We start from the raw sequence: 60,948 nt of genomic DNA, 5'->3' as shown, positions 1-60,948 counted from the left end.
ATAAAATCCGCTGGTTGTTGTGAGCTTTAAAAAGACATTAAAGCAACAGTACAGAAGTGTCAAAGAGAGATGTTGGTGGTTTAACTTAAACAGTTCAAGCATGTTTACATCATGTAAAGATTTGCAGAGCGATTACGTGGACAATACGGTTCATGAGGTCCTTTAGCGGTTAGATAAATTTCAGCATTTATGCATGAGAGCTGGTTCCTGCGTTTGGTCTATTCTGAGTGTTCCACAGGAGAAGCATGGAGCTAATTGTGTTTGTATGAATGGCGGCAAGCAGGTTTATTTATGAATGCAAACAACACTGCAACACAAGCAGCAGCAGCAGCAGCAGCAGCTTCCTCAGCCCCGGTGGAGGGCTCCTATTCATGAATGTGCTGAAGAGCCCAGTCTGCTCAGTTCCCATTTATCTGTCTCTGTGTCTCCATGCCAGCTGGCTCCCATCACACACACACACACACACACACACACACACTGGGTCCATGACCAGGAAATCACCTGGCTGTGATTACGGGAACAGTGCGCCTGACAAATCAAAGCTGCGATCTCGGGGTCACCTGGTTTGAGGTGGCGCTAGACTTGCTCTGACATTTTCAAAGTTTATTATATATTTATGAATTTACTCGCTGGACACATGTGCACACGCACGCCACACACTGCATGTCTACACCCTCCTCCACTCCACTCCACTCCACTCCCCCTGTGTTTGTTTTTGCAGTGGGAAGGTTTGTGTGGTTCGGTCACCTCTGAAGCTTTCATCTGCACCGCCCCTGTCCTTCATGTCAGAGCCTCAATTTGGAGAAATGTCAGTGAGCACAATGAGTTGGCAGGGCAGGGTGCTGTGTCACCACGGCGCAGACAGATACAAACACATCAGCTGCACTCATCATCTCAAACCACCTGAAAGAGAGTCAGAGAGAGGAGAGAGGAGAGAGAGAGAGAGAGAGAGAGAGAGAGACAAAATATGGAGAGAGGGATCCAGGGTGTCAGATTGGGAAACACCTCAGCAGCATATCAGTCACAACTGCTAGCCTTACTGCTTCTGTTGCCATGGCAACGGGGGGACTGTCAGGCATCCTGGAGGGAGGGATGGTCCAAAAATCTGCAGCTGTCACTTACTTCAGGAGAGAGGGAAATGGATCCACTCTGTGTGTGTGTGTGTGTGAGTGTGTGTGTGTGTGTGTGTCTGTGTGTATCACTTCACTTCATGTGTAAGATGCTGAACAGGAAAGATGAGACTCACTGGATGAGGCAGTGAGCATGATGATGTGGAGATGGAGAATAATGCAGAGTCTTATGTTCCAAAACAACTGAATGCAGTTTAAGTGGACGGGTTGATCCATATAGAACCAGACACACACCGAGTGTTTTACATCAGGAGATAAATAACTCAACACAGAAGGCAGATAACTGAACTGACGGGTACAGCAACGTCAAAAAAGAGGTGATTCATCAATTCATCTTTCTGTCCTCAAATCACTTCAATTCAAAGTCTTTTTTTTTTGTCCATAATAAAGTAACATGCAAAATATACTATTACACACACACACACACACACACACACACACACCATGAGCATGATTGTATATAACTAATTCAGGCTCATCCTTGATCTTGGAAACAGTATTAATCCATTTGATTCAGCGACAACCATGTTAAGTGGTTGAAAGCTCCAGGAAAAGCTACTGAGTGGAGCGTGAGTTAGGACAGATTTCGTGACTGATAATGAATTTTGATTAATAAATGAGGAATATGGACATTTAAAGTGAAATATTGGTCATTTTTCTAAAAATGTAAATGTTAATAAATTATTAATATAATTAAAAATACTCACTATGCCACATGTCCTGGTAATATGTGGTGAAACTGCTTGTTTAGACAAGCATTTGTTTTGATTTCAAGGTGGTTTTTAAAGCCCTTCAAGTCATATGACACAGTGTATTAGTCTCAGTCATTTGGTTCATGACTGTTGCTCTTCGATTGTTTGAGCTGCTGAATTGGTCTTCTGTTTAAATGATTGTGAATTAGAGATTGATCTGTTGATGCAGGAAAACACAGATGGTTTATAACACACTATACTGTGGCCTCTGTTCCACTTCCGCTTCTGCAGCTGAGTACAACACATCTTTCAAAATAAAGCTTGGTCCTGCGGTTCATTGTCCACACTCTCAGACAAATCAGAAAGTGAAACCTTTGAGTTTAAGTTAAACAACGATTACTGTGTTAACAGAGAATAACAAAACTATAGCTTGTGTAAAATTTTTTTTAAAGCACAGCAACTAAAAAGTTGATGAATGGTTGTAGAAGAGTGTTGGTGAGTGTTTATCTTGTTTAACTTTCAGTTTCATTCTGCTTTCAATCTCTATTAGCACAGGCCTTAACATTGATGCCAAATTGTCTTAGAACATGGGAACTTCTTTTCATAAAGACAAATGCTGAATGTGTTACAGAGAGTAGTGGAATAGAAGATAACCTGCACGTGACGTCATGACTTGGACTCTTCGTAAGGACTTTTTCAAACATAACTCCTCCCTATAAATAGGAACAATGGCCTTATATCTGCTTATAATCACGTTATAATGTCTTATAAATGCCTAATAAGCGTCTGTTACCTGTATATAAACGATAAATAGTGGGTTGAAACAAAGTGTTGCCATTATCTCTCATTGATAACAGTTTTTCTTTGATGATCAGGGAAGTTTTTGCAAACAGAGCCAATAAAGGTTTTCTCACATGTTATTTGCCATTCACTTATATTGAGAGGGCGGCAGAGAGGAGCTCTATCGGGGACACATCTCTGCAGCATATCAACCATGAAGAGGTTTATAGACGAGCCTGGAGCTTAAAATCTTCAGACTAACTGTACAGCAGAGTGTGTGAGCTCTTTCCACCCTGTTAGCAGAACCACTCGACAAAATCTTATTAATCCCCCCCTCAGATGGGGGAGTCAGAATGTCTCTCTTCTTACTGTTGTGATCTCGACTCTGCAGCCTATTGATTTTAAAACAAGCTGGATGATAGGGGATATTGACCACATAGTAACTGAGTGTGTACGTGTGGAGACTTTTTTGTTTAGAGGGTCCAAAGTGCTTCGCATTGACCTCTTCATCGATGAGCCAGTCCATTGACGTTCGCGCAGATCTTAGTGATCTGAGGCAAACGAGCAACTACAAAAAAGAAGACGACAAAAAAACAACAACAAAAAAAAAAAAAAACACGGGTCCTGAGCAGGGCACCGAAACCCTTGCATTTGTCTTGTGAAGATGCGTGTGTGCCCTGACGAGGAGCTATTTGAGATTTTAAAAGCCTGTTATTTTTGGCCTCCTGTCTCATCGGACACTTAAGACTGACGTAAAGCTCTGAGGAGGAGACGTCACACAACACGTCTGTAAAAACAGGTACTGATGCAGGACCCCCCCCCCCCCCCCCCCCCCCATTTTTACTGTTGTTTTGTAGTAATGTGTTTAACTGTAATTGTATTTGTGAATATCAGAATACACACAACCAAAACACAATAGATGCTGACGTGAAGCAGGTTCATTTATTTATTTCACTGGAACCGCATTAGCTTCAGCTGCAGTGGTTGCTAATCCTTCAGCATGCTACACATTACAAAGGTCTTAATAAAAACATGAACAGTAATGAAAACAAAGACTCTAGTTCTAAAATGGTCAATATTTCAACTGATACTGATGCATATTCCTACATGAGCACACACAGCACACCTGGGGTCAGATCATATCCCAGTTTAGGAGATGGGGAGTTAAAAGAGTTAAAACAGGTTAATCTGGTGATTCACATTCCTATGAATGCTATACAAATTAAGATTATTTTTATTATTATTATTACATGCTCAATGCCTAAATCTGCAACTTTAATATGTTATAACTGTGATGGTGACATTGAGAATAGATCAATCAATGATGCACATGAACTTAACACATTGTAACTTTTCTGGATCAAGTTATGATAAGATGATTAACATGATGATCAATAAATCAAATGTAATTTACATGTATGTAAATGTTTTGCATTGTGAATCATCCATAGAGCTTCTGATGTCCTAAAGACGTCTGCTGTGAACTATATCTGTATATTTTACACTTAAATCTCATTTTTTTCACTCTGATGTGTATTCTCATTAATTACACATTTTATTTTTTAAAGCCTCTCCTTGTATGGCATTTTTTATGCCGATGCATTTCTGCATCCATGAGTTATGATATTTTTCTGATGTTTATTTTTCCATATTGCATGTTTATACGTAACATTTTCTCTTCAGTAAGCCTCTTCAGTTACTATTGCAATTACCAAATTTAAACTTCAGATGAAAACTCATTAATCTTCCATTAAATAACCTGATATGAGACTGACATGCAGAAAAAGCACTGCACATAGCATGTACATACATACAGGTCAACACTTTCCATTTTGTAGGACTCCTCTAAAGTTGAATAACAGCACATTGTATGGATATCATAATATATTCTATATATGTCATGTTTTAATTAACTTTTCTTCATGTTAATTATTGTAGACTGCATTTCTACTAATGCAGCTGCTGCTGTTTTGTACCTTTTGCTTATTCCCCATCTTAATTCACACTTCTACACAATAATTCTTGTTTAAATTTGCCAGTGGCATATTGAGTCGCATTTTCATTTGGAATTTGCTACCTTTAGTTATTCTATCAATATAACGATTTTATCCGTGTGAGTGTGAGTGATGTAAAAATTAAAACTCATATTAAACACACGTTAAACGACCTAGAGCATAAAACGTATATATAAACAACATATGCACATATACATGCACAAAATATGCAAATGCACACAACATGCATTAACCACAACAATGGTGTATCACATTTTAAGATGCGCGACATCACTCACGTTTTCTCTGTTAATTAAGGAAGAGTCGCTATTTTTATCTCCCTGCAGGACCATTGCCTCTCTCTCCCTCTCTCTTTAACGTTTCCTCTGTTAATTCTCGGTGTGAAATGAGCACTTGATTCTGCAATAAAAACCTATGAGGAGAAGAGACGCGGGAAAGACCAAATTGTTGCTATATTGGACCATCCACCGGTGCAGCTGGTCTATTTTTAGCCGGGAACTACATCAGCTCTGACTGCAGACACAGTGAGGGGAAATCACCAGCGCTTGTTTTGCTGCTGTCTTCACCCAACCACTGACATTTCACTGGAGCGAATTAAAGCAGGGAGAGGGAGACGGAGCACAGAATCAGATATGTACTGTGTGTGTGTGTGTGTTTGGGCTGGTGGTGGTAGTGGTGGGGGGGCAGAAAAGATAGTAAAATTATGTGATGAGTTTTTTGGATTATCAACATAGCGTGATCCCTCCTATGATTCCTGTTGGAGCGCAAGATCACCGGCAACCCGGTCTGAGGCACCGCAGGTGGTCCGAGAGAGAGGGAAAGGGGGGGGTGGCAGAGAGAGAGAGCAAGAGGGAGAGGGAGTGGGGGGGGCAGAGAGAGAGAGAGAGAGAGAGAGAGAGAGAGAGAGAGAGAGAGAGAGAGAGGCGTGCTGCACATTGGTCGGGCTACTTTTCTGACGACACACCAACAACCGTCAACCTGTGGATAGAGCGCGTCTCCTCCACATCACCCTCTCCCCTCATACACCAAGCCCCGAGCCGCGCGGACACAGCCTGGAGGACGCATGTGCTGGGAGAGGGTGCCGAGGGTTCGATTCCCTAACGGAGGAGAGGAACTGAAAAGTTGAGGGGGGCGAGGGGGGAGGGGGGGTGGTCGTGCGCCATTCCCGCTTCATGAATGGCCGGAACATGGAGGAGATGCCATTCGAAAGAGTCAAGACCCGGCGGAGGAAGGGTCACTGCCCGGCCGGTGCACCCCTGGGCGCCATCGCCTGCGAGGACGAGTTCAACAGCCAGGAGCTGGAGGCTCTGTTCCAGAACTACAACCTGAAGCTGGAGCAGACCGCCACCCTCAAGGCGCTGGCGGTGCTCATCGTGGCCGCTTCGTCGCTGTCACTGGTGGAGCTGCTGTCCAGCCCGCGTCTCACCTTGTCCAAGGGCTCCTACCCGGTGCACTGCGTGGTGTTCCTGTCGCTGTTCATCGTCACCAACGTCAAATACCTGCAGGTGACGCAGCTGCAGCAAATCGCGAAGCTGGCCCTGCTGTTCAGCTTCACCTTTGCGCTGCTCTGCTGCCCGTTCCCGCTGGCGCTCGGCACGTCGGAGCTGGTGAGCGCCGCTGCCCCTGAGCAAGGCGTGTGGCAGCTCATGCTGGTCACCCTCGTGGCTTACGTTCTGCTGCCGGTGCGGACGCTGATGGCCGTGCTGTTTGGGGTGATGCTGGCTGCGTCCCACTTCATTGTCATAGCGACATCGATCACGGGAAGAAAGCAGAAGCTGTGGAGACCGGTAAGTGCTGCAACTGCATCCCGGTCTTTCACACAATCAACTCTATAGCCTGCTATGGATAACAGCCACATGTTTCACTTAATCCACCAGCACATCGAACAGGTAGCGGGCTGCCGCTACAGTCCAGGTACAGTGAGCAACTTCTCCTGTAGGTGCACTGGGAAGCTCCCAGCTGGGCTCTGAACCAATGTATGAATGTAAAGTGATGCTGAGAGGCAGCACTCTCACTCATCCGACTTCCCATATAGAAGACAAGGTGAAAACACCCTCGGTGATCGATTTTAGCTGCAGGATACTGGAGCTGTAAAAACTGGAAACGAGCACAAAGTTTCACGTTTGCGCACCAGTGTAATGAAGCAGACGAGGAGCTGTCCAGCTGCCGGTGCTGAAACAGGCGGCGAGGGTTTCTGCAGAGCCTCACACACGCCTTACTCCTGATCCTGGACTGGTCCCTGTGCCCAGATTGTAGGGAGAAGCAGTGGCTTTAGTTTTTAAGCTGCCAGCACGTCTGGTTTCTGAGTTGTGCAACATCTACATCTTTATTAGAAGGTGGTTCCAAAACTTTTTGGCCCCTTAAAACGAAGCTTTGGAAAATTGTGATCTCCTCAGAGGTACATATGTCACTTCTTGAATTTTTAATTTACTCACTAGTAAAATTTGATAAAGGGAAGAAAAATAAATGTAATTTTGTGTAGCAGACACATTTTTTTATTCTGCTTTTCTGTTGTTTACTGACAACCTCAGAAATTTATCTTGGTGGTCTCAGAGCCCCCAAATTTGGAAGTGCTGCTGTAGTTTGGCAGGCTGTATTCATTGGTAGTAATACACTGCAGCAATGTAAGCCCTTGAAACAAAGCAACACCTACTCATGACCCTTCAATCAGCAGAAGTGACCAGTTCAACCAAAGGATGATCTTTTTCTTGAGCGGAGTGAAGACCTGTTTTGAGGAGGTGATGTTTTTTTTTTTCTTTTTTGTTTTTTTGCTGGTCACAACAGAGAGAGTTCCATCCATCTGTCTATGCTGGATTAGAGTGTTTCGCTGACCTTTCACCTCTGACCCTCCTGGAATTGACGACACAGAGTGGCCACAGAGCTCATCCTCCAAATGAAGTGTCCGGCAGGATCAATAGTCTCTGATCATTGATCAGTAATGCACTTTGTCTGCCAGTCGTTCCACTGTATAGCTTTTGTTGTTTCAGGTCACACCTAGAATTCATGTTGTAATCCACGTACCGACCTTAATGTCTGTCGTTCAATCCATCCTATGGATTAATCAAGGATTGCGAAGACTAATCTAGCCAGGATGTATGATTGCACTCATGAAAACACACATATATGTACAGTACGGACACGTATGTGTGTGTTCCTTCAGTCCCACATGCACATACAGTGTGTAGTCGCTGCCAGCTGTGTTTGGCATGTCTGTTCTTGTTTGTGTGCAGCTGGTGGCCAACGCGGTGCTGTTCACCAGCGTCAACTTGTCGGGGGTGTTTGTGAGGATTCTCACCGAGCGCACCCAGAGGAAAGTCTTCCTGCAGGCCCGCAACTGCATCGAGGAGAGACTGAGGCTGGAGGACGAGAATGAGAAACAGGTGAGGTGTGAATTTACACAAACACTCACACACACACACACAAACATAAACACACGGGTTGGTAGAAAACAGCAACAACAACAACAAAAAAAAAAATAGTGTAAGACGATGACATGCGTTCACACATCATCTTTAATGCGTGTGTTCATGAAATCTTCACAGTCTCTTGAGAAGTTTTTTAAAGGTTTCAGGTGCCAATGTATTCTAACAACCTGCCCACAGGCACGCAGTAACTATGACAGCAGCTATTTAAGGAAAGAACAATTACTGTGGCACATGCACCAGCGCCACACATTCCACCCCCTCTGTGCACACCTACATGCAGCAATTTAACCAAGCAACAATCAGGCAACTTCGCCACAGAGACACTTTGTTACACACCACACCCTCTTCACCCACTGTGTGCACGAAACGCCACCTACACCGGTTGTTTAACGGAGAATTAATTATCCCATGTATGTAATGTGCCTTCATACATGTGTCACCTTCATGCACACAGGGCTGGGCGAGCGCACATACACACTTAGCACCTGTGCTTTGTAGATTAGATGATGATATGCTGTGTTTTCCCCGGCAGTAACAGGCTCCCTTCTGACAGGTAATTACACAAGCAGATTGCTTTCATGGCCTCCCTACTCCAGTAAAGGTCACAGTTTATCAGAGTGAGAGAAACACACACAGACCCATGATTCAGATCTATCAGCAGCCAGCCAACGGCCCGCAAGCAGGCTGCTGCACGCCGCCACCGTCACCGTCACCGATGTGCCCACGAACACAAATGTCTCAGATTTAAATTTCAGACATCAAACAGGTCGCTGGTTATCACCCGGGTGTTTGCTCTGGTTTTTGCTGTGGGCTGGATCCATAGGTTGTATTGATTGCCAAACGTGTAGGCTATGTGCTGTATGTCTGGGTGGGAAATTGACTTCCCGATTCAATAGCAATCTCAGCACCCAGAGGCAACGAGCAGTTTTCTCTTGTGACTCGTGTTAAGCAGAAACAGTTATCAGGGCAAAAACTCAACACAACCTCTGTTCCATATGTGACGTTCCTCTAAAAATCATTACATCTCCAAAAAGTTTGAATATCTAAATGACAAAACAGGTGGGCAATGTATCTGAAACTAAATATCAATACAAGGTCGACTTATTAGCATTTTCCGAACCTTTAAACCCTGTCAGCAGTTTTGACAAAATAATCCCCAATTCAAAGTCCACTTACTTGCTTTTTTGGGGGTGAGTTCATCAACATCTCAACAACAAGTGAGCGAACTCCTTCATCTGCTGATGAAGACTGTGTAATATGGATGAAAGCTACTTTGTGGACCTCGAGTTGGGATTGGTTCGTCAAACTGCTGTTCCCAGAGTCAACAATGATCCTTACAAACAGCCATCCACACGAGCGCTCTGTGATCCGACACCTGTGGGGGTAAGAAGTGGTAAAGGTCAGGCATTAATGGAGGGTTACCCCGTTCCCTTCCCAAAGAGGTCTCCTCACACTGTAACACATGTATTTCCGTCTTTGGTTTTGAGAAAGCAGTCATTATTCAGACGATCCAGAAGTTAAGTACTACTTAAGGTCCACTTACCAGCTTTTTCCAGAGCTAACTCCATTTGATGAAGTCCGTAAACTTCGGTCGAAAGCTTTGGAAAAAGCTATTTTAGCAAGTGTTTGAAAGTGAGTTGAATGTTAAGATGTTTCCAAGCTCAAGAATTAACTTTCATATTTAAACAGGTCATTTTATGAGTTTGAACAAAGTCATTTTTCTGGTGAGAACAGTCAAGAAATCTCCCCAACCTCTCCCATGTTGACCCTGGATAACATATGTTCATCTGACTGGACTTATAACATTCAATTAAACCAGTTATTTTGTATCTGGAGATTTGGAACTTTCGAGTCAGTCAAATTTAAAACCACATGGTCAAATGAATCAGTTTGGTCACCCAAGTTCGTCCGGTGACCAATTCTCAGCGTCTTAAACTTCCCCCCAAAATGGCGGAAAAAGAGTACCTTCTCTCTTTACTGTACATACAGGTTATAAATGGGTTTTTTTCAGACATTTCCATCATAAATTAACAGGGACTGACTCCGTCCATGTGGCCCTGTTTGTGTCCGGTTCAGTAAAAGCCGTTAAGCTTCCCTCTTACTTTTTGTATATGTTTCTCCTTATTAAGGAGGATTTGTCACCATTAGGGTTGATAATAATACAACACATACTGTATCTTCCCCCTACCTCCCAAAGATCTTCCTCTACCTTTTATACCAAGGTAGTTATCACTTTTATCGTCTGGCTGTGTGGACGATGTTGGAAATCAATAAGCAGGAATCATTTATGGAAAAACATCAATATGCTGAAATACTTTGATTTATCTGTTATTTTATTTAATGGATTTGCTAAAATATAGAGTAATGTAAAGTGGATTTGATCTATATATCACACTTCTAGTAACGAGTCATATTACATGTCATCATGCAGAGTTCTTCTCTTCTCCTCATCCTGTCTTTTTCTATTTTAGTTTGGATTTCATAAACAAGTGCTACATGTTAAATTGACTGTGTTATTGCCGTCTTCTCATGACAGGAATAAGTTTAAAGAAAAAGAAAAACTTTTTCTTCCTCTTCATTGAGTGAGTGTTAGTTTTTGTGCAAACAAGTTGGATTCCTTCAGTTTCAAGTTGCTCATGTCATAGATGCAAAGTTTTTGTGGGAATTTCTTGTTAAACTGCAGGATGGAGGATCAGTGTGTTAATGTGAGAGAAAATGAGCCAACGCTTCATCAATAAACCACCACAGTCACACAAAAGCTCACAGTGAAGTGAGCCTGGGACAGATCAGAGAAATGAGAATCGTAAAAGTGCCATTAGAACATGTTCATGGACCAGGTTAATAAAGCGGATGCATGAATTATGTTACTCAAGCAACCACACCTTCACACTTTGGTTATTGCGATTTCCACACCTGACACACACGTATATATGCGTGCAAAAGGCGAAACACAAGCACAAGCATGTGCGAACACACACACTTTCACACACATCCACCGTGAGTAGGTGTGATGGCTCTTTCTAAAAGCTGCTCTCCACTTTAGCTTTTTATTTGCAGGTGAGGCGCTGTTGTATGAATGGATGTATGAAGTGAAAACAGTGTTGGAGGGAGACACAGGAGAAGCCCCGGCTGCTTTGATAACCCTGCCTCTCAACAGCTGTTGAGCAGAGCCGCCTCATGATTCATTGTGCATTCACAGACATTTGACATCCTGCTCATCCTGGATCAGGAGTGACACTGCTGCTGCAACAGAGACTGTTCTCACACACACACAACACACACACACACACACACACACACACACACACACACACACACAAATACGCTGATCTAAGTGGATACAAATTGAGCTGAAAGGATTAGTTCATGAATTGCTTTGACTGAAATTAATTGACAACAATTTTGATAAGTGATTAATTCAGTAAGTTCATTTTCAGCCCAGTATTCCTACGAATTACATTCATATTGGAAGATTCTGCACCTTACAATTTACACCTAATGCCAATGCATAGTAACCTTAACTGAGTTTTTTAGTTGCCTAATCCTTACCATACCAGAACCATAGTTTATTTTCCACAACTACTGTCCACCTTAACAATATCTTAGCGGCCATGTACAAAGTCAGAATTTTAAAAACATTCACACTAGATGTAAAGCAAATGTAATCTGAGGTTTTGCAAAATCAACCAATATCAGTATTGTAGAGTGGTGATAAGGTTCAGAGATTTGCTGTTTCTCACTGTTTTATATCATTATCAAATGAATCTCTTAGGGCTTTGGACTCTGAAAACTTGTATTCACAATTCAATACACACACACACACACACACACACACACACACACACACACACACACACACACACACACACACACACACATATATATATATATTACAGATTAAACTATCAATTAACAGAAAAAAAGAAAGAGATTAATTATTCAAGCTGAGGCCTTAACTCCGTCATCTACTCATTAAATAAATCTAATACCCTCAGTTTTTGCAGCCTTAATTGGGGCTGCAAATAATGATTTTTGTCATAATTGATTCATTACTGATCCTCAGTAATCACTCACATCAGATAATCAATCAATACCTTTTATGAGAGTTAAAAAGAGACAAATTTAATTTTTTTGTTTTCTTGACAGTACAACTAAAAAAAACTTCAAAATATTCAGTTTAGTGCAGATCGATTGATCTGACAAGTATTTTCCTTATGTTTTGTTCTATAAAATGTCAGAAAATTGTGAAACAAATGTCGGTCAAAATTTCCTTAAACCCAAGGTGATATCCTCAGTCTATTTGTTGTTGTCAACCAACAGTTCAAAATACAGAAATATTCAGTTTAGTGTCAGAAAAGATGAAAAAAAGGAGCAAATCGCCACATTTTAAAAGCTGAAACCAGGTCAATTTTTGCATTGAACTTGAAAAATGACACAGTTGATAGTTTGAAATAGTTAATTAATTTTCTATTAATTTATTAATCGCTTAACTGACTAATCATTTCAGTATAAATTTAGTTTAAAATGCATTTTAGAGGCTTTAATCGGTGAATATTTGATATTTCTGCTTAAAAAGGGCTTCAATGATCAATCGACGACAAAACTTTTTGATCAATTTCATTGTTTCATCTTTTCATGGAAGCATAGAGCAATTTGTTTATATTTGTTTATGCCTGCATGAATTGAAACTCACACTATGAACATTTATGTCCCGACCTACAAACTTTATAACACTGCCGTCTCCTCTGTTTTAACCCCTCCCTCCTCAGGAGCGTCTGCTAATGAGTCTACTGCCCAGGAATGTTGCCATGGAGATGAAGGAGGACTTCCTGAAGCCACCTGAGAGGATCTTTCACAAGATCTACATCCAACGTCATGACAATGTCAGGTACAGTGGTGTCATGACAACTGTGGAGCGCAGAGTTGTGCGGAGGGGCTGGAGTGTTTTGATCCAGGTGTCACCTGCTGTGACGTCAAGGTCAAGAATAGAAGGAGAGCAATTAAGATTAGCCATTAACGCTGATGCAATCAAACTATGTAAAGGTTAGAAAGAGAGAAGGGACGGAGCGAGTGTCACCACAACCAGCAGATTTAAAAATGGCCGTCTCCTCTGGCTCAGCTCATGTTTGTGTTGTTGTTATTTTGGAAACAGATCTTTACGTCTGCTTCAGAAACACAGCAGTGACTGCAATAAGATTTAATTATCAAATATTAAACCCCTGAGAATGTTGTTTTATTAGAGCAGCCAAAAGGAGGTACTGTCTTTGATAAAATCCTCTTAAATCAAGGTCTCCTTACTATCTCTTTCTGGAGCTTTCCACTCCTCAGTGGAATTACCAGTGACATGCAGACTGTTATGTTGTATGTCTATAAGCCACTGGTGACACTGGTTGTCACTGCTGAATTAGCAGCTCTAATTAAACAGGGTGTTTATGACATTGTTCAAACACTGATATGATTGGCTGGTTACATTTTTGTCCCTTCCATCTTTTCATCATGATTTCATCACATCCAAAAGTTTGAGGAGAAGCAGCTACAGGGTTTAAAAAATACATTTAAGGACAACATGATCAGATAATTTATTTTTTTCTTGGACTGAAATGGAGATTGTCATTTTGCAGCTTTTGTAACTTTTGCAGGTTGTTATCATGACTGCAGACTCTACATAATGATATCAGACCGGAGGGAACAGGAACTACAGTATGGAGAAACCAAAGAGTCAGTGCTACAAAAATAATAGTAGTTAATAGTTAATAGTGTTAAGTCAGTGTTTAGAATCAGCTACAGGGCATATTTCTGAAGAGTTTGATGATACTCAGAGAGGGAATCTCTGTTAAAGTTGATCTCTTTATTGTTTAAAACTAGTGTCAATAAACAGTAGTGGAGTATGAAAGTTGATGCAGTTCAGAAAATGCTCATGTGGTGCAACTATTAGTTGATTAATCTATCTTTTGAATGAAAGCTGATGGTTTAATTCATTGGTGTAACAAACATTCTTATCAAACACTTGCTAGTTCCAGCACCTCAGATGCAAGGACCTGTGTTTTTTTTCTCTATTTTATGACACTGTCAATTTAATCTCTTCAGATGTTGATCAATCAAAACGAGTAATGTGAACACCTTAGGCTCTGAAATTATAATAATATAAACATATAATCTTACATTTTATGGATAAATAACAATAAACCAATTGATCATTAAGTAATCGAAAGAGTGACAATCAAAATAACTGTTGGTTGCAGCCCTGCTGTGTTTTAGATGATTGACAGAAATAAGCTGTTAAACTGTTCTGATTGTTTATTCTTTAATTAAGAAAAAGTGACACGTTCATTCACAGCTTCAAAACTGTTGAATGGGAGATTTTCCTGTTTTTCACTGTTGTAAGTTGAATATCTTCGGGTTTTTCACTGTTGATCACACAAAGAAATTTGAGGAAGGTCTTTTCTGACATTTTATATAGTAAACAATTAATTAATTAACTGATTGGTTTAAGAAAAGAAAAAATCAGCAATCAGTAATGAAAACAATCATTATTTGCAGCCCCGTCCTTGTGAATTTTCCAGCCTATTCAGCAGCCCCCTCTATTGCACTTGTAATGAAGAGAATATTAGCGAGCGTGAGAACCCGGCGTGACTCTGAGCTGATTGCGTTCCAACGAGGCAGGAAAGAGAAACGTAGAGCTGTATCAGAGCTGCTGAGAGTGGGAGTGGAGGGCTAGGTAGCATGTCAACAGCACTCCTGTCAAGAGACAATCCTCTCCACTCTCCGTCTGCTTCTCTCTCAGTCTGTCTGTCTGCCTCTGCTCCCACACTCACCCACAGTTTGGGAACATCACCGGCCTCGCTGCTGCACTGGCACTCAGCCAAACATCACGCTGCTGCTGCTGCACCACCCGAGCCAACTCCCGCTCATCTCCAGGGAGCTGCTACAAACGCACACATGCACACCCAAACACATGGTGGTAAAAAAAAAAACAAAAACCACACGAACATGAGCTTTATGTTGCCGAGCAGGGCCGTGACATCTCCCTGATCTGGCCCCCCTTTGATGTGGCCCCAAGACCGTTTGATCGCACACCTATTTATCTCTGCCACCGCTCTGCTCTCGTGTCCCTCCCTCGCCTCCTTTCTCCCTCTCTGCCCTCCTCTTGCCTTCTCCTCCTCACCCACCACACATCAGCACGACCTGCAGCACAGCACCATTCAAAGATAAATCACACAACAGAGCTCTTCTGTCGAGCAGCAGTCGTGATCCCAGCTTTGCATACATCAGGCTCCCGAGCAACTATACTGTGCTGCCAAAAAGAGCAACAGCAGCTCAGTCACGATGCAGAGGAAGGGTCTCTTCATGCAAGCTAGGTCTGGGGATCGAACTTCAATGCTTTTTGGGGACCTAATTGTGTCCCAAGCACCGAGTATTGACGTCTGACAAGTACTGAAAGCTGGTGTTGAATGTCTGGTCAGATTTGACTTATGAATTTGACTTTGAATTTAAAGCAAAATTTTTCACAATTTTAGACAATTTCATTGAGGCAAACTTCATGTACAGATGCTGATGTCTGGACTAGATTCTTGTGTGTCAGGAGCTAAGACAAACGTAGAGTGATGTTGTTTTTAGCACAACAAAACCTCACATGGAGGACGTTGTGGCTGGATGGCTGGATGGCTGGATGAACGAAGTGTAACCAACCTTTAACCAACAACTTTAGCTCTAAACATGAGGGACAGCTGGGGCTCATGGGAATTGTCATCAGGTATTCATTAACTAAAGCATTTGAAATTTTGATCCGATGATGGCGTTGATGAAAAGTTAAGGGATCACCTTCTGGGGAACATGAATATCTGAATCAAATTTCATGGCGACCCATCAAATAGTCAAATAGACATTTGACTCAAAACCACAGATGCCAACCTCACGGTGGCGCAAGAGAAAAAGTCAGGGGATCACCAAAGTTAATAGGATTCATCCTCTGGGAGCCATGAATCTTTGTTCTAATGACCTCATGACAATCCATCAAATAGTCATTAAAAAAGATGTGACTCAAAACCACCAATGTCAAGCTTATAAAGAGAAGGTCTAGACCTGCTCTATTTGAAAAGTGCCTTGAGATAACTTCTGTTGGGAATTGGCGCTATACAAATAATAATAACTTGACTTGACGATGACAAGACATTTGTTGTTTAGACTTGTCTTTTGTAGTAAAAATGTAAGCTACTGAAAAAGTATTGTTTGGATAACAGTACCCAACCTCAGGTATCATAACAGCACTGGTATCAAAGAATTTCTACTATTACCCAGCTCTACTCACAACCTCACAACAAGTTCAGATGCCTTTACTCCACATAGTAAATGCAGTTTTTTGTGGACCGGGAGTAAATAAGATCCATAACAACTTGTTTTGGTGCCATTTGGCCGGCCTCTGAGCAAATGAATGAGGGGATAAGTAGCTTTCAACACCTTCCTCATCCCCACTACAGCGGCTAGCCAGCAGCAGGTAATTTAGCTGTAATTGATTTAGTGGTTGCCCTAAAAGACACTTTCACTTATCAGGGATTGGATTATGGTACTGGCTGCTTGCTTCTCTTTTGATCGCCATTAGCCATTTTTTTTTTTTTTATTGCATCGGGAATTGCAGTGTTTACTTCCTGGAGAATACGAGGAACAGACAGTACTCAAATCAGCTGTCACGATGAGCCGAGCTCTTCGCTTTAGATTAAAATCTCTTTTCTTTCCTTTCTCTCCCGGCAGCATCCTGTTTGCAGACATCGTGGGATTCACCAGCTTGGCCTCTCAGTGTACAGCTCAGGAACTGGTCAAACTGCTCAACGAACTCTTTGGGAAGTTTGACGAACTGGCCACAGTAAGTGCTCTACCTTTCCCCCAAGGATTACTCTTTACTTTACAGACATCTGCTTCATAATGAAAATTATGAAATGAATAATAGATGTCATCAATGTTCAATTAAAGTCTTTATGCAAGTAGGAAAACGGATGTTTGGGTTGAAGGTTTCCTACCACTTCTACCATATACCTTTTCTACCATTATTTATACACATACTCAAATGGTTTGAAATATCCTGCAATTATCATCTCAACTATACGCATTATATTTTTTTAGATTTTCCCAGACTTTCACTTGAGTTTAATATATTCTAATATATTCAATATTCCTTATTTTCTTCTTTTCGATTAGTTTTTATTGATCTTTCTGGCCACTTGGGGGTAGCAGAACAAGCTGTAAATACATTTAACACTCACATATCATCACCTTATAAAGGTTATATGGTGAACGTGCTGGCAAACAAATGCTTATGTACACATTCAGGAGACATGGTAACATTAGCATTCATTTGGAGTCATGTTACTGCCAATATTCCCTCCCCTTTTAGCTCTGTGTTTGGTCTCCACCAGCTCCTAAGGGAAATCTCTGGCTCTTTAGCTGCCAAATGCTCCACTATGCTCACCAGTGAGTCTCTAACTGTGTCTGTCTGCTGCTTGCTGCCGAGCAGGTGGTGTACAGTGGGGTTTTTACAACATTTTCCTCTGAAAACAACACTATGAGAGAGGTGAGAGAGAACCAAAACAGTAAAGTTGTGGATTCAGGGTTTCTGCAGTGTACACCAAGTTAAATTTAACGCTTTAAAAGACGTTTTTAATACCAAGTAGAATGCAATTTAATACCTGTTTCATGGTCATACCAATTAAGAAGGATGGAAAACAAGTAGAGATGAAATCCAACTTTTAGTTTGTACGTGTGTAATGTCTCCCAAAAGCTTGCAATCAGATACAGAAAATGTACAGTTCTTGTTATTGTCTACGGCAGGCAAGATGATATATTTAAGACTTTTTAATATCTTCTAAGACCTTTTTCTTTTTTTTAGGAAAATTCAAATGTTTTCTAAGACTTTGTAAGACGTGCAGATACCCTGAGGTCAGACAGATAAACAATGAGCTGAAACTCACTATAAAGCCAGAAAGAAAGCTGCAGATTCAGATGATAATTCCCTGAAGGTTCATCACTACAAGTGATGCTTTTCACATTGTCATATTGTTTTTACATTTGATTCATTGTTATTAGAAACATATTGACTAGAGCCACTTTTACATTCTCAGATTTAAATAGATTGTTATTGAAATAACAAATAGATCGCCTACAAACCATATTCTCCAGATGTAAGGGAACATGATTGTTTGGTAAAAGACCCAACAAAAATCACATCATTATCATTTTTAAATTTATTTCAGTGAAAATCGAATGTGAAAACAACCATTCCAACTGAAATCGCAATATCTGCCAAAATAATCGCAAAGTGACTTTTTCTGTATATGGCGCAGCCCTAATTTGAAAACAATAAAAACACATTTGACTAAATAAATAAAATAAAAATATTCAAATACATAAGATCATAAGTATATGTACTGAGCAACACATGTTAAAGTTGGTCTGTTTCTATACTGAAAACACATTATTGCAATTACTGCAAGTTCTTGTTACTTATCAGTTATAAGTCATAAGCTAAAATGGGATGTATCGAGTGAGATAACTGTACAATATGTAAGGTAAGTGAATTTAAGTCATAGCTTCTGTTATGAAATAATGTGAGTGAGCCGTCACAGTCAGCTGACTGGGAGGCAGGCAGGCTGGCTGCAGGTTGATGAGCTCCTGTTTCAGCCTGTTGTTCCTCTGCAACACAAAAAGCTTCCAAGAAAACGGAATGTATTATTTAGTCCTGGAGCTCATTTGTTATGCCGAGCCATATATTGAAGAGTGAAAGTGAAGCTGGAGAGGCTGACTGACACGGAGTAAGAGGAGGAGGAGGAGGAGATGAAGGTCAAGAAGGAGAAGGAACTGGAAGGGTGAGAGAGGGAGAGATGAGTGAACCGATTTTTTAGACAGAGGGGAGATAAGGGCTGAGGAAGTGGAGATTTTATGTTTGTGTGTGTGTGTGTGTGTGTGTGTGTGTGTGTGTGTATGTGTGTGTGAGTGTGTGTGTGCGCGCGCACTATTGGGACTCTTGTAGTTGATAAAGAGAGTGTGTGTATGGTAGCACACACTTTATGTCAGTAAGCCTGTGTAGCGTTGGTCTCTGGGAAAGAAGATTAGGTGAGTGATAGGTTATCTGCCGCCACACTACTGTGATCATATTAATACTGAACCAGCCACACACACACACACACACACACACACACACACACACACACACACACACACACACACACACACACACACACACTTGTTCACTCATCATTTTTTATCGCCATAGTTCTATCCCTACTGCTGTCAGTAGTCATACAGCACAGTAACACCACCTCACTGCACATTAACTGTTTGTCAACACGCCGGCCATCACAACTGTACAAGGTTTATAAGATGATTTATTAGGTGTCAATCAGCTTCCTCCCCCCCAGTGGCCAAAACTTCATGAACGCAGCTTTGAAATACACGATAAAAGTAGTGACACAGTTGAAGATGAAGTCACATTAACCTTGTTCAACAACAACTGTTTGTGAGTATTTGTTTATATGCTGAAGGTGTTTTACTACAGAGGATTTGCAATGCCGGAATACAGCTCGTCTACATTCTGACCATTTTTATAATAATTTACTTTCTATTTCAATGATCAATTTTCTAAACATTTAATTTCACACAACAGTCTCTCTTCTTGAACTTAAGGATGAACTCATTAGATTTTGGTGGTCAAAGGTCAAATGCCAAGGTCACTGTGATCTCACATCCATCCCATTCTTGTGATCGCGATATATCAGGAAGGGAGGGAGGGAATTTCTGGTGATATTTTGGTGGTCAAAGGTCATGACATAATGTAACAGAAATGTCTAATAGAGTAAAATATGAAGTGATGACATTTTATATCCAAAAGGTCAAAGAACAGCTTCACTGTGACATCATAATGTTCTGCAAAAACACGTCTGGCTATTATTCTTATTATGAGCTGTAACTCAGGAAGGAGAGATCTTGACCATATTCCCTGCATCTTGACTGATGGGCGGAGGCAAACAACCGTGAGGTGGTAATTCTGGTTTCACTCTAAACTTACCTCAGATCTTCCCTTGAGTTTCAGGTCACAGAGTTCAGACAGAGCTTTCTAATAATATATAAAGCTCAGTCGTGTCGAAAAAGTCAGTTACACCACATTCACACTCGGCCCTCAGTCTGCCACCTGCCTGACCTCGTCCTCCACCAGGCCAAGTTATCTCTTCAGACAGTTTACTCTTGCTTTCTACATGCACACATATAAACATGCATGCACACACACACGCGCACACACACACACACACACACACACACACACACACACACACACACAAAAGATCACATGATCAGCAGGATTATCCCTCTTGAGTTCATTCTGCATCTCAGCAATCAGTCATGGCTTAACGCAGGAGAGGGAGAGAGACAGAGGGAGAGGAAGAGCAAGATACAAGGTGATATGTGGCTTGCTATCAGTGCTCCAGCGCTCAGTAAGCCATTATATGGAAATCTTGTGATGAGGATGTATTGTGTGTGTGTGTGTGTGTGTGTGTGTGTGTGTGTGTGTGTGTGTGTGTGTGTGTGTGTGTGTGTGTGTGTGTGTGTGTGTGTGTGTGTGTGTGTGTGTGTGTGTGTGTGTGTAGCTGCAGCTGCATCCTAATTGAGATTTATACCCTGTCATGTTTAGCGAGGGAGAGATTCACTTTCAAACTGGCTCTGTCACAGCTGGTGACTGCTGTTTGCTACACAACACATCTATTCCCCTGAGGCTCAACCTAAACTTAACCACACCAGACACACGCCTAACTCAACCCTAAACTTAACCTAACTGTAATGGAGATGAAAATGAGTCAAACCACATTGGTGGACGCAGATTTTGCCCCCGAATTAGACAAACTGTCTCCAGTCAGCTGGTTTGAAATCTCAAATTTGTCTCCTAAAGCAAACACAGATACCTTTCTCTTGAGACATTGCTTGCTGTCAGCTGATAATTTCTCTCTCATTTCTGTTCACACACACACACACACACACACACACACACACACACACACACACACACACACACACACACACACACACACACACACACACACACACACAGAGGATTCATGACAACTGCAGGGTAAGAGGCGGAGATGAGAAGAGAGTAGACGGGGTGTTCTGGTTTTCTGCTCACGGGAGCAGAAAGATTCTGGCGTGGGAGGATATGAGAATTCAGAACGTGGATGATTATCCCAGCGCTAGGAACAGAAATGGAGAGCGTGTGTGTGTGTGTGTGTGTGTTTGTGTGTGCGTGAATGTGTGTGTTTGTCACTCAGAGGCTGCCTGCAGGCTAAGCTTTGTAGGGTCTACCATTACGATTTTCTGATGACTGTGTGTGATGCAGTGCCAAATGGAAACCCTGCATGTGTCAGTGTGTGTGTGTGTGTGTGTGTTGTGTGTGTGTGTGTGTGTGTGTGTGTGTGTGTAACTAAAGCAAAATACCTGTACAGTATGTTTGCATGTAACCATGCAGCTGTTTGTGCTTTTTTCCAGGTATGTGAGTGTGTGCATCCCTGAAGGTGTGTGTGTATGTGTTTGTTAGTATCATCATTGCTGAGTTTGTGCACAATGTGCACTGTGACAAATAGCTGATATGTCTGGGAATGTGTGGGCGGGATTCTACTTCAAGAGCATGTCGGAGCAATTAGAGTTGGCCTCAACTACAAACACACACGGTTGCACATGCACACACATCTGATTTACATGAGCAGAGATGCAGCTGCAGAATCCATGCAGGTTTTGTACATTCAGATCTCATGTAACAGGAGTTATAATGCAAAATGTGAATAACTCCCAGCTGTTAAATATAGAAACAGTCACCAGATGAACGTCATGCTTAAGTTCCCACAGTGTTTTCAGTGAGACTCTGCTGAACTTTTGCTCCTTTCCCAAGAGAAACTATTTATCAGTCATCAAGTTTAGCTTTTTATCTGCGGAAGAAAAGTTGAAAGAAATAGAAAAGTTGCCGTCATAATTAGTAAATTGAGAAGCGTTAAAATTTGAAAACGTCCGAGCTGTATGAGCCACTTTATTAAAGAAAAAAAAAGAATGATAAGAAAAACTATAATGCTATCTCAGTTTCCATTTGCTTTTATTTTTCAACAGTGGTCGTAATGCACTGTCAGATCTATCACACAGTGGTCTACAACTACCAGGCCATGGCATATTTTTTTAATCAGTAAAATACAACAATTGCTTGATAGTAGGCTGTTTAGGCCTGCTGGGATTACTCACCATGCGGCCCATCACTATTAACTGCCATATATTTATTTTCTATTTATCATTTATGGTCACACAGCTCCTCTGTCCTCTACTCTCTGGGTGAGGCGGGGCTGCACTCAGTACACCCGCACGCACAAGCATGCACACAGATATACACACACAGACACACACAAACACAGACACACACACACACACACACACAGGGAGAAAACAGCAGCAGGGAGGCTGCGCTGGACACAAAACCAGGTGAAGTAAAGATAACTGAAGATTACTGGAGTTGATGACAACTATTACTGAACTTTAGTGTAAGTGCAATAAAAATGAAAACGCCATAGGAATGTTCAATAAGCAACCAACAGAAGAGAAGAGATATTTCATCCATTTTGTCTTCTACACAAACACATTGCACTGGTTAAGCTAATAGCGAATAGTTATGGTCTGTTAGTCATGCACATAACTCAGTGTAAAACCACAAATTGCCATTGTAACACTGTGGTTATTGCAAGGGTTAAAGAAACAATGAGGTTGTCTAGTTTAAACCGTACTGTCACAACTATGGTGTCAATCTTATCATTACCTCTCATGGTGTAATAGGCTGTTTACAATGGACATAATCTAAACCTAGTCACCATCTGCTGGATGACAGATGAGAATTTTCTTCAGCATTATTTTATGAAAAGAGTCAATGTCAAAACACAACTGGAATTCAACAATGGCTGTCACTCTAACCCACTTATTGTCTCTGTAACCAGTGGCAACACATTGATATAGTTTGTTCACCAGTTCATATAATCTGACGTCTGTCCGTGTCTGTGTTTCTGCAGGAGAATCACTGCAGGCGAATAAAGATCCTGGGGGACTGTTACTACTGTGTGTCAGGACTGACCCAACCCAAGGCTGACCACGCCCACTGCTGCGTGGAGATGGGCCTGGACATGATTGACACGATTGCGTGAGTCACACACATATACAACCACACACCTACATCTTCTCTATAATGTGCATCTGTACACTCACATGTCTGTAAAAGGTCAACACGAGAAGTTTCACTGCATGAACGTGATCGAGTAAAGACTCATCTGAAGTGAAGGGATTTCTTGTTTATTAAACCGTGATAATGGCTCACATGGTTACAGCACTCACCTAGTATTATTATTTCATCACTTCTACTTTGCTGTTTTTTCTATCACTGCTAAGCTACTGTCGCTGAAACTCAACACTTCCTTCAGATTTTACACATTAAAAAACTATCAAGTACAGGATGGATTAAGTCTGTTGAGCTGTTGGAAGACTTTTTATGTAAAAAATAAACAAAACGTTGTGCTCCATTAATGGCAAAACACAATTGGAAGTAAGTTAATGAATGAAAAGACAAAAGATAAACATTTAGGGAGTTTTTAAATTGGCATTAAAAAGGAGTTTGTAATAAAAACCTGTATGTATTATAATCTTGTTCCAAATAAAGTCCTGGTTCTCTCTGCGACTAAGGTAATTAAAGGCCAGTCCTTCAGAATTTATGATAAGATATTTAGATGAGCCCAAAAACCATTATTAAACTGTCACTAATTATATCTTTGAGTGCTTTCTAATTGCACGTCAAATATGTTTGATTGTGTTTTCAGCTCTTAAGAGAGATCTGGACAATCTTAAACTAAACTGAGCATTAGTCATTTGACAGATTGTCTCTGCAACACTGAGCTTTCTCTCACAGTCACAGAACTGACTGTCACCATTGATGCGGAACACGTGACAGTAATATAGGATGTAGGAGGAGTTTGGCAGCAAAAATCACTTTGTTTTGTTCAGACACAACCAAGCTGTGTTGGAAATATCCATGTAAGTCTTAATATTGACAACAGATAGAGTCTGCAAACTAAGACAAATTCAATTTGTTACATATTTACAATATAAAAGACACATGTGGACTCCCACCCATACCCCCACTAGCATGTTGACACATACACGCACACAGAGAGCCTTTACCTCGTTTCCTTGTGTGAGCATTCGTCTGTCATGTTCTTTCCCTGCTGCTCTGTCTGAGTGGATGGATGCCACTGTAGGAGTCCTTTATCTCAGAGGCCAGGTGCTGCCATACACACTCATCCCTCCACGTGTGTGTGTGTATTTGTGTGGTGTGTGCAACATCCCTCCTTCAGCCTGATGGACGGACCACATTTTCTTTTCTGCCACCCTGTAAACACAAACACAAACACACACTTTGTCAGCCCTCCACCGCTCTCTATTTCCTTCCTCTGCTCCTTCCGTGAATCTGTGGCGTCTGAAGTGTCTGACCTCCCGCTGCTGACGAGGTGCTCCGTGTAGTGATTTACTGGGTGGGAGAGGCTTTGGAAAAGTCCTGCTTCATCTCCTGTGCACCACAGCATAGCAATGAGAAGGTGGTCTGCACCTGCACATGCATAAATCTACACATGTAAAATCTACATGAACATAGACACAGAGGATGCATTACAGAGTTATTTTCATTGGTCTGGAACAAAGTTGCAATGTTTCTTTCGACCACTAAACAGGCAAGTCAGCAAGCCAGGACCTCTGCCACCTTGACTAAAACTATTGTATTTGGTCAAAATGAAGAACTTTTCTCCCATATAGTTCGAAAGAGTTCTTTTCTTTTGAAGAAGAAATGGGAATTGGAAACCACTTAGAGAGCACGTATATCCCCGAGGAGTTCACACAAGTAAGTTAAGTAGTTCCTAAGAAGAGAATAACAATGCTAAGAGTCTATATCCCTGCTAGCAACTCTGTGAGGTTGCACTTGGGTACAGCAGTGCTTTGAGGTAATGCTAACGTCCGCATGCTATTGTTGCAGTGAACTTTCAATGCTTACACGCTGATGTTTACCATGTCCACTATATTAGTTTAGCATGTTAGCAGTCAAACATTTGTCGTGAGGAGTTGTAGCTGTGATTGTAGCACAAACGGCCTTAAGTGCACATACATCGCACTATGTTGAGTGCCATACTACTACCTGCTAACTCTCTGCTCCGGTTGCTAGCCTTATTGCTCTCTCTTTCTCTCGCCCGCTATATACACAACCTACGTGCTGAGCTATTCCTCAAAGGAGCTACATGCTTTACAATATTCGGGCTCAAACTTCTTGCACAGATTTGATAAATTTGAGTATACCTCCATCGTTTACTTGCTACAGCTGCCGCTTTACGCTCATTACGCAAGTTCTACGAATCGGAAGCTAACTTTAGTATCGTCATCCTTTGGCTGTAGCCATATATTGTTGTACACTTTCTACTTAAATTGTAAAAAAAAAAAAATGCAATACTGTAAAAAAGTAATTTTACTGTGGTACTGCAACTACAGGAAGTGCTTTTCTGTGATGCTGTAAATACACAAAGTACTTATTCTTTGATACTGTAATTACAGAAGGTGTTTTTGCTGTGATACTCTGAATACATTAAATGCTTTTACTTTGAAACTGTAACTACGGGAAGTACTTTTCTGTGATGATGTAACTACACGAAGCACTTTTTCTATGATACTTTAACTACAGGAGGTACTTTTACTGTGATACTCTGAATATATGAGGTGCTTTTAAGTACGAGAGGTACTTTTACTTTGAAACTGTAACTACAGGAAGTGCTTTTGGTGTGGTGCTGTACTCTTGTACTCATGGAGTATTTTTATCCTGTGGTAGTGGTACTTTTCTTTCAATAAAAGTTTACAAAAAAATATTTTCGCTGTAGCTGATCACCCTTTAAAAAAATCACAGAATTATGCTCATTGCGCATGCGCAGCATCCAAAAAAAAGGGGTACTGTTCTCTCCGCCTGACAAAGTCTACGCGACACGGTCACGCCCACGAAAATAAAAGAAATAGATATACAAAACAATATATAGATGCGATAACGGCTGCTAGTCAAGCTAGCTCCGTGTCTTTGGTCTGTGGCCAAACTGTCAACAACTTTTTTGATGACCTCTGGTGGACGTCGAATTTTCTTGGTTTCGTTTGAGCAGTTGGAGTTTAATCTTGTATCCCTCTCCCATTCCTGCAGGTCAGTGGTGGAGGCGACAGAGGTGGATCTGAACATGCGTGTCGGTCTTCACACAGGACGGGTGCTGTGTGGCGTGCTGGGCCTCAGGAAATGGCAGTATGACGTCTGGTCAAACGATGTCACACTGGCAAATGTGATGGAAGCCGGGGGGCTGCCTGGGTCAGTACTGACTGTTACACACACAGACACACACAGACACACACACACACACACACACTGAAGCTGGACTCTGACTGGTCACAGTAGAAACACAACACACACATGCTCAGAAATACAGTATCCCAGCAACAGAGCCAGAATAAGGCTTTATGATGTATGCATCAAATCATAGCAGATGGAGAATGCACTGTTTCTGTATGTGTTCTGTAGGTACAATATGCATTTTCATAGAACTGTCAAATGTCCATCATTATCAATATTTTTGACATTATTTCATATTTGATGCTGTCTTGTAAAAAACAGATAATATAATAATAATCCAATTTATCTGAAAAAGTACAAACATAACAAATTAATTGAAAAGACTAAACCAATAACTTTATTCTATTGTCTTATTAGTCACGGATATATTTTTTTCAACTATTAAATACTACAGAAGCACAATACGTTTATAATCATGACTTGAGCATCTCAATTACAAGAAAAAGATCTCATAATTACAAGATCTGCATCTCATAATTGTTAGATACGGATCTTGTAATTATGAGATCTGTTACCTCAGTCGATGTCTCATAATTATTAGATAGTTTTCTTAATTATGAGCTTGTCTTCTCCAAAAGTCTGAGACCACTTTCCTGTGGTTTATTCTCAAGTGTTTTCAGCCGTGTTTCCAAACTTGTAACACTGATCTGACCCAAAATCTCTCATAAACAGTCAAATATATCAAAATATCAGCATAAAGCTACGAACATCCATCCAACAAGATGCTGCACTTTTCACAGATCACACACACACACACACACACACACACACACACACACACACACACACACACAGCGGCTGTTGTGTGTAGAATGAGCAGCACTTGCCTTGCTCATCATAACAAAGAAATGTGTTTTTAATATTTTTTGTACAACAGTGAAGTTGGCACAGAGGACTGTAAACCAACTCTAACACTAAAAATGAGGTTTTGGCTACCAGGCTATACTTTAATTTATTAATAGTAAAAGGATAAAATAGTGATGTGCTATAAGAAGAAGTCACCTCAGCTCATATGTGATCTTAAAAAGTTGGGATGAAATGATTTCGCTTTGATGCAGTTTCATGAATTTCCTGAAAAGGACAGTAAAAGCAGCTAAAAATAAGGCCAACTGCTAACATTAAATTAATGTCACATCGTTCAAGAAAACTCATCTACAGTAACAAGCTGGTTTGCATTTAAAAAGCAGTGGAATGAGGTCACCTCATTGGCTCAATTTGTCCTTGTTTCAAGTTAAGTAATAAGATTGTAGGACTCGTTACCAGATAAAAAGAGTCGTTTGGATGAAAATTTCTTTGCTGTGAAGAATTTTGAGCAAGCTGAGGGGCTATCAGGCCGATAAAAATAATGAGGGGGATAATGATTTGAGATGTCGGTGCCTGACTTTTATCACTAACTGCTTTTCGTCCTCTGCTCTCAGCAAGGTGCACATCACAAGGACCACCCTGGAGTGTTTGAACGGGGACTACGAGGTGGAGCCGGGCTTTGGACACGAGAGACATGCCTTCCTCCAGAAACACCACATAGAGACTTTCTTCATTGTGCCATCACACAGACGTAAAGTACGCCTGAACGATGTCTTTTTTTCTTCTTTTTTTTTTTTTGCATTTTCTCTCTCTTCCTCTAGCCAGTGTACAAGTAGAGAAGTGACACATCTGTCAGTGTTGTAACAGTTAATCCTCTGATGCAGGCAGGGAGGTAGGCCATGTGTTAAGCTGGCATACACATGGCTAGTATCACTATCTCACACCAACTGTACATGTGCATCAGAGTGTGTGTGTGTGAGTGTGTGTGTGTGTGTCATGGCATTTTAAATCCACAGATAAATGCACTCGCACAAGTACACACACAAATAAACATTTGATACATCCAGGTTTTCAAACGTCGCACACTCACAGTTTACTGTAAAAATCCCACTCAAGCCTACTTTCTTTCCATGAATGAGATGATTCTTCAAAGCACATTAATATTCATGCTCTCATGTTTTAAAATATGTCATATCATGTCTCCTGTCATGCTTTTTTTTTTTTTTCTTCCATCCGTCCCTGAATAATCTCCTTTGGAAGTAAATAAACTGGAAGATTAGAGGTAAAAAGAGGTCAGAAATGATGAGTTTTAAAGTTTTAATGTTTTTAGAAAGGAATTTAATATACTGAATTATCAGCAAGGCTTTGGAGAGTGGAAATTAATACAAAATCAGCCTGGTTGCACACATTCATGGTTTTTCCAAACTTGTCTTGACTGTTTCTACTTGTCTAAGTCAAGAGTTCAAAGTTCAACTACCTCAAAAACAAATAGCTGAATTTCTATCACCTGGGGCTTTGATTTAAGGTTAATGCTAACGTAGCATGTTAGCTTGTTAAATAAAGGCCTACACATGCTAACGTGCCAAACATTATATGGTAATTCAGCACATATTAAAGTACAAGAGAGTAATAGTAATAGGAAGTGATTTGTGTTGTACACATATGATTTTTTTTTGTTGGTGTGTTTCCATTTATTCTGACTAGTTTGAACTGATCCCCTTTTTTTTATCTAATTTATTTATTTTAGTCCAATTTTCTTTTCTGTATTACAGGTCATTGTGTTCATTTTTTGTGTATGTTATAAAAGCTAAAAGAAATATACAGAATGCCAAGTAAGAAGCTAAACATAAGAGAAGAACATAAAGAGAAAGATTCAAGGGAAAAGCAGTGACGTGACGAAGTTACAGAAGACGTGACGGCTCGTTGTCTGTATGTTTTCTGTACCTCTCAGCAGCCTCTAGTTCCTCCTTTCTTTCGGTTTCATCTCATTGTCTTTGTCTTTTTTTTCCAGATCTTTCCAGGTCTGATTCTGTCTGACATCAAACCAGCCAAGAGGATGAAGTTTAAGACAGTGTGCTACCTGCTGGTACAGCTCATGCACTGTAGGAAGATGTTCAAGGCCGAGATCCCCTTCTCCAACGTCATGACATGTGAGGACGACGACAAGGTGTGTGACATTTGTGTATTTCAGGTTCTTGATGTAGAAATAGGAGACTTTCATATGCTTGCATGCATGTGTGCAACACTACTGTACAGAGTAGATGTGAATATTTCTGGGTTACATAGTAAAAAAAAATCCCTTTAATGGGTTTGTATGTCCATTTGTGATGGACGAAATCCTGCTTGGATTCCTAATCTGCTACACACACACGCACACACACACACACACACACACACACAAAATCACAGGCTCACACACACACACACACACACACACACACACACACACACACACATAAAACAGTAATCTGGATTTCTAGATTTTCAGCATCATAAGCACTACAGTATGCCTGCATGACTACTACTTGTTGAGAAGTAAGCCAGTGGAATAGATATTATGAGGAACTTTTCATCTAAACTCATTGCTCTTAAGCTCTCAGAGTGTGTGTTTCTGTGTGTGTGTGTATATCTGGGCTGACATGTCTGCGCGTATGTATCTGCCAAATGACGTTTAAATGTGCACGGGCATTGATTTGTGCCTGTTCATGTGTCGCTCACTGTCTCTGTGAGTATATTTACTTGTTAAACCACTGTGACGCAGCGGTGAGTCAGTGGCAGTGCTGCTGGTTTGGTGTTTGGAGATCAGCGTCGTGGCATCACAGGGTCTAGCTGTCGGAAATAGCCTGCTAGCTGTAATCCGCCCGACCGTGTGAGCTCGGCCAGGCATTAGTACTTCATGATTCTGATGAGGTTGCATTATGACTGCTGGTAATCACCCACAGCCCGGTATCATCTCTTCTAATAGCATTAGCCACATTGTTACATGATTATCCAAGTAGCCAAAATCCTAGCATTGTGACACAGGAATTTCATAATAGAATTATGACGCTGCAAATTGTTTGGGTCAAAGAATATAAAATCGTCTGAAAGATGATGAAAGAAAGATTCAGATTTTAATGAGCTAGAGCAGTGGTTCTCAAACTTTTTCACATCATAGACCCTAAACTGACACAAATTAGACCACAGACCCCCATCTGATAAGAGTTTTGCTTTCAGATGTTTAGATGTTACAGGAAGTATTTGAAACGCATGAACCAAAATAGTCATTTATTCTGTCATTGTGTTACTTATGGAAGGAATCATAGTGAAAACTAGAATCACTGCCTCACGGTTGTCTGCCTCCGCCACTCAGATTAGTTTCAGGTGACATTCCTGTTCATCCAGAGTCATAGAAAATATGAACCATTTGTGTGAGATTTTGTCATAATTGCATTATGAAGTCTTGGCTAACGGCTAAAAAGTGTTTTGTGCAGTCACAGTGACCTTTGGCACAGAGGTATGAAAATTATTCTTCTTTTTGCTGGGGACCCCCAGAGATCCCCCTCAAGGACCACTGTGGATCCCAAGCCCCCACTTTGAGAGCCACTGACCTAGAGGAGCTGCAACTGTCTGGACTACCACCACATTCAAGTCATGTCCAACTGACAACCATTATTTATTACTCAGGAACTGCCACTTTCTATCAATGCAGGAGGCCATGCTCAATATGCACCTGCATCTCCAAAAGCCTCTGTCCGTGAATGGTCTGTACACAGCGCAAACTTTGCAAAATTCATAATTCGCACCCACAAATTTATAATTCTTGTGCACAGTTTGCACGCTGAAATGCGAGTTGTGTTAGGGATAGAACATTTCAGGACCCAAATGCAGACTCAGAGGCAGAGCTGGTACAGCTGATAAGACTTATTCAACAATGAAAAGACAAGACTCTTAATTTGAGGGAGACACAAACAGGTGACAAGGAATCCAAAGTGCATAAACAAACGAAACGGAAACACGAGGAATCACAAGGGAAAACAAGTGATTTAATTACACACTGGGGGTGGGATGGGGGGTGGGGGGGAATAATGAGACGCAGGTGCAACTAATTGGGGCGGGGCAGACAATCACAAACACACTGGGACAGGAAGTAAAATAAGCCATAAACATACACCAGGTGAGATATTTCAAAATAAAACAGGAGCTTGCCCAGGAGAAGGACGCATTTGAAGGAGCCTTCAAAATGGGACATCCTAGTTACGCCGCTGTGACGCAGTTGGTCTTCAAATGCAAACGTGATAGACTCATGGAGACCCGTCTAAGTGTGGCTGAGCCCCCACCCCCCCAGGCCTTTTTCAGAGCAGATCGTTTCACAGCAACTTTAAAAGAAGGAAAGCACAGGTGTAATTAACAACATTATTCAAGGCTGCATTACATTTAGGTTTACCTGTCTCAAGGCCCTGGTCATGTGAGTGCTGACAGGCTTACTGGGACACTTAAATGGAACAGAACCACCATGAGGTTATTAATTACATCTCAAATGTGAGCTGTGAAAACAGGTCTTTACATACAGTAGGTGAATAAAATTGAGTCAAGTCAGATGATGTCAGGGAAGCTTGAGTCTGAGATGGACCCTAAATTTATCTGAAACTGTGTCTTCACACTAATATCTTCCAAACAAGCAATTTACTATGTTGGAATCTCCCAGACTTCACATCTGTCCAGCTGTTAGAAAAGACGGTGCAGCAGTTTGCATAAAAACATCAGATCGGATGAATCTAAGTAATTTAGATTTAGATTAAGTAATTTAAAACATATTTTTATTTCCTTTCTTACAGTTGTGGTTGTTTATTTTTTACTCTTTGATTCAGCTTCCCTCTTCCCATAATTTCATTGCAGGCTTAGTCCAGTGTAGTTGGTTTATACTTTCTTACAGAGCTGCTAATGTTGCTGTGGACTCTAAGTCTATATGTTAGTTTGTAGTTAGTTTATATTAGTTTATATGTGTTATACGTATTTAGTGCATGTGTGTATCCCTGCTCATCTCGTGTAAAGCACAGTGAAGTTGAAGCGTTAAATAAAAATCTAAGAAGAGCAAAGTTTCCTCTCCTTCTTTGATCTAACAGTTTAGTTTTCTGGTGTGTGAGGAGCAGTACAGCCTCACAGGGCCAGAACAGGGTGGTTCCCAGAAAGCAAAATAAATCTGGTCCACAGGCTCGTTTTGATTCTGGCCCTGTACACACCCGGTTCCATGGCCCAAATCTGGCCCATATACGGCACGATTGTCAGATGCTACTTCCAAATCTGGTCCAACTCTGGTGCACATACATGAAATCTTGTGGCTGTCAGACAATACTGGAGGATAACAGCCAGAATCTGCTCAGATGTGGAAGTATATGGGCCAGACTCGGGCCGAGGACCCAGGCATATGTTGGGCCAGAAATTTAAAGTAAAGTTACAACAAAGTCTTACACTCCTCAGTGCTCAGCCCACAAAAGTCTACATTCATATGCTTCACCACATACAATGATGACCAGTCACATCAGACTGGCCGGCCTCTGCAGAGACTGATTGTGTTGCCTGTTTTGGCGTCTCGACAGCGGAGAGCCCTGCGCACTGCGTCAGAGAAGCTGAGGAACCGGACGTCCTTCTCAGCCACCGCCGTGCAGCACTCGCCGGGAACACGGGTCAACCGCTACATCGGGCGGCTCATCGAGGCGCGGCAGACTGAGTCGGAGACATCAGACCTCAACTACATCACCCTGTTCTACAAGAGCAGAGACAGGGAGCGCAGGGTGAGGACGCACACACACACACACACACACACACACACACACACACACACACACACACACACACACACACACACACACACACTGCACACAAACATCTGCAGAAGCCAGTGACTTGGATTTTTATTTACAAACAGATACAAAACAGAACAAATACAGTATATACTTTCCTCATTACATGTAAGGTAACATGTGTCGTGACTGCACCCCCCCCACCCAACACACACTCACACACACACACCTCCCCTCTGTCTTACTCTCACATACACACACCCTACACAGTCTCTAATTCTCTGTCTCCCCTTTCTCCCTCTCTCCCACGTGTGTTGTCTCTGATGTGTGTGTGTGTGTGTGTGTGTGTGTGTGTGTGTGTGTGTGTGTGTGTGTGTGTGTGTGTGTGTGAGAGAGAGAGAGAGAGAGAGAAATCCACCCACCCTCTCAGGAGGGGGTGCAGATAATGATTTGGGAACGTCTGAGCGGCACACGTGACATCTTTCTCCTATGTGTGCGTGGGTTGAGCCATAAAGGAGACACAGAACAGAGATGGATTTGTGTGTGTGTGTGTGTGTGTGTGTGTCAGTATGTGTGAGCAATCCAGACATTCAAACTGGTAGCAGAAGAATTAAATACCCCATACAAAGTAAAAACCAGTTAATTGTGTTTCAGACATTTCATTGTTGAGGAAAATGCCTCCAGCAGAAAAAAATTAAAATAAAGACAAATTAGTATAAAGAGTTTATTTACTCCCACACAACTACAGTAAAAGGATTTCTTTTATAGGGTGCTGGGAGAGTTCAGGACACATCACTGTTCAACAAATTCATATCCAACTGCACACCAGATCTTTAGAAGTTATTATTTATTGATGCAGGAGAAAAAGATTATTTTTTTGGAGCAAGTGCATAAGCATTCTTACAGGATATCCAGCTTCTTCAGGATAAGCAAACCTGAAAGATGTAGATGCAAAACACAACGTCATTTACTCTGGAAAACTCTTATCTCTCGCAGAAAAAAAAACAAAAAAAAAAACAACTTCTAGGACTGTGATTGAAGGTGGATTATAACACCCGGGAGGCCAAGGTTCAATGTGTGTCAGTTGCTTTTTTGAAATTTGATTACTTACAATATTGTGCTCACATAAATTAACTTGTGCTTGTGCGGGTTGGTTTGTGGGATGAAGCTGCCGTCTCTAGTCTGCTGTGTGAATTTGGAGGCAACTGGGGGCGAACAGCAAAAAAACAAAAAAACAAAAAAAACCCAGTCATGTCTGTGGTGTGTGGTGAGATCTGCTTTTAAACAACGTAAAGACATAAAATTAATGTCATGTTATATAGACTGCGTTTCAATATTTCCCATCATCCCTGCAAATGGCTCCGGTGATGTCGGTTGTTTCGGTTCCTTGGTTCATCAACTCTCCTTGGGTCGTGAAATATTGTGACAATTAATGTGGGAATTGATCACAATTAAATTCAATACAAACATTTATAGTTTATGTAAACTTTTTAATCTTCTGTTTCCTCTACTTTACGACAAGATACTGTACATCTAAAACTAACTCAGTGACCAGATTTAATGAGATTCAGCTGCAGATTGAGATTAAAGTGAACACATCTTGTTACCATGCTACAGCAAATTTTAAATGAGCAATGTTAGCCTGCTATCTGTACAACGCTGCAGCCAGGTGAGGACCGAAACTACTAAGGTCGGCAAAAGACAAGATTACCCGGTTTCCTCTTCTCCCTCGAAGTATAATTTACTGCACAGCTTTTCTAACCTTCCTGGGACCATGAAAGTTGGTTTGTAGTACTTCATGATTAGAGAGTCACCATCCCTTTGTCCTTTTTTGTTAACTTCCTCTCACACAGTAAATCAGTTGCGACGCCGAAGTGAAGGAGTTCAGTATCTTTGGGTCTCGTTCACAAGGGTAAGACTTAGGAATTAGTGACAGTCAGGTGGGTCTAAAGGTGAAACTCCATCTACACTCCAGACGTCACCTGTGGTTCAGGAGCTTTCAGCACCAACCAGAAGGATAAGGTCATTGATACGAACTATTGAAATTAGCTCGCTTCATGGGATATCTGGGCTCACCCTCAGAGAGAGGATCGATAACCAAAATATCCAGGTTTGTAGCTGTCGTTTGCAGGGATTCTGTATCCGAACAAGCCTGGGGACACCTCACTGGTCTTTCATGAAATTGCCATTGAAGGGTGCATTAAGAAAGTCAACGTACTTGGGACAACGTCTCTGCAGGTAAACAAAGAAAAGTCTACAAAAAAAGAGTTTTGCAAGAGAACAACACAACACAACTCCCAAACCTCTAAAGTGTGTTAGACTGGCCTGAGTGTCAAGAAAAAGGAGTTTGATCCAACTTCTGATCATAGCTGGGCTCAAAACGAAAACAAAAACACATGGTAATGTCATACTTAAAACCATGCAGCCATTGTAAGTTTAGCTGTTGCTACATAGCAAATATTAGCATTAACAGCTGTTTACTTGCAAGTCTAGAAGAAACATTTCAATCACTTCCTTTCTTCTACTGAAGTTGGCATGCTAACCGGCTAGCCCCGGCCCGGTTGGAGCATCTTGTCACTGTAGCCTCCAGTCTTCCCTGGAGAAGTAGCTGCTCAGAGCACGTATTAAAACCTCTTGTATTGTAAACGCAACAATGGCTGAAGCTCTCGCTCTAAGACTGGTAAGTAATCAGCTGTTAATGCTAACGTTAGCTATGTAGGAATAGCCACACTAACAAGCAGGGTCAAGATTGTCCCTGGAAAAGGATATTTGACTGACTCTGCAGAGACCTGGACCCAGATAAACATGTGAGGGGGTGGATGGACACATGCTTCTTACCATGACATTTTCTCTCTGTTCTGTCCTGTGTTAGTATCACCAAGTGTATGACGACCATTTCATCAGTGCGGTGGTTCTCTCTCTGATCCTTGCTGCTCTGTTTGGCCTTATCTATCTGCTAATGATCCCACAGTAAGTTCACACACACACACACACCCACACACACACACACACTCTTCCACATTTGCAGTCTGTCCATTCATGTAGCATAATTGGATCGATCTTGCCAGGCTGCAGTGAGACAATTAGACAGGAAGGTGTTTTCACTGCAGTCAGTGGAAAACCGGGAAAGCCCTTCTCACTCTGGTCTCTCCTCTCGTCTCTCAGGGGGATGCTGGTGCTGCTGCTGCTGGTGCTGTGTGTGTGTTTCCACGTGGCCTGTGTCATGTACCTGCATCTCACCAGCATTCAGGTAGGACTCCCAGGCCTCTCCCAGCAGGCGTCTCCTCGGAAACTGGTCTCCTCTGGATAGAGGGAATGCACTGATTCCACTTTTTCACATTATTACCCCCTTGTTCAAACAGATATCGCTGGAAAAAAGTAAAGACAAATATGAGAAACAAAGATTCTTAGAAGTTCCTGGACAGTCAGTGGTCTGTGGAAATTGAAATTTTCCACGTAATTGATAAATTTTTGTCTGGTTCTGGGGTTTGAACCTACCCGCTGACTGGGGTCTGTTTGGACTTTTTGTTTCCTCCGGGTTCTCCGGCTACTTCTCACAATCCAAAGACATGCAGGTTAAATGATGACTCTAAATGCCCGTAGTGTGAATGGTTGTTTATCTCTATATGTCACACTGAATAAATGTCCGTATTTTTAAGGACTACTGACATTTTTGGAGATAAGCTTTCATGTTGAGAGTTAAGATGAGAAGGTTGTCACCACTGTCATACCTGGGTTTAAGATATGAAGCCAGAGCCAGCAGGAGGTTAGCTTAGCATAAAGACAGGGTATCAGCTGACAAATTCCACCTACCAGCACCTGTGAAGCTCAATAAACATCTTTGGACAGAGCCGAGCTAGCTCTTTCCCCCTGCTTCCAGTCTTTAAGCTAAAGCTCATCACCTGCTGGCTCAAGCTTCATATTCAGCACGCAGACATAAAAGTGGTATTAATGGATTTTTCACCTTGAAAATCATGAGGACATTTATAAGAATATGCTGCTTTTCTGTGCACAGATTTGTAAATAAATTTGTCTCATTCAGAAAACGTTGTGCTTGTTCAGTGAACAACCTCCAGTGGGTTGTAAAATAATGTTAACCTGAACCTCCTGAACAGCAGTATAACCATTACTATAAGGTTTTTGCACTGCAGTCAACGTTGGGTCATAAACTCTTACAGGGGCTGTTTACCTGTGCAGTATATGGTACCGGGGCTGTTTGCTTATATCACTTTTATCTGATAAAAGTCTGAGGACTGAAATATTGCACGTAAGCTGAGGACAAGTAGTTTTCTCTGTGAATTCTGGACTGCAGATGTCAACTGTTACTCGTCAGTTAGGTGGGAGTGACGGTGATGACGGCCATGCGCTCTGACATCACGTTCATACCCTCTATATGACACTGTGGTATCATGCTACATTGAACTGTCATCATATCCTTTAAGCGTCTCCGCTAATAGGCCTTTGCATAATGAGTGACGCCACAAAATGTCCTCATTTCATTTCCACTCCTGGCTAATGATGTGTCCAAAAACGCTATTGAGGTAGATAAACAGGTGCTTCATTTACTGACTCGTTCTATTCCAATCCTCCCCCTCCCACCTCCCCCGTTTCTTTCCTCTGGTTTTAGTGCCAACCAGGCTGCCTCACCATCCAGATCCGAACAGTGCTGTGTGTGTTCCTCGTTCTGCTCACCTACTCTGTCACCCAGGCCTGTGTGGTAAGTCTGTGTGTTGGTCCCAACCGGTAGCTTTTTTTAATATAACAATTTAAACTGAAGTTGAAGTTTATTTGTAGAGAACAATATCATTCAAAACCGGTTCAAAATAATTCACAGTGTGATAAAATGATCCAAAAAAAACCCTTAAAAGTGTGTTATCCTGCTTTCTAGGTTGTGTGCATGTAAATATTTTATTGAGCGTCACAAAGTAATATTATGACCTAAATATACCAAATAGAGGGGGTTAAATTATAATGTCTTAAACACTTGTATAAAAACAATGACAATAAAAGAATAGAGTTGATAATACAGGAAAAAGCACTTGAGTGAGTTGAGCGAGAAACAGTCATCATTCCATTGTTCATCCAGCAGACTATATGGTTTACAAGTCTCTGCAGCACATCGAGTTGGCAGATAACACATCACAGCAGAGCAGATGGGGCTGCAGAGTCTCTGAAGAATACCACACTCATTGTTCAAGTGTAAAATACCCATTAAAATATTTCAAATGCAAATTGGCTGGTGTCAGCATCAGCCCCAGAACTCAGTCAGGATCTAATGTCTGTGTAGCCTATGCGTGTGTGTGTGTGTGTGTGTGTGCGTGCGTGCGTGCGTGCGTGCGTGCGTGCGTGCGTGCGTGTGTGTGTGTGTGTATATATGTGACTATTGTATGTGCAAAATACAACAGTGTAGAGGTGTAGCAGCAGGAATGTACAGTAGTGACTGGATGACTCTGCTAGCTACAGCCTTTGATTATTAAAGGTACAGTGGTGCTTTGAGCTACATGCTAACATCAGCGTGCTAACATACTCACAACACTTAGCTTAGCTCTTTAGCATGCTAACATTGATTTCTGTGAAACACTTCCTGCTCAGGATGAAAACGTAACAATACTGTTGATCCATTAGCATGTAGCGCCATCATCAGGTCATAAGTTTATTTGACTAAACACCTGAAAAACTAATGACTTCACGTGACCTGTGACAATGACCTGTCAACCAATGACAGGATATGATTAGCTTAGCTTAGCATAAAGACGGGGCAGCATCTGTCTACTGTATATAGTTGCTTTTGTCTTGTTACCTGATTAATGACATAAAGTTGTTAAATACTCATTTTGTTGATGGATCAAGTGATTACTCAACTAGTCGTTTCAGCACTAACCGCTCCTAGCTTCAGTTAAGACACATTTTTATTTGTAAAATTAATTAGATTATCATAAATGATTACATATATTGATGGCTCACTTAATTTTATTCATTTCATCCGTTCCTCTAGGTTGGATGTGTTCCTTGGGGCAAAGTTGAGATAAACTCCAGCCGCTCTGTGGAGGACATCCCTGCAGACATGCTCGGCGTCGGACCCTCCAACAGCACGGCGGTGGACAGAGCTTGTCCCAACATGGCGTACGCCTTGTTGTCCTGCGTGGCCGGCACCCTCACCATCGTCCCCTACCTCCGAGTGTCCTCGCTCCCCAAGATCCTCCTGCTCCTCCTCCTCTCCGTCACCTACACCGTCGTCATGGAGACCAGCGGCTATCGCCAAGCTGTGGGGTGAGGCTGAGCTGCAAGTGATGTGTTGTTTAATATGCAAAAGATACATGTATGTGGTCAAATTTGTTCATCTGCGTGCAGTAAGACTGCAGCTAGCCGTTATTTTCATTATCGATCAATCTGCTGATTAATTTTTTGATTAGTTGATTAATTGTTTTGTCTATAAAATGTCAAACAGCAAAAATGGCCATTATAATTTCCCACATCCCTTGGTGACATCTGAAAATGTTTTGTTTCGTTTGACCCATTGTCCAGAACCCAAAGATATTCAGTTTCCTGTCGTATATGACAAAGAAAATCATAACATTTTCACATTTAAGAAGCAAAAACCGGCAAGTGTTTAACTTTTATTGCTTAAAAAAATGAATTCTGTGCACTGACTAATCGATTAATTGACTAATCATTGTAGCTCTAATGTAAAGTAGATAGATAGATAGATAGATAGATAGATAGATAGATAGATAGATAGATAGATAGATAGATAGATAGATAGATAGATAGATAGGGGAAATTCATGAATGGAATTTCTTGTTTTGTAATTTTCCATTCAGTGAGCTGCTTTCTTGTCTTCATTACACAGTTATCCATGTATAATTTACTAATAAAAACCTTCCATGTTGTTTCTGTGTGTGTCTTCCAGTGGTGGTTTTCTGCACACGCGAGGTTATGACCCTGTGCTGGCAGTCTTGTTGTTTTGTGGAGCTCTGGCTCTTCATTCAAGACAACTGGACCTGAAGCTGCGGCTCGACTATCTCTGGGCGACTCAGGTATGTGTGTGTTTGTACATTCAGCACATACCTGTCACTGCTTATGTGTCCTTGTATTTCTACATCCAGAACTCCCTCTTATGTGGTCATTTTATCTGTGGTGGCAGCATGGCAATCCCAAATAGCTCCTGATGTGTGAGGAAGTTACTCTGGATGTGACAGTACTGTGATGTATGTTGAGGTGGCAGGAGCTCAGTCGGAAGGAAGGAAGTATCCTTGAGCAAGATACTGAACTTGCATTGATGTAGATAAAAAAATATTTCACCTGTTATCGTACAGATCATCTTATCTCAAGGATTTTTTCTTGAATCTAGTAAGTGAAACAATCTGCCCAAGGCTGGATTACCAACCAGGCAAAAGCAGGCAACTGCCCAGGAGCCCCACACCTCCAGAGGCCCCAAATGCCCCAGGTTTACTCTATAATGTTGGGGTCTGTGTTATCTGATGAGATTTTCATTTTATATTAACACTTGAGAAGCCGGTACTGTATGTCGGTGTTTTTGCTTAAAATATTAATTATTCAGTCACCAAAATTGCACTTGAGTACTGGCTGGTGTCTGGGGACGCAATAAAACTGTCATGTAATGTATAGTGGGGGTCAACTGGGGCCCAAGACCAGGTTTTTTCCAGAGTTCCTGGAATCCGGCTTTATTCTTTCTCATTTCCAGATACAGACACAAACATGTTAGGCAATATATTGTCATCAGAGGATTTTTTTTCAGCTCCAGTTGTGATCAAAAAAACATCATGGGAACACAAGCGTTTGTATTTCTACATCCAGAGAGCGCTTCTGCAATTCCAAAAAAAAAAAAAAATCTTCTTATCAAGTTATTTTTGTCTTTATTTAAGTTACATAACATGAAGGAACAGTTTATCTTATTTGTAGGGTTTTGTACTTCAGTCGCTGCTGCCTCAGAGCTACATGTCACAGTGTCCTCGCGCTCTTGAACTAAACACTAAATCGCTGCTGTTTTGTGCAGGAAGTTGTTTTGTACAAAAGCGTCTGCTTTGCATTGGCTGTAGGCGTGGGGGTTTGATTCCCCACATCTGCCAGTTAAAAGTTAAGTCAGTACTCAACAACAGTGTTCAGCTGTAATTGGTTTGTTTATGTGGGAGGCAGCAGCATCTTAGTTACCAGAGCAGGTTGAAGGTTGATGGTTTTATCACCCTCTCCTGATGTTTACATGTCAAAGTGTCCTTGAGCAAGACACTGACACCCAGATTGTTCCATTTCACTTTAGTACCAACGTGTGCTGTAATACAGATGACTATTCAGCATTAATGTCCCGGTTTAGATCTAGCTACAGCATCAGTCCAGATGTTGTATGAGTGTATACACGGGTTAGTCTTTATATTATCATTATTATTATTACTATTATTGTTTTTAATGGTACGTGTGTACAATAGTGTGAATGCAAATGGGTGAGAATCTTAAATAATATCTAAATATAAGTACTGTTTATGTCAAATTGTGTTTTTTAATGTGTTTATTTATTTATTTGTAATATCTATGTGTATTTTCACCTTGCTCTGATGTCTTAACAAAAGGTTATTCAGAGAAAAATATTCAAACCATCTAATAAAAATTCTCTCAACATGGGGATCTCTGACGGGAACAGGTTGAAATATTATTGCACTGGCAAATTTTTTAAATTAGATTCAGTTTTAGGCTGACATTTTCTTGATATATGAAGCAATTCTTCTGTGTGTGTGTGTGTGTGTGTGTGCGTGTGTTGTGTAATTGTGTGTTTACATGCACAGTCTTGTACAGTTTCAGTGGATCATGAAAGTGTTTCTATTTTAAGAATGACAGTGAACGTTTGTCTTGTTTGCAAATCATTATCTCCCTCTAGTGATAAGGATGAGCAATTACATCTCCCATTTAGCTTTGAGCTACAACAAAGGTTTATTGTGTTTCCACGATGGAGCATCAGTTTCACTTTGTCTCTGCATCCATATCACTGTGCGAGCGCTCACCTCCTCCCTCTCCACCTGTGTGTCGTGTCCAGGCGGAGGAGGAGCGAGACGACATGGAGAAGGTGAAGCTGGACAACAAGAGGATCCTGTTCAACTTGCTGCCGGCACATGTGGCTCAACACTTCCTCATGTCCAACCCCAGGAACATGGTGAGAATCCCACCGTCGTGTCCAGGCTTTTCCAACAGGGCTCAAAACAGGAAGTGCTGGTTTGGTGATTTATAGGTCAAAAAAACGTCCAGACCTCTGAAAAGTGACAGTTTTTTAAACATCTAGATCAGCTGGTTCCCACTGTTTTTTTTTTATGTTTACTTGTCTGTTAATTGAGAGAAGTTCAATCATACAGATTTTTCTTTTTTCAGTTTGTTTATTTTGAATAATTTTAAATAATATTAATTTTTTACAACAAAAAATGGAGAAAAGTCTGAAAACAGCAACAGAAGAATTTTTTGTCTTTTTGTGATGTGGTATTTTTCTAGTAATATTCTGCTAATATAAGTCTTACGTATATATATTTATATAGAGGAACACTAATTCCAGACCTGCTGCCTGGGTTTAAGGGGATGAAAGGATCTGAAAAAAAAATGAAATAGCCAAATGATGTTTTTTGCATGACTTATGATCTCCTGACTTCTTAGATTCACCCTGACGTGTGCTAAATGAATTATAGCTATTGATATCAACAGCTCTTAAAAGACCATATTTCAATTAAAAGCAAGTCTTAACTGCATGTTGAAACTTGAAATGTCATATTTACTCTATGGCTTCTGCTTCCACGGTGATAATGCACTGATTACTGATGCAAAGGAAAAACATAATGTATTACATAATGTATGTTGCTATGTCATGAATTAAAACTAAGATAAATGTGGATAAAGTCACATTTGAATCCTGGTGACAGAGAAATATCACAGGATACTGACGTTAAAACTTTTAGATTCCAAGTACATTAAGTTCAGATATGTTCCCTATAAGAACAGTATAAAAGTATTATACAAGTACTTAAGTGCTTCCAGTTGAGATAACTAACTCTATACTGCTTTTACTTTTAACATCTGTATCTCCTGCTGCCTTCATGAAATATGTTAGCCATAATCAATGGCAGATTCCTCATTAAAACGTGTTGTTGTCGTGCACACAGATGTAGATTTGTTAAATAACCGATCTCTTCAGATTTCTGTCAGCAGCTGGAGGTAAAGTTTTGATTGTCTGGGTCTCACAGGTGATAAAGTTCTGTTCAAAAGTTGTGACGTGTAATGTCAGAAGCTGAGATTGCTGTTACAGGGACAGCCCATGCAGATTGTTATTTTTGATTAGTCCCACCTTTTCCGGTGGGGACTTGTCAGCTGATCACAGCTCATCAGCTCATCACGCCGTGAATCTGGAGGCCTAAAGATCTGTCATTCTCAACCACGTGTAGCCCGGTTTGACCTCAGCTCGTCTTTTGACCCATAATTTACCAAATCAGTGCTTATTAGCTGGTGTGAAGCAGCTTGGTGAAGCTGAGGAAGTATAAGTGGATAGTTGCTGATTAAAAGTGAAGCAGGGTACAGGCTTCATGTTTGACCTGTGCATACCAGCGTAATCCTCTCTGTGTCTGTGCTGTGTTTGGTTCTCAATGTGGGAAAATATCCCCTCTGTTGGGGACAATGGTTCCGCTTCCCCGACCATGTGTTGTGGTGTTAAAATGGAAGTGTGAGCTGTCTGTATCCACTGATTGATGAACATCCCCTCCACTGATCTCTGTTCCTTCCTTGGCCCCCACCACCCCCCACACCTACCCCCACCCCACTCACCCCCTCCTCAGGAAGTGATGAAAACATACATCCTTTCTTTGGCCTGCGAATCAGGAAATGCATAAGCCCCTCACGAGGACAGGCTTGGTTTGTAAACAGTAAAGCTGTGTGCACACACTAAAAGTATGGAAATGTTAGTGTCCAAATCTAATCTAATGTAAATGTTATGAGTCTATTTATACACTGTATGAATGGAAAATGTAATACCTGCACACTGACTCCAAGCCACAAATGTATTTATATTTATATTTATATTTATATATGAACAGAAACATTAAATATGATGGAGCTGACGGCCCATTACCAGTAAAATATACAATCAGGAGCCATTTTCAAACAAAGAAAGTTGAAGTAAATTCACATCTCAATGTTTATATTTAGACATTTCATGCTAACATTTGCGTTATTTTTAGTCTTTTTATTACAAATGTTTCCATTAAACAGCAAGAAAATGTGACAAACTCCCTTATTTTTCTTCTTTATTTTTTATCTCCTGTTGCATATAGAATATACATATACATATATACATATGCACATATGTATGGTTCTGTATGTTATTGTGTAGAGACCAAAGTCTTTATTACCACTTTAAGATAGATAAAAAAGCAGGACATTTTGTCATCTCGTGTCATAAAGGCTCATGTTCATTGGGATGCTGATTGTATAATTGACTTTTCAATGTTTGTGAGTAAACAGAACAAAACTACAAAATCATTAGGACACAGCTTTGATGTTGCAAAGCCAGAAATGAGTCTATTTAGCATGTTAATTTAAAATCATTTAAGAGCTGCAAGAACCTTTTAAACCCAAAGAGGTTTGACTAATATACAACAATAAATACCCAGCAGATGTAAAAGGGGACACTGAGACCAGAGTTTAAGTTTAATTTAGAGGCTGAAATGTCCAGAAGTCTGTGCTAAGCTCCAAAAATACTGGTTCCTACATTTCCCATAATGCAGCTTGACAGCTGTTTTACATTAGACCCTGTATGCCAGGTGAATGCCCCCATTTTTTAAACTCCATGCCCCAGTTTGTTAATGATTTACAGTCTACAATCCAAAACCCAAATAACCCTGATGACTCACAACAGACACAGAGGACGTTACACAACTGAGCATTGTGGTACTAATGATCTTCACCAGTAAAACTGGTGGAGCGTCCCTTTAATTTTGTTTGAGATGAATAACTGCTTCAAACATAACAACAGCACTGTTTCATATTTTCATTACTATAAACAAACAACAAACAAAACAAAAAGAAGTCCATTATCATTCAGAAACTAATAAAAACACAACTTTAGTTTCTTCTAAAACATCTCCAGGACTGTGTTTTCTATCACCCAGATTTAGCAGTGTGTCTATTTCTAATGACAGTGACGTTCAATGACAGGGTAATGCAGTTATCCTACAACTACATACAGTATATATGTACAGGATGTGGCCACACTGACAGTGCTGGTTAGTCGGTTAAATTAATTGTTGGTTTTGCTCTTTTCATGGTTTTCTTTAGCAATAAAAAAAAAAAAAAAAAGATAAAGTTGTTCCTATCCTCCAACAATCAGGGGGCTGTGCATCAGACGATGCAGTGATCATCTGAGGCTCAGACTAGTAAACACTGGGGACAGGAAGTATGTTTCCGGCACATTGGTGACCCCACGGAGCGACAGTGTATAGAAAAGCTTCCTCTCTTTCCTCTGGGCTAAAGTTCACCCATACACTGTATTCATAACACAACGCAGTGGGACTCTGCTGCCTGGAATTCAAAGTTTCACTGCTCCAACATAACCACTGAAAAAAACCTGCAATTTACCTGCAAGTTTACAGCTCTTTATTTCACTACAGCACATCAGTAACTGTTTAAGGTGATGAGCAGAACGTCCATCCTCATTGCCAGCTCCATTTCTTGTTTTTATTGTTTGCCCGGCATCATTTCATACATGTTTAAAAATATATACATATATATTTCTCACTTATAGCCATAGTTTTGGTTTTATTTGTTCAAGGTTTTAGAGATTTCTGCAGCCACCCCACGCAGGCTTAAAATGGAACCTGAAAGTTCCCAGTGCTCTGCGGTCCTTTTATATCCTTATGTTATATTTCGGAACGACACCACAACTTAGAACCAGTAGCATCCCATGTAAAATGAAGTGTAACTCTGTATGAAAACACATGCAAATTCATAAGGAGGACACAGTGTAAGTTATCATTTCAAGAATTATCGTATACAGTAAATCTCCACATCACAGTTGGAACTTGGGTGCATAATATAGGTCCAGTGCACACAGGCATAACTTCCTGAGTAGGTTTAAACAAAACAAATAAACAAATACATGATTGACTGACCTGAAGAGAAACTGCAGCTGAAACACTGGTTTTAAAGGCAAAGCAAAATTGTTTTGGACTAATGTCATTTGGGGACTTTCAGCAGAAGTTACTTATATCCAATAAAGAGTCAAGACCTCACATGAGCAGAGATCATGTGTGCTGAGTGCACTGGTGCCAACGCAGTGAACCTGATTATAACAGTGAAAAATGAAATTCAACAGTAATGCATTTTTCCTACAACAGTTTCCCTGTCACTCGGGGTAATCCACAGAAAATCTTTTTAAGGGACTGTTTCCTCCGGAGAAAGTAGTTCAAACGACAACTGTTCACACTGAAGTCTGTGGATCAACACACTCTTTCTGGAAAGAGATTTAAATTTTTAATGTTGTGACCACTACAGAAATTCCATTCATGTCCTTTGTGTTTGGTTTGGAGGCAGAAATCTCAAAGACAAACATCTCAGAACTTGAGAAAACTACGATTACCACCTCGCAGTGATACGCAGACTAGTTTCAGGTTACATCCCTGTTTATCCAGAGTGATTTAAAGTCTACTGAAGTCTTGAGTTAAGGTTATAAAGTTTTTTTCTTTTCATGTTTGTGCCAAATTTGAAGGCATTCCCTTGAGGAGTTCTGGAGATATTGCATTCACGAGGCCAAAATCATGTTTTGTGAGGTCACCGTGATCTTGACCTTTGACCTTTAGCCAGCAAAATCTAATCAGTTTGCACTTCAGTCCAGGTGAACTTTTTTTTTTACCGAATTTGAAGAAATGCCCTCAAGATGTTACAGAGATATTCCGTTCTTAAGGCCAAAACGGCATTTGGTGAGGTCACCGTGATCTTGACCTTTGACCTTTGACCTTTGACCCCAAAAATCTAATCAGTTTATCCTTGAGTCCTAGTGAATGTTTTTGCCAGATTTAAAGACGTTCTGTCAAGGTGTAGACGTATGTGCTTATTGACAGACAACCTGAAAACAATATGCCTCTGGCTCCAACGCTCTAGCTTTCTGCAGCTTTTAACAGTATCTCATTGTCTTCATCAGCAGTTGGAGTTGGTTCAGGTGTCATCACATACATCACCTACAGTAACAGCCTTTTTTTTCAAGATGCAGCGGAGCTCACATCGCAACCACCTGTAAGAATTCACCCCACTCTACTCAACCAAAACAGATTGCGACACACCTTGGCACAGACTGATGTCTCCAAACTGTTATACACCCACATAAAGCAGAATAGAAATAGTATTTGGATAATGGACAAAAATGTAATTAAATTATATTTTCCTGTACATGCTTTATCTATTATATAAATATATAAAATCTGTCCCAAATATTTCCAGGTCGCAACACTGAGGTGATGTGAAAATGCCGCAGACTGCTGATTGGTCAGAGAGAATGATCACTGCTGCATCACCATTGTGCAAGACGGGACGTTTCTGAACAAACCCGCCAGTTTTAAAAAGCCAAGCGACTGCAGCCTGTTACATTTTCTATTAGTTATTGCTCTGTACTCTTATCATGGTAACTTGCAAAACCATGCCGTGGTCAGTTGAGGAGGTGCAAGTGTGGAACTTAGGTCACACGGTACAACAGCAAATCCTCCAAACCCCTCCGTGTGTGAGGGGTCCAGTTGGTTTCGGTTTGTTTTCACACAGAGAAGAATTTAAGTGAGCCAAAATGCATCACTACAAACCAGGTGAGAACGTTCCCTCATGTGATTGGTCAGATTGTCTGGCTGGAGCAAGGAAGTGAACATCTAGCTCAAACTTGTGAGTTCACCTTCTAGTGGGGTCGGATCAGAACTGTTTCACACCAAAAACGAACCGCTCCACAGTTTGCTTTGGACCGGACCGAGACCACCTCCTCGAAAGGGTCTCAGTACGATTGGTTTGGTCCGCGCCCGAGTGTGATTACTGTTTTCACACGTACCCAAACGAATTGGGGTGAAATGAACCAGGGTTCAGTTTAACCAGACTAAAAAACACCATAGATTATTTTGTTACACACATTTTGTTTCCAGTACTTTCACGCTCAAACGTTTATTTGCGATTTGGGTGAACTGAACCTTTAATGACTTTTTTTGTGCTTCACAAAGCAGCGTTCCTTGAGCTCTTTTTTTCTTACACTGCTAAAGCAACTAAACCTCCTCCTCCAGGACCTGTACTACCAGTCCTACGCTCAGGTCGGAGTCTTGTTTGCCTCCATCGCCAACTTCAACGACTTCTACATCGAGCTGGACGGGAACAACATGGGAGTCGAGTGTCTGAGGCTGCTCAATGAGATCATCGCCGACTTTGACGAGGTGAGTGAAACGCCTCGTAAATCTTTTTAGGTTTCGTGTCTGGCTGCTCTGCCTGTGGAGACGCTGGAGGTGAAGCTCTGGTGCAACGTGACGTCCGTAATGTCACTTTCAAAGACTGAGGGTTTAGAAAATACAGTGTTTATTGATGCAGGATAATAAGCATTGGTCACGGTTGGGAAAGTTTTTCAAAATGGGGAATAACTCACAGATGACTTTTGGCCTGTGTGAATCTATAATCAGCAACGTAAAGCATTAATTTACTCAAACGCGCTAAAATAGTCTGTTTTAAATTGCATTTGCCAACACAGCCTATAAAATGTATGAACTTCAACTGACAGTTTACTGAAATATGTTATAGTAGTAATGTTTTCCTCCTGTTTTCATCCCTCTTTTCTTCTCTTTCCCTCCAGCTGATGGATAAAGAGTGCTACAGGGATATTGAGAAAATCAAGACCATTGGCAGCACATACATGGCTGCAGTAGGGCTGGTTCCTACAACTGCCTCCAAGGTACACATGCAGCGGCTATATTTAGATCCTTTATGAGTTTTGTTTGTGTGTGTGTGTGTTTGTGTGTGTGTGTATGTGTTTGCAGCGCATTAGTGCGTTTTGAAACAGTTCAGAATGCACACAGCATTTTTGAGCGGCCTAGCATTTCCAGGTAGTCATTGTCTGGGTGTTGATATTTCCAACACTGTTACATTTCGCTTTCCACAAATCCTCTGTGAGGGATTACCAGCCCCCGTGGCGTCAGCATATTCTGCATTCATAAAGTTTATTTAAATACCGCAAAGCTGACTAACAAAAGAGGTCTTTCTGCAACTTTTTCTGCAGAACTTCTACGCAAAATAAACTCCACCAGTCAGTCACAGTGGCGGTTTGACTGTAGGGAAAACCCCCCCGGTGTGTGCTTTTGTGGCGGGCGTTGATAAAAATGGGAATAATCATGAAACGGGGGCTAACATGGCTCCCTGCCTCACTGTGTTCTTGGTATTTGTGTGTATTGCTGATTCTCAGGTGAAGAAGTCCATCACCTCACATTTATGCACCGTGTCAGACTTCGCCATCGAGATGTTTGACGTCCTGGACGCCATCAACTACCAGTCTTACAACGACTTTGTCCTGAGAGTGGGTAAGTGAAAAGACACACACATTGGTCTTTATAAACATCGGTGTCAAGCGCGTCTTTGACCTATTGCACTGGACAGTGTCGACGCTCAGTGCCAGTAAGTGTGGTAGGAAATGCATCACAGAAAGAGCGCTCCCCTCCAGGAAGCTCGTCACAGCGAGACCTGAAGTTCTGGGTTCCATTGTGTTGGGTATCCTGTGGGGAGCCTGCGACGGGAGCCCTTGTTTAATCCCAGTGTAACCTGGTGTACACAGTGCCATCCTGTCTGCAGGCTGTGGGGCTCCATGTGTAAAAAACTGTGAATGTTTGTCCGCTCCACTGAACCCACTTTGCAGAAAACACAATTTTTGGTAATTTGCGTAAGACGATGTTTCCAGAAAGCACAGAAAAACAAACCCGGGTCAGGCTTGGCCCACATGTGCCAGACCTCCAGAACTGCGGCTGTAAAGATGAAGCAATACCTTTTAGGTTTTCAGCGACTCGTCATCAAAGTGGTGTAATTAGTGATATTGTTTGACTTCTTTTGCAACAGAAGCCACTGATGTAGGAGCAGGTGGATCAATATCTACAGTCTCGATACTACCAATACTAAGTCTTATCAATATCAGCATCAATAGGATCAATTCCAAAAATAAAAAAAAAAGGTCTCAGCCTAGAACACGTTGCGGGTGTGCAGTGATCACCTTGCTGGTTCAGAGATTTTACCCATGACACTTTCTAATGATTCCTCCGTGCCGGTGACAGTCAGAGCTGGAGGTATATTGTTTTCGGGTTGTCCGTCCGTCCGTCTGTCTGTCTGTACGTACGTTTTTAGGATTTTGGTGGTCAAAGTTCAAAGGTCAAGTCCACAGTGACCTCAGAAAACACTTTTTAGCCGTAACCCAAGACTGCTCAGCAATTATGACAAAATTTCACACAAATGGTTCATATTTTATACGACTCTGGATAAACAGGGATGTAACCTGAAATTCTAGTTTATGATAAAACTAGAATCACTGACTTGTGGTTGTTATGCCTTCGCCACTCAGACTAGTTTCAAGTTACATCCCCTGGTCATACTGACCTTGACCTTTGACCTTTGACCACCAAAATCGAATCACTTCATCCTTGAGTCCAAGTGAGTCTTTGTGCTAAACTTAAAGAAGTTCTGTCAAGGTGTTACTGAGATATATTGTGTCCACGAGAATGGGACAGACGTATGGACGGATGGACAACCAAAAAACAATATGGCCTCCAGCTCTGGCTGTCGCTGGCGTGCAGGAATAAAAATGGTCCTGTGTTTTAACGTGGAGATGATTTAGTAATAAACAGAGAAAAGAGAAATCCCAAATGTAGCAAAACACAGAGTTAATGATGCATTCACCTCATAAATCATGACATGAAACTTTCCCCCCCGTGATGGTACATTAGTCACTCTCAGTATTGTTGATTCTGGTCATGGTGTTACCTGGTATCAGATAATGTGGAGTCTCTCGTTGCTCTCATTCCAGGTATCAACGTGGGCCCAGTGGTGGCAGGAGTGATTGGAGCCAGACGGCCTCAGTACGATATCTGGGGAAACACAGTGAACGTAGCGAGCAGGATGGACAGCACCGGAGTACAAGGAAAGATACAGGTACACCACTGCACTCACCCTTCGCCTGTCTTCTTCTTCTTCTTCTGCTTTTTAAGACCTTTCGTCAAGACAGACCTGGTTAAGAGGACAAAATGAAAACTGCATCATGAAAAAATCAGCACATAACACATAACGAAAGAGCATAGAGAAGAATCCACTTGAGGTGCACAAAGAGGTTTTTGAATAAAAATAAGTTGCATCTTGTTGGATCTGGGAGGGGATTAGCCTAGCTTAGCAAAAAGACTGGAAGCAGGGGAAAACAGCTAGCCTGGCTCTGTCCAAAAATACACCTGTCTGCAGCGTTAAAGTTATTTAATTAACACCTTACATCTCGCTTACTCGTTTTGCTGAAAGTATTTTTATTTCATGAGGAAATTTCTTCCACTTTGGTTCAAACATTCACTTGGACAAACTGATTAAAATTTGCTGCTCACTGTGACCTCGCAAAACCATTTTTGGCCGTAACTCAAGAATTCATTCATTCATTATGACACAGTTTAACTCAAATTTCTAACAGGATGAAATGAAGTGATGACATTTTATATCCTAATGGTCAAAGGTCAAGTTCACTGTGACATCATAATGTCCGGCTATTATTCAACACTGTAACTCAGGAGCAGAAGGAGAGACTGTGACCATATTTCCTGTAACTTGACTGGTTGGCGGAGGGATACAACCATAGGGAAGTGATCAGGTTTGGTAGCATTGTAACTATGCAGAGACCAAAACCAAAACCTGTGCTGACCGAATCCTAGATCCCCTGCTGTAGCAGGAGATGAGGATAAATAAACTACGGTCTCATAACTCCAACTAAAACCACAAATTGTTGTTTTAATATTTACATTTATGATCATGTTAAATGAAATGAGATATGTTGTGTTAGTTAGTTAGTTAGAGATGTTGGTAATCATAGTTTTTAACTTTGAACAGAGCCAGGCTAGCTGTTTCCCCTTGCTTCCTCTCTTTATGCTAAGCTAAGCTAATCACCTGTCATATATTTACCATATAGAGTCAATCTTATCATCTATAAGATCAGATACGAAAAATATTTCTCAAAAGATCAAACTGTTCCTTTAATGCACAAACATAATCATATTTCCCAGTATGTTCAACTGTTTTTTTTTTTACCACCCAGAGACACAATCTCTGATTCAACACAGGTGTCTTTTTTTTCATTGAAAATGTTCAGTTCAGTGACATATCAGTTCTTTATGGAAGTGTAATACATTCACTAAAGGAAAAAATCTGCTGAATCTGAATTAACGAGATAATTTTGTCATTAATAAAGAAAAACAGGATTTTTCTTTACTTTAAAGTTTTTTCAGAATTAACAACATAATAATCTCCTTAATTCAGGAACAGAGCAGGAATTTTATTTTTTATTTATTTATTTTTTTAAATCCTGTTTTCTGAATTAACAACATAGTTATCTCATTAATTCAGAAAAACTGGAATTTTGTAAATGACAGAGACATATTTTAAGTGACAGACTTCTTCAGACAAACATTTCAGAGTAGATATTAACTGCTGACATGGACTTCATGTTTGTTACAAATTTGAGAGACAAAGTGACGTTAAAGATCAAATAGAAACAATTTAAATGAGGGAATTAATTTAAGACATTTTTCCTTATGGATATGAAATTTTCCAAGTAAAATTACAATATTGCAAAATTATTATCTTTACATTCAAAATAAGTGAAAATGTTTTTTTGTTCATGAACATCATGATTAATGTCATACATCTGTGTTTCCTGTCCAGGTGACAGAAGACGTTTACCGCCTCATCACAGACCAGTACAACTTTGTCTGCCGTGGCCAGGTCAGTGTAAAGGGCAAAGGTCAGATGCTCACCTACTTTCTGGAGGGGCGCAGACAAGGTGGCAGGCTGTCTCACACCCAGCAGCAGCAGCCCGGCATCACCGAGCGCCGGTCGAGCGCGTTCACCCACGGCAGTGTGTGCACTAGGCTGAGCCCTGCCCCCACCATCACCACCTACACCACCATCAGGACGTCGAGCCCGAGCGTGGCCAAGCCAACCACCTCCACCAGCACCACCAGGTACCTGCCCTCTGTCCCCACGGCGATGGTGTGATGGATGCTGTCTCCATAGCGACCGTGGAAAACAAGAAAATGACAGTGGAGGTGGGGGAAATACCACAAATAGAGAGATTATTTTAGAGAGGAAAAGTTGCTCTCAGTCTCTGCTCTTCTTCTACTGTCTGTGCAGCACAGAGAGGTGGAGACACTGATCGTCCAATGGGAGGCCAGGACTGAACACGGCGGCCTTGATCAGCCCCTCCTTCCTCACTTGAGCCCTGTTTGTTGTTTCATGAACAGGATACAGGACGCTTCAGCCAAGTTGCTCTGTAATCAATCACAGGCCAAGGACGTCTCCAGGATCGACACCCAAGTCGACGCCCAAAACGAAAAAAAAAATGAAAATCAGCATTAAAATAAAACCACATCGAAATGCACAATTGATCGTGTAGCACGAAAGCCTCAAACACATCTGTAAATCCCTCTCGCAACTTACACCGACCCTTTTCTCTCAGTACAAAACCAAATCAGTGCTGTTGCCTTAGCGACCACTCCTCACAATGAGTTCTTGCCATGTGGTTTTTTGTTTTTTTTTCCTTTTTTTTTTTTTTTTTTTTTTTTATCCTTTATCGATTTATCAGACACCAATTCAGACGAGTTAATCACAGGGGGCGATGCTCTCCCTGTGTTTAAAGCAGATGAAGCCAAATGTTTAATTGTAAAATGGCGGTTAAAGGTGTTAAACTTGCCAAAACACGACAGGGCTTTGCCTTCGATCATTTCCAGGTCAGTGATACATATACTACACTTCTTGCCCCCCTTTTCGCTGAAACCCTCTTAACGGCACATGATTCCCCTGAGCCGAGCCGCTCGGCGTCTTTAAGTGCATGATGCCACTGCTGCATTTCAGTCATGTTTGCTGTCTGTTTCCCTGTGATGCTTGACTTCCAGATTCTTCCTCGTCAAAGTGTAGCAATAAAGCGGTTTGTCTCCTCTCTCAGCCTCCTTGCATGCTCTAGCCAGCTGGATCCTATTTTTGACCTGATAGTGTATGTAGCCAATAGAGTGTGCATAGCTAGCCACACCAGTCTGTATCTCTGTGGAGTTGAAGCATGCCTTAGAATTTTTTTTTTTTTTTTTTGTAATCGGGCGAGGGTGATTCCTTCCTCACGGAGTTAGATTTAAAAAAAAAAAAAAAGAAAAAAAAAGAGAAACTTTTTTCTGCGTGCTTGTTTATTAAAAAATATTTTCTATCGTTAAAATATTCTGTTCGACTATTTTTATGAACTAAAAGCTGCTTTGGTAGAAGAAAAAGAAATGTGCTGTTCATGAGGAGACACCCAAACCTCCTTATCTGGCTTCCTCACACAAACCCAGATGATTTATTCTATTGGTATAGCATGCTACTCACAGCGCGGCTAACCACGGCCATTATCTCTCCTCTAATCTGTTCTAGCATGCACTGCCTGCAAGCCTGTGGCTCCTACATGCATGCTTTTGAAGAAACATGAACACAAGGCCGAGCGGCGGACACGCAGTGACTCTGTTGTAATGTTGTCCTCATGCATGCGCTGTAAAGGTCGCGGTCCTCTTGAATGTAAGGTGCTTTTTTGACCCGTGTCTTCTTCATGAGCTTGGTGTGCGAACCTTTTTCAAGGACATATTTTCAGGATAGTTTGACATCAGGCCGGGGGTGGAGGGCAGGGGGGTTCCTTCCTCCTTCCTCCTCCTCCTCCTCCTCCTCCTCCTCCTCGCTCCTGCTGTAGTCAACAGGTAGCTGGTTTATCAAATGTGCCAACCTATTTTCATAAACATATCAAAACTTTTTTCGTGTTGAGCTGCAGCACAACTGAATGTGTGGCTGCAGTTATTGTGGATTTTTCCTTTTACTTTGAATGCCTGTATTTTTACTGTTTGAGCTTGTTCCTTGACAGTTTTGTAACTCAAAATATTGGCAAGTGTTTGATTTTGGAGAGATTTATTTGGACACCATAACCTGATTGAAATGTTATTGTACTTCTTATCATGTTTGAAATAGATTTAAGTCTATATAGTAGCTGGAATGCTTAACTTTAAGATTCTAAAAGGTTAAAAATGAGGATTTTTATACACTTGCTTTAAACCGTTGATGGAAAGTTGATGGACTGGACTTATGTACAATATTTTTCCTGTAAATTGGATATTTTCATACTGTATGATACGGGTTTCAATTGTTATATGTAGGTATTACTAGCTATTATTGTACATTGTAGAGTCTTTTTCAGAGATATATTATGAATGATCAGATATTTGTCAAGTTTTTTTTGGTTAAAGATTTATTGTATTTATTGAGATGTTTTATGTGAATGTAAATTTTGTTAAAGATGATATTTTATACTAAGTGTTTGCACTGCGATGATATTGACGTATTATGATTATAAAAATAAAGCCAGCGGGGACATGTCTCCAGGAGTAAGTGCACCCTTCCTGTCCTCATTTTCGACAATGCACACACACACACACACACACACACACGGTGCATATGGAGAGGCCATCAAACTCAGCTATAAAGTTACATAACAGTAGAAAAACAGAGTAGCTGATGTAAGACGTTCGTAGCAACATTGGGGTCAATGTCAGCCGGAGTCCAGCCATGTTGTTTAGAGGGAGCCTCACGCTGATGTTATGAACACGTCTGCTGCCAGAAAAACATGACGGCAGAGTCAGTGTGTGTGTGTGTGTGTGTGTGTGTGTGTGTGTGTGTGTCGAGAGAGCAGATACTGTTCATTGTGTGTAGATTACACATGGAATTTAATTCTCACAAAGTTTGTACAGTGAGTTTGACGTCGGGTGGCAGAAACAGCTGTAACTGAAGCTTGTTTAAATATTCTCAATAAATCTTCAACTTTTTGAGATCAGTGAGTCACAATGAAACGTGAAAAATAAAAATGTTATGTGTTTAGCACATAAACGATGTTACAAAGTACAAAAAACTAAAAGACCAATTAATGAAGAAATGCAAGTTTATGAAAATGAGTCTTTAGTGTAGATTTAAATTCATTTCAACAAATGGAAAAAACTGAAATGAAAATCACTTTTTTTTGGCAGTTTGCTTGAGAGATAAATGACGTCTGACCTCTTCAACTTTCTGGGTTTTCTCTTTAAATTTTCTTTTAATTAAAAAGCTTAAAAAAGGCTTCAAATCAAGGACAAATTCTAGATGTGTGTGTGTGTGATTTTACACACATACTTCCTCCATCTTTTGCCAGTAAAGATGAGAAAGACTACAAGATACAAATATGTTGCATCTTTGGAAATGTTGAAGTTTCTGCTAGATTTGAAATGGAAGTTGTAAAAGTTTGACCAAACAACACAACTAGGTGAACAGGTGATACAGCGGGGGGGATCTACATCAAAGTCAATGGGCCTTTTTCACAGCTGACACTCTCACATGTCAGTGCAGGTGTAATTAATAACAGGATCCTGATATCGTTAGTGTCGACTCACTGTCTTGTGAGATACTTCAATACAGTGAAACCATAATTACACCTGAGTCATCACAGTCCTTTAATTAACATCACCTGTGTTGTTACTGTCTGTGTCGAAACCCACGGACAGAGAAGGTCACGTGACCTCATGCTGTTGTGAATGTACATCAGGGAATCTCTTTTCATCTGACACAAACTTTCACTTGGGCTCAATTCATACACTAACTTTGACACAATTTGAGTCAAATGTCAGTGATGACATTTTATATCCAAAAGGTCAAAGGTCAGCTTCACAGTGATATCATAATGCTCTGAAAAAAACATTTATTCCATTATTCAGTGCTGTAACTCAGGAAGATTGTGACCATGTTTCCTACAACTTGGCAGGTTGGCGGAGGGATACAACCGTGAGGAGTCTTAGGAGTCTAGTTTTTCTGATGGGACCAGTCTCGTTAGGTGTGATGTTAGATTTAGATTTAGAGTTGGATTCAGACATGACTGTGAGAAAGGTGTCTTCCCTCGCTCACCCAACTCCCCCCCCCCCTCTCTAGAGGAATCTAACAAATAAACAGCAGGGTTCAGAGGAAAAAGAAAACAAAACAAACGTGGGGCCTTATCATTGTGTGTGTGTTTGTGTGTGGAGCTGAGTGTGAAGTCCTGTCGCAGGAAGAACCCACTTCCAAACATTCATCAGTGATATGAAAATGTGTGTGTTTGCGGCTGGTGTGTTTGTGTGTGTGTGTGGTAAAGCAGCTGGAAGTGCTATGGTATGCAGAGCATCCTGAGTGACAGGTTGTCATGGTAACACAACAAGATTGTGCCCTGACATGAAACCATCAAGGTTGTGTTTTTCAACAAGTGAATGATAAACCAGTCACCCCCCCCCCCCCCCCCCCCCCACACACACACACACCCCTCAACCTTCTTCTGTTAGCTTTGTGACTCATACTGATTGTGTGCAATCATTACAGAGGATGTCAATACTCCACCTTCTGTTGATAACCCAGAAAGTTACAACAAGCAAATGTGCGTGTGTGTGTGTGTGTGTGCGTGTGTGTGTGTGTGTGTTTACCACCTGCTGCACTCTCATGATATGATCAAACACACCCGGCTCAGGAGTGCCAACGTAAACAGTCACACACTCGGAGATAAGCGAGCGGAAACGGCCTTTTCAGGCCTCGTTTACAGCTGAGCTGCAGCGGGACGGCGTCTATCAGCAGCCTGAGTCACACGCTGCCAAGGGGAGATCAGGGCAGCGATGCAGAGGACTGGGTTAACGATAGTTTTTATGTCCACCCCCCCTCCCCCCCCACCCCCCCACCCCCCACCTGCCACCTCCCTCTCACTGCTTACCCAGTGACCCGTGTGTGTCAAAACATCCCTTACTGTAAACCCTGCTGGAATCTGGGAGGATAAACACAAGCCACTGCCAGACAGAATCTGTAACTGTGGAGATACTATCTTCACTTTTATATTTTTTTGCAGGCGTTTGTGTGTCTCTGTTTGAGGGAGCGCATTTTTGTGTGTGAGTGAAGTCAAACAAGTGGTGAACCTGCAGCTCAACATCAAACATGTATTACGTCTGCAGCATGTACCTGAGAACAAACTGAGGACTTCCTCACCAAGAAAATAAAGAACTTGGTTCCCAAACCAGGGGTTGCCCACCTTACTCCCACCTCCCAAAGGTTTCACAAGATAACTCTTAACCCTTTAATGTCAACATTTATTTCTATTAATATCTTTGCGATAACGCAGCATAAAAATATGGTTTGGATGTTGTTAAAATCTGTTGACTCTCCACTTTCTGTTTCATATTCTTGCGAGATTGTAGGTGACTCATAGCCGGAGCTAGAAGGCCTCGAAGCGGGCCTCTAAAATTTGCTTAAAGAAGAGAGACAACAACATTCTGCATTTTAGACATTTATTATACATTTATCTACTATTTTACTCATATGTTGCACTATTTTTATGAACCCAAGACTTTGGTTAAAACAATTTCAAGCACCAAAACAATTCATCCATGTCAGTAAACGTATGTTTTCACATGCAATTTGGAGAATATGGACTTCAGTTTTTCAGCATTTGATCTAAATTAGAGCAAATTTCGATTTAAAAAGCTTTAGCCAAACGCCGTAAAATACATTTCAAACAAAACACAAGTAAATGGTTGTATTTTAACGTATGATTAATCATGATTAATCACAGACTGTTTATGTGATTAATTTGATAAAAAATGTTTAATCAATTGACAGCACTAATAATTACATAATATTATACTTATTTTGTCTTTATGTATTTTAATATCTCATGTACAGAAAAAATCATCCATCTTGTCAATTCATCCATTAACCATTGACCTCTTGAACTGTGAAAGATCTAATTGTTGGAGCAGCTTGTGGATCCTGTGTTTAAATGTGAACTCCACATCCGATTGTTCAGTGAGCCAACACCACCAGCTTCACTGTAACCTACAGAGACTTCTACCTACTTCACCCTGATGTCACCAGGACGGTGGAGATGCTTCATAAATAAACTGGGTGAATAGATAAACTGTTGTTTCTCTGGAAGCGGTTGCAGCACGTAAGCTGTGGAGGTGCGGGTAGGCATGTTTTTTTGGAGTTTGGACAGACTAAACTTACTTTTCCCCCCCTATCTCAAGCCAAAAAACATTGAGTCTCAGTGAGCATCCTGGAACGTCCTGGCAGATGATCCACGCTCTAGTGCTATTTCACTTTTAGTCTCACGGGACTTTCACACTGCCAGACACAGAGCACAGTTTAGAGTTAAAACACATGATTCATCCTAAAGGACTGTTTGTTTGTTTTGATTTGATCAAACCCATATGCAGGGATTGAGCTCTGAAATGCTTTCATTGTGCAAAACTGAAAATGTTCTTCCAAGAAATGTTTCACAACTGAGCTTCTGCAAGTTTGTGAAACAAAACATTTCCTCGAGGTCCCTGACGAGAGCCAAAAACACAAATTGCTGTTTTCTGATTAGCGGAGAAAAAACATCCTCCCACTTGCTTGTTTCTCATCAAGGTTTTAGGAGTGTTTTTCTTTGCCTTGTACATTATGACGCGCCCCCCCCCCCCCCCCCCCCACCCCCCCCGAACAATCTCATCAGCATAGATACACGTAGGGTCAATGAACTCCATGTTGTGTAAGAACAGCAGTGACCCTTACTAACCTTCTCCTTGCGCTCCTGCATGTTTGGTCTCTTCTGAACGTCCACACAGATGGAATGTGACGAGCAGAGGGAAAACACCTTAAAACACGCAGAAAATGTCATAATAACCCTTTCGAGACAGAGCGGATCACTGTGACCTGAGGTAAACTGATAAAACACCCTGTGAAAAACAGACCTGGGGAACCATTCATTTGACCTGCGGAGGTTCAGACACAGGACGTCCCGTCACCAAACTTACACAAGAATACATATTTTTCTAATGATCTAGCCATGCAGATAGTTTAGGGAATATTTGTTATATACAAGTCTCTGCCTCATCAGATCAATGCACGTCTTTACAGAAACAACATTTTGGTTTCCATCACTTTGAGAGTGCAACACAGTGAACGTGTTTGAGTTGAGACTGAAAGTGTGCACCATGGTCTCCATTGGTATGATTCATCTGGGCCCCCACCCCTTCCCGTTTGGATGTGGCCATTTGAAACAGATATCAACGCTTTCGCCTTTAGATGTGGTCAGATTGATTGTTTGTTTGTTTTTTATAGATCAAAGGACATGTACAATAAATCAGCTAATACAACAGCAAATTATTTGAATGATATAAGTATAAGAGGCGAAAAAACAAATGAATGAAAATGTAAAAATGTAAAAGTTTTGAAAGACAAAAAAAAAACCACAGGGATACATAAGTAAATATACAAATAATTATTCAGTGGGAGATAGCAGGGAGGAAGATTCCATTATTGTCAAGAGCTTATTACTCTTTTTGTTGTTTATTTAACCGAATGATTTGATAAATTAATTTAGTTCTAGGAAAAAAGTGGGAAAATTTAGGACTTGACTTGGCAAATGTTTGTTCATGCTTCATAACCTGATGATGCTCCGGTATCGATGTTACAACGCATGCAGCTCTGATTCTGTGCCACACATATTTATTTGCGTACGGGGACAATAAAGATGAAAGTG

General features: G+C 41.1%; 1 protein-coding gene across 1 annotated transcript; it reads left to right on the top strand.

Moving 5' to 3' along the window:
• Nucleotides 1-5,789: 5,789 nt before the first annotated feature.
• LOC111227562 (adenylate cyclase type 1-like) lies at nucleotides 5,790-53,381 on the top strand. The gene is made up of 20 exons (XM_022753108.1): nucleotides 5,790-6,404; nucleotides 7,848-7,997; nucleotides 12,812-12,930; nucleotides 16,791-16,902; nucleotides 23,120-23,247; nucleotides 26,320-26,478; nucleotides 27,939-28,080; nucleotides 29,336-29,491; nucleotides 32,904-33,098; nucleotides 35,980-36,077; nucleotides 36,273-36,357; nucleotides 37,735-37,824; nucleotides 39,103-39,377; nucleotides 40,018-40,144; nucleotides 42,154-42,270; nucleotides 48,398-48,544; nucleotides 48,955-49,053; nucleotides 49,561-49,675; nucleotides 51,163-51,287; nucleotides 53,049-53,381. Exons 1-20 carry the CDS (start codon nucleotides 5,790-5,792, stop codon nucleotides 53,379-53,381), a joined length of 3,387 nt encoding a protein of 1,128 aa, XP_022608829.1.
• Nucleotides 53,382-60,948: the final 7,567 nt, after the last annotated feature.

Source organism: Seriola dumerili, unplaced genomic scaffold (assembly GCF_002260705.1).
Source record: "Seriola dumerili isolate Sdu_G_001 unplaced genomic scaffold, Sdu_1.0 BDQW01000189.1, whole genome shotgun sequence".
Lineage (NCBI taxonomy): Eukaryota > Metazoa > Chordata > Actinopteri > Carangiformes > Carangidae > Seriola > Seriola dumerili.
The sequence above is the reverse complement of the archived record's forward strand: the minus strand, read 5'-3'. Positions and strand labels throughout refer to the sequence as shown.

What these genes read in the sequence shown, in the direction of transcription:
- LOC111227562 (XM_022753108.1), top strand. Translation starts at nt 5,790, where the DNA reads ATGAATGGCCGGAACATGGAGGAGATGCCATTCGAAAGAGTCAAGACC. An exon ending in TGCATCTCACCAGCATTCAG is followed by an intron (nt 36,358 to 37,734) that starts GTAGGACTCCCA and finishes CTCTGGTTTTAG; the next exon opens with TGCCAACCAGGCTGCCTCAC. An exon ending in TGTCCAACCCCAGGAACATG is followed by an intron (nt 42,271 to 48,397) that starts GTGAGAATCCCA and finishes CTCCTCCTCCAG; the next exon opens with GACCTGTACTACCAGTCCTA.